This window comes from Phacochoerus africanus, chromosome 8 (assembly GCF_016906955.1).
Source record: "Phacochoerus africanus isolate WHEZ1 chromosome 8, ROS_Pafr_v1, whole genome shotgun sequence".
Classification (NCBI taxonomy): domain Eukaryota; kingdom Metazoa; phylum Chordata; class Mammalia; order Artiodactyla; family Suidae; genus Phacochoerus; species Phacochoerus africanus.
The window spans coordinates 56,775,657-56,847,745 of NC_062551.1; the positions used below are offsets into that span (position 1 = coordinate 56,775,657).

General features: G+C 44.8%; 2 protein-coding genes, 1 long non-coding RNA gene and 2 pseudogenes across 3 annotated transcripts in view; all 5 read right to left on the reverse strand.

Annotated features, from left to right (window-relative positions):
- Positions 1 to 14,007: 14,007 nt before the first annotated feature.
- Positions 14,008 to 14,645, reverse strand: LOC125133249 (zinc finger protein 665-like; annotated as a pseudogene).
- A 2,350-nt stretch (positions 14,646 to 16,995) lies between these two features.
- LOC125133250 (zinc finger protein 525-like) lies at positions 16,996 to 24,155 on the reverse strand. The gene is made up of 2 exons (XM_047791366.1): positions 23,905 to 24,155; positions 16,996 to 17,247 (listed from the first exon to the last, which is right to left on the reverse strand). The coding sequence occupies exons 1-2, from the start codon at positions 23,917 to 23,919 to the stop codon at positions 16,996 to 16,998; spliced, it is 267 nt and encodes an 88-aa protein (XP_047647322.1). The 5' UTR covers positions 23,920 to 24,155.
- Positions 24,156 to 24,888: 733 nt separating this feature from the next.
- On the reverse strand, positions 24,889 to 44,068 carry LOC125133251 (zinc finger protein 665-like; annotated as a pseudogene).
- Positions 44,069 to 50,031: 5,963 nt separating this feature from the next.
- Positions 50,032 to 53,093, reverse strand: LOC125132732 (uncharacterized). The gene is made up of 2 exons (XR_007136311.1): positions 53,023 to 53,093; positions 50,032 to 50,717 (listed from the first exon to the last, which is right to left on the reverse strand). It is a non-coding gene; the product is annotated as an uncharacterized LOC125132732 (long non-coding RNA).
- A 12,422-nt stretch (positions 53,094 to 65,515) lies between these two features.
- LOC125133252 (zinc finger protein 883-like) overlaps positions 65,516 to 72,089 on the reverse strand; it is a 10,234-nt gene continuing 3,660 nt past the window's right edge. Inside the window, exon 3 of the mRNA XM_047791368.1 lies at positions 65,516 to 68,580. Within this exon, the coding sequence (XP_047647324.1) occupies positions 67,130 to 68,580 (1,451 nt within the window). The 3' untranslated portion in view covers positions 65,516 to 67,129. The remainder of the gene's footprint in view (positions 68,581 to 72,089) is intronic.

A 72,089-nucleotide genomic window follows, 5' to 3' on the forward strand; every position in this document is an offset into this window, starting at 1 on the left:
GCGATAAAAGGGTCAATTTATCAAAAAGATCTAACTAACAGACAGACAGCAGCACAGGGATAGTATGAAACTTCAATGCCCCAGCTGTACTTCTGGCTGGAAAAGAAAATAAAACCAACCAACCAAACAAACAAAACCCCAGAGTGTACAGATCACTCCAACCAGCAACAGCAGAAAAGACATGTGTCTCAAGCACATGATCACATTAGGCCCCAAACCAAATCTTAACAATTTTAGGGGTTGCTGTCATAAAAAGTATCTTAACAAACCACAATGAAATAAACAGAAGAAAAATATAAAAATTCCCCAAATGTGCAAATTAACTCCTTCTTTTCTTTCTTTCTTTTTTTTTTTTTTTTTGTCTTTTTAGGGCTTGGTTACCAGGCTAAGGATTGAAGTGGAGCTGCAGCCTCTGGCCTATACCACAAGCACGCCAATACCAGATTCGAACTGCATCTACAACCTTTATCACAGCTCACGGCAAACCTGGATCCTTCACCCACTGAAGGAGGCCAAGGATCGAACCCACATCCTCGTGGAAACTCGTCAGGTTCATTACCAATGAGCCACAACGGAAACTCCCTAAGTCATTCTCAAACCACCAATGGGATTAAGCAGAAATCGCAAGGGAATTTTTACATACATGGATGAAAAGGAAAAGTCAGCATACCAAAACACATAGTGAAGGCTGTACTGAAAGGAAAGTCTACACTGCTGAATACTTACTAAAAAAGAGAAAAGATCTCCAAGCAGGAGTCCATCTGTATACCTCCAGGAAGCAGAACAATCTCAATACAAATTGAACAGAAGGAAAAAGGTGAACAAGAAAGATTAGACCAGAGAGAAACGAAATAGCAAGTTGAAAAATATACCAGTCAACAAACTGAGAGTTGTTTAAAAAAAAAAAAAAAAGGGGGGGGGAAATCCCTAGCAACATTAAGGGAAAAAGAAAGAAAATTCAAAAATCTCAAAACATGGAGTTCCCATCGTGGTACAGTGGTTAACGAATCCGACTAGGAGCCATGAGGTTGCAAGTTAGATTCCTGGCCTCGCTTCAGTGGGTTAAGGATCTGACGTTGCCCTGAGCTGTGGTGTAGGTTGCAGATGCGGCCTGGATCCTGCATTGCTGTGACTCTGGTGTAGGCAGGTAGCTACAGCTCCAATTAGACTCCTAGCCTGGGAACCTCCACATGCCGCAGGAGCGGCCCGAGAAAAAGGCAAAAAGACAGAAAACAAACAAAAAATCTCAAAACAGATATGCAAGAGAAGTGATTGTAATGAAGTATAAGAAATTTTTTAAAGGTTGACAAAAGTAGTATTATGAACAATAATGCCTACAAATTACATAATCTAGAATATACAGGCAAATTCTTGGAAACATATAACCTACAAAATGTTAATATGAAAAAAATTTTCAACTGAATCACAACTTCCATTCAAGAAGTAATCAAAAACCTCAAACATGAAAAAACCAAGGACCCAATGCTACCAAACATTTTCAGAAGAGTCACTTATAATCCTGCTTAAAAAGGTACAGGGTTGAAGAAGGGACACTGGCAAACCCGTTGTAGGGAGCTGGCGTGATTCCGAAACCAAATCCAGAAAAAGACACAAGGAAGTAAAACTAGAAACCAATGCCCCAGATGAGTACCTTCAATTGCCCTAGAAAAGGTCAGAACAAATTTCCCCTAACTGGTCTGATTTCCAGATTGTACTAAGTACTGCACACTTACACCTGACTTTCATGTGCAGCATCTTTATCCTGGTTGACGGAGAGGAGACAGTGCATCCAGATGGGGCCCTAAACAATCCCTGCTGCCACTGTCTCCAGTCCACAGGTGAAGTGGAGCCCTGCCCAGGACAATGCCCAGCAGGGCCTCTTCACAAGCTCCAGGTCACTGGGTCATGAGGACATGGAGTCCAAGTGGAGGTGACAGGCCCTGAGGGATGACCTCAGTTAAGTGTGAATGTACAGGCGTCAGGCAGGATACTTCAGAGTCAGTCAAGGTTAATGAGGCCAAAGAAGGGCATCTCAGGAAGGACAGACGGAGAATCAACTGAGACTATGACTTTACCTGAGAAACAGCCATTCCCGACTCCTTGTCTTTCCTCTTCCTTCTCTTTCAGGCTTTTCCCTCAGACAATATGAGTCTTTAGAGGTCCATCTTGAAAGTTAAAAATATGCTGTTAAATGCTTAGGATCTACACACCTTCTTCCTGTGCCACAACCACACACACAGGGGAGAGCTCACCATGTGGAAGAGACAGGCCTCTGCTGCCCACGGTCCCAGGAGGGACTCAGGACAGGAAACTCCCATAAAGACCCACAAAGGAGTTTTCCCAGACTTTTCTTCAGATCGCAGTATTCTTCTGGTGAGGCCCTCACCCACACCGCAGCCGTGGGCACCTCCACTGGACCCCACAATGCCCTGCAGGTCACAGACCAGCCCTGCTCCATCCCCGTGCAGAGCAGAGCCCCCGCCCCCTCAGCCCAGATCCCAGCCTCAGGGTTGGGAGGACGCAGAGCCTTGCTGCTCAAGGATGGGTCCGGACTGGAATCACCTGGGGCACCTCTACTATTATTGAGCTTGGGCCTCTCATCAACTAGCTGATGAGGAATCTCTGGTCAGAAGTTCCAGAACAAGTGCATGAAAACTGCCTCATCAATCTAACGTGAAATCTGGATTGACCACCACACAGGAGGAGGCAAGCCAAGCAAACCTCTCAATTTCTACCCCCACCCCCACCCCCAGCTTTACTGAGGTCAAATTAACAAAAACAGGAGTTCCCATCGTGGCTCAGTGGAAACGACCCTGACTAGCAACCACGAGGACACAGATTTGATCCCTGACCTCAGCTGGTTAAGGATCTGGTGTTGCCATGAGCTGTGGTGTAGGTCGCAGACGTGGCTTGGATTCTGCGTTGCTGTGGCTGTGGTGTAGGCGAATTTTCCATAGTCGCATGTGCGGCCCTAAAAAGACAAAATTAAAAAAAAAAAAAAAAAAAAGAGGTACCACATAGGGGAGAGAGTCATTTCTTCATCTGCTTTCCTGTCCCCTGTCCTGTACCCCATGTCAGGAAAAGGGAAGAGGGTGACCCAATTCTGAGTGAGTCAAGTCACTAAATAGACTGAACAGGGTTTGCAAACAGACGTTATCTTCTCATACAAGTAATTCCAAAAAGCCTTATAGACAGAGTTTTGCAAACCTCACTCTCCTCTGTAAATTTTAAACACATTATAAATGTATTAGATGCTAAAGACACAAATCAATATTATCACCACTTAATCATCCGGAACCAAACCATCCACCACTCACTTGGACCCAGGTTCCCCCTCTTCCTGCTCTACTACCTTCTTCCATTTCGTTTTGTTAATTGGTCTCCTAGTTTATCTGCCTCTGTGTTCCTGTCTCCTCTCCTGCTGTTCCCACCCTTCTTCCCTCACACCTGTCCTGCCTCACTCTGCAACTAGTTCCCCCTCTTGATGCTTCCTCTCCAACCATCCTGATCATTCTCTCTGTATGTCTGTCTCTTGCCCCATCTCTGCTCCTGCTCTACTCTGACACCGCTTCTATCCCTGTTACACTCCCTCCCTCCCCACTCTGCCCCTGCCACCGTGACCACGCTTTCTTCCTCTGCTCTTCTTGACACCCTAAGGCCTCTTTCTCTGCCAACACCTCGATGCTGAAGGCCATGGTTCCACCTTCTGTCCTCTCCTAGACTGTCTCTTTGAACTGCCTCAACTCTCCCACCAATGATCCAGGGCCCTCTCCCTATGTTGCTCTCCCATCCCTACAGTTTTGGCTTTTTTCTTTTTTTTTTTTTTTGTCTTTTCTAGGGCCGCACCCGTGGCATATGGAGGTTCCCAGGCTAGGGGTCAAATCGGAGCTGTAACCGTCAGCCCACCCCACAGCCACGTCAGATCCGAGCCGTGTCTGCGACCTATACCACAGCTCACGGTGATGCAGTTCTGGCTTTTTTGATTTACTTATTTTACTCACCTGCTACTTCCAAGGCTTAATCTCTTTCATTTTACTGTCTCTCTGCAAGTCCCTCAGCCAACTTCTATATTCCCATCGGTTCTCCCTCATTTCTTTCCCCTCAGTTTTTCTCTTTCCCTCTCAGCTGCTCTGGCTCTGCTCCACCTGCTACTCTACGCCCACATATTTACTGGGCTAGCGACTGAATAACATGCTCGCTGTCGGAAAAGAACATTTTCCAGGGAGGTGGAATGTGGGGCTGAAAAACACTAGGTGTCACACGGGGCCCAGGTCACCCCCCCCCAGTACAGGGTCAAGGGAAGGGCTGACGACCCAGGGGAGGCCTGCGTGGAAGGACCGGCCTGAGGAGCCACGAGGACAGAAGGCCTGGAGGGAAGGTGTCTCAGGAGAGGACGGGCTCCCGAATCCCAGGACCAGGGCGAGGACGCGGCCCCTCCCAGAGCGGGGGGCGAGGTGGGGGCGCGGGTCCTCCCGGCGGAAGAGGACGTTACATGGGGGGGACAAGACAACAGGTTTTAAGCAGGAAAATGTAGCAAAAGGCGGTCTCTACGTGGACCGAAGGCAAAAAAGCCGAGGACAAGGACTGGTCTCAGAGCAACTTCAAAGCAAGTGGAAAAGGATCTCCGGCCTGTAACGGCGAAGTCAGGATTTACTGGGGGCCCAGTGCCCGCGAGGGGAGTGGGGAGAATGGTAGGGCCTACATCTTGAAGACGGGTTGGGAGACGGGGTACCAAGCATCGCAGACTGACATCAGAAGGAAGAAACTCAGGAGTTCCCGTCGTGGTGCAGTGGTTAACGAATCCGACTAGGAACCATGAGGTTGTGCGTTCGGTCCCTGCCCTTGCTCAGTGGGTTAACGATCCGGCGTTGCCGTGAGCTGTGCTGTAGGTTGCAGACGCGGCTCGGATCCCGCGTTGCTGTGGCTCTGGCGTAGGCCGGTGGCTACAGCTCCGATTCGACCCCTAGCCTGGGAACCTCCATATGCCGCGGGAGCGGCCCAAGAAATAGCAGCGACAACAACAACAAAAGACAAAAAAGACAAAAAAAAAAAAGAAGAAGAAGGAAGAAACTCAGGCTCCGCACGGTGACCTCGGCTCCGCGCTCTCCGCTTCCGGGTTAGGAATGGACTCCGGAAGGCAGAACGGCGGCTTCCGGGGGCGGGGCCTGGACGGAGCGCTACCGGCGGGGGCGGGGCTTGGGACCGCCCAGGTTGGCGCCCTCAGGACTGGAAGGAGGGGCGGGGAGCAGGGAGGAGCTGGTGCTTCCTTTAAAACTGTTAAGGCAAACGTTTATGGCTGTGTGCACTAGTTAGGTCAGAAGCCCAGATGTTTCCTCTTAAGACGAAAAGGGTTTAAGTGAAAAGTTATTTTTGCCAGCAGGTTGTTCTCATGTCCTGCTAATGAAGCTTAAGCAGTTCAGGGTGGAAGCCTGGGTCTCATGGAGGGGAGAGGGAAAGGTTGATGTGGTCCTTTGGTTAATAACCCAGGAACATTTTGGAGTTCCCGTCGTGGCTCAGTAGTTAACGAATCCGACTAGGAATCATGAGGTTGAGGGTTCAGTCCCTGGCCTGGCTCAGCCGGTTAAGGATCCGGCGTTGCCATGAGCTGTGGTGTAGGTCGCAGATGTGGCTCATATCTGGCGTTGCTGTGGCTCTGGCTTAGGCCAGAGGCTACAGCTCCAGTTAGACCCCCTGGCCTGGGAACCTCCCATATGCCATGTGTGGCCCTGGAAAAAGACGAAAAGACCAAAGAAAAAAAAAATCCAGGAATATTTCCTACATCAGAATTGATCTAAGCAGCTTTATGAAATAAGAACAGGACTAGTCTCTGTATTACAAATACAAAACTCTTCCTGGCTGGAATGGCCTGTTTCCTCCTTGAACAGTACCTGGGAGTCTGAAATGGGAAAACCAAGGCAGTGATCATTTAGGTCACTAACCATTGTCTTAAAAAGAGAAATAATTTCTCTTATTGTTACAAATTGTATTATTCCTTCTTTTGTCCAACATGTTTAATTATTTGCCTTTTAAAAACCAACTTTTGGAGTTCCCTCCATGGCACAGCAGAAACAAATCCAACTAGGACCTATGAGGTTGCGGGTTCAATCCCTGGCCTCGCTCAGTGGGTTAAGGATCTGCTGTTGCCCTGAGCTGTGTTGTAGGTCAAACACGTGGCTTGGATCCTGTGTTGCTGTGGCTGTGGTGCAAGCCAGCACTGTAGCAACAATTCGACCCCTAGCCTGGGAACCTCCATATGCCAGGGGTGTGGCCCTAAAAAGACAATTTTTTTTTTAATAAAATAAAAACAAAAACCAATTCTTTACACAGTGACGTAAAAGTTGTACATAATGGAGTTCCTGTCGTGGCTCAGTGGTTAATGAATCCGACTAGGAACCATGAGGTTGCGGGTTCGATCCCTAGCCTTGCTCAGTGGGTTAAGAATCCGACGTTGCCATGAGCTGTGGTGTAGGTTGCAGACACAGCTTGGATCCCAAGCTGCTGTGGCTGTGGTGTAGGCCGGCGGCTACAGCTCTGATTAGACCCCTAGCCTGGGAACCTCCATATGCTGCAAGTGTGGCCCTAGAAAAGGCAAAAAGACAAAAAAAAAAAAAGCTGTACAAAGAACTCATACAATAATATACATCACCATATAAGTTTAAGGTGTAGAGCATCACAAACTGATGTATGTGTACTGTGAAACCATTATCACAATAAGTTAGCATCCATAATTTCACATAGATAAAATGGGGAGTTCCCATTGTGGCTCAGTAGTAACAAGCCGGAATAGTATCCATGAGGATGTGGGTTTGATCCCTGTCCTGGCTCAGCGGGTTAAGGATGTGGCACTGCCGTGAGCTGAGGTGTAGGTTGCAGTCACTGCTCAGATCCCACATTGCTGTGGCTGTGGTGTAGGCCGGCAGCTGCAGCTTGGATTCAACTCCTAGCCTGGGAACTTGCATATGCTGAAGGTGTGGCCCTAAAAAGCAACAACAAAAAAAGGTGCAAATATGAGGTGTACAAAGTGATCCTTTGACAGATGTATACCCTGTGACTATCACAATCAAGTAATTCACGCTTTTGTGAACTAACAATTACCATTTTGTGACTGTGTACTGAAAATATTTGTTTCTCTGAGCAAATTTCAGAGCAAATAGAAACACAGCATCCTGTATGCCCAGAACTTGCTCATTTTACAACTCAGAGTTTGTATCCTTCGACCAGCAGCATCTCATTTCCCCCACCACCCAGCTCCCAGGAATAACCTTTATACTCTAGGGCTACATGAATTTGATAATTCTAATTTCCCCATAGAATAACAGTTTATTGGAGTTCCCGTCACGGCGCAATGGAAACAGATCTGACTAGGAACCATGAGGTTGTGGATTCGATCCCTGGCCTCACTCAGTGGGTTGAGGATCTACCATTGCCTTGAGCTATGGACTAGGTCGAAGAAGAGGCTCAGATCTGGTGTTGCTGTGGCTGTGGTGTAGGCCGTCGGGTACAGCCCCGATTCAACCCCTAGCCTGGGAACCTCCATATGCTGCTGGTGCAGCCCTAAAAAGACCAAAAAAACCCCAAACCAAACCAAACCAAAACAGCAACAACAACAAAAAAACAATGGCATGTGAATTCAGTCATGAAGTCTCAAAGGGAGAGGGTCCCCACGTGTCAGTGTCTCCTGTTCTTCCCCCTCAAACTTACTTGGAGGATAGCCTAGCTCTTTGAGGGGGGCCTCCTTCATGCCCCCTTACTTCCTGGACACACTTAGCACAGTGAAATCATCATCCTTGACTCTGAGCAGATGAACAGCTGGAAGGCAAAGCTCCCGTCCAAGGAGGTAACTGGTCCCTGGATGTGCACAGCCCGTGTTGCTGTGCCGAAGGTGGGCCCTAAAGACGCTAAAAAGGCACTATGTAGTGACAGAGTCAGTCATTTCTTGTCCCAGGTGTCCTCTCCCCTGACTTTTTTTTTTTTGTCTTTTTTTTGCCATTTCTTGGGCTGCTCCTGCAGCATATGGAGGTTCCCAGGCTAGGGGTCTAATCGGAGCTGTAGCCACCAGCCTACACCACAGCCACAGCAACGCGGATCCCAGCCAAGTCTGCAAACTACACCACAGCTCACGGCAACGCCAGATCCTTAATCCTCTGAGCAAGGCCAGGGACCGAACCCGCAATCTCATGGTTCCTAGTCGGATTCGTTAACCACTGTGCCACGATGGGAACTCCTCCCCTGACTTTTATTCCGGGGCAGGAAGACAGAAGGGGGATGTCCCACATCTGACTGAATCAAGTCACGTCCCCGTGGTCAATAGGGTTTGCAAATAATTACAAAATGCACACACCTTACAGGCAGTTCTGAAGTTCTTATCCTCAACTGTATAATTAAAAAATTTTTTACATGTACACAACTTCGTCATCCTTATCGAAATAAGCCACCCCCCCCAATTTGCATCGTCTCCTCGTTTCCTGCGCGCTACTTAGTACCTGTTTCCATTTTGTTCTGTGCGGCTCCCTATTTTATTTCTGCCTTTTTCTTTCTACTTTACTCTTTCTGCCCTCCACTCTACATCACCTGACCATGCTGCAACTTGTTCCCCTCCCCCTTATGATTCATTCCTGCCAATCTTTTTTTTTTTTTTGCTTTTTTAGGGCCGCACTCGTGGCACATGGAGGGTCCCAGGCTAGGGGTCTAATCCGAGCTGCAGCTGCTGGCCTGCACCACAGCCGCAGCAACGTGGGATCCGAGCCTCGCCTGCGACCTACACCACAGCTCAGGCAAGGCTGGATCCTTAACCCACGGAGCAGGACTAGGGGTGGAACCGGCATACTCCTGGATACTAGTTGGGTTCCTTACCGCTGAGCCACGACAGGAACTCCCGGCTTTTAAATCACTCCGGCATTTTATTCACCTGCTACCTTCAAGGCTTCGTCTCTTTGCATTTCACTGTCTCTTTGCAAGCCCCTCAGCCATGCTCTGTGTTCTCATAGGTTCTACCTCGTTCTTTTCTCCTTAGCTTTCTACGTTTCTCTCAGTCTCTCTGTCTCTGTTTCTCCTGATTCCTCATCCTTTTCTCCTTCTGAGTTTTTCTTTGACTCTGCGTCGCTCTTTGCTTCACCAGATACCTCCGCGCCCAAGTATTTACAGGGATGGCCACTGAATCAAATGCCTGCCTACGAGAAGCGACTATTTTGAGCGGGGTGGCATTTCAGACAGATTAAGATCGGGGGTCCCAAGGCTGGTCAAGGTCACCTCCCCCTCCGCGGGGTGCGGGGAAGGGCTGACAGCGCACGGGAGGCCTGCGGGGCAGAAGGACCGGCCGGAGGAGCCGCGAGGACCGAGGGGCTGCAGGGAGGGTGTCTCCGGAGAGGGCGGGCTCCCGAATCCCAGGACCGGGGCGAGGACGCGGCCTCTCCGGGAGCCGGGCGGCCGGAGCTGCGCCCACGGGCGGGGGATGCAGGTGGGGGCGCGGGTCCTCCTGGGGAAGAGCGCTTTACAAGGGTGGGGTCATCAAGGGGTTTTATGAAGGAAAACGACATGAAAGGTTGTGTCTACGAAGGCAGAAAGCCAAGGGCGGGGAAGAGCCTCCGGAAAATTAAAAAGGAAAAGATACCAGACCTATAACGGAGCCGTCTGGATTTACTCCTGGCGGAGGCGGGTGCTGGGATTTTAAGTCCCTAAGAACCTCCCGCATCCCGAGCACGGGCAGGCGGGGCGGATTAGGGTACCGAGCAGCACAGACGGCAGCTAGAAAGACACTCACGCTCTGCAGCAGGACTTCAGCTCCGCGCCCTCCTCTTCGAGGCACGGACACTACGGTTCCCGAGGTCGCGGCGGGGCGGAGAGGGAACCCAGGTTTGAGCTCTGAGCTCCCCCCGGAGGGAGGAGCCTGAGCAGGGAGGGACAGGTGCTTGCCCTTGACCACAGTCTGTAAAGATTTTAAGGTAAAAGCTTCGGGCTGTGTGATGCAGTTAAGTAGGAAACCAAGATGTTGCCTCTTAAGATGAAAAGGGTTTAAATAAAAGGCTATTTTTGGAACTCCCCCCTTGGTGCAGCGAATTAAGATGCTCAGGTTGCAGCCCATGCCTTGCCAAGTGGGTTAAAAGATAAAGTGTTGCTGCAGCTGCGGCTTGGATTCAACCCCAAGCCGGGATTGAACTTCCATATGCCCCCTGGGGGTCCATTAAAAACAAACAAAAAAGAGGAGTTCCCCTAGTGGCTCAGAGGTTAACCCCACTAGGATCCATGAGGATGTAGGTTCGATCCCTGGCCTAGCTCTGTGGGTTAAGGATGGGTCCTTGCCGTGAGCTGTGGTGTAGGTCACAGACGCAGCTCAGATCCCCCGTTGCTGTGGCTGTGGTGTGGGCAGGCAGCTGCAGCTCGGATTAGACTCCTAGCCTGGGAACTTCCATATGCCATGGGTGCAGCCCTAAAAGGACAAAAGAAAAAAAGAAAGTATCTTCAGTAAGTGGTGCTGGGATACTGGACAGCTACATGTAAATGCATGAAATTAGAACGTACTTAGTTTTCCTGTGACACAGCAGGTTACAGATCTAGTGTTGTCACTAGTGGCTCATGTCACTGTTGTGGCACAGTTTGATTCCTGGCCCAGAAACTTCCACATACAGTGGGGGCAACCCCCCCCCAAAAAAAGAGAGAGAGAACATTCTCTAACACCACAGACAGGGGGGAAAAAAACCCTCGAAATGGACTGAAAGCCTAAAAATAAAACTCCTAGAGGAAAACAGGCAGAACACATTCACATAAATTGCATCAATAATTTTTGGATCTGGCTCTTAGAGTAATGTAAACAAAAGCAAAACTAAACCCATGGGGACCTAATGAAACTTAAAACGTTTTGCAAAGCAAAGGAAATCAAACCATAAGCAAAGTTAAGAGATAACCTATGGAATGGGAGAAAATATTGGCGAACAATCCCACCAACAATGGATTAATTTCCAAAATATGCAACAGCTTATACAGCTCAATATCAAAAAAATCAAACGACCCAATCAACCAGCTAGGATGCTGCCTGATTCATGAACCACTCAATGAAGCCAATTTGATTTTTAAATTTACTCGGTTCAATTTTCGTACACTCATGGAATTCAGAGTCTGAAATGCACTGTTATGCTATTTTTATTATAGCATCTGAAGATTCTAGAACACAGTGCGGAGACAATAACTCAAGTACAAATTATAAGTATATAAACTACAAATTATATGTTGCTTGATTTCATATTGGAAAGAAACTTAGAGATTCTTTCTGTCATAAGGTACCTAGATGGAGTAACACTGTGTTGGCAGAAGGAACATAATGCATCCAGGGTTATGAAAAATTTGATTAAATTTCATTAGTTAGGAGACTAATGACACACTTTAAATGTACATTTTACATTTGTGTGGTTTCTCTCCAGGATAAATATTCTGATACCAGAGTTCCCATCGTAGCTCAGGGGAAACGTATCTGACTAGTATATATGAGGATGCAGCTTCGAAGCCAGGCCTTGCTCAGTGGGTTAAGGATCTGGCATTGACGTGAGCTGTGGTGTAGGTCACAGGCTCAGCTTGGATTCCACATGGCTGTGGCTGTGGCTGTGGCATAGACTGGCACCTATATCTCCGATACAACCCCTAGCCTGGGAACTTCCATATGCTGTGGGTGCGGCCCTAAAAAGACAAAAAACAAACAACCAAACAAAAATCTGATACTTAGGGACAAGTGGCCAAGGATCTAAATTTTGACATATTCATTGCATTTTAAAGAATGAAGTATTTAGTAAATCCTGAGTATAAGGCGCAACCTAAATAGAAGCTTTGCAAAATTCAGTACATTTGTAATGTTCTGTCCAGGGCAGGCTCCCTGATTACTGGTGTGAGGTGAGCCATGAGAATAGGTTTTGTGCACTCATGACACTGGTGAGGACTCTTTCTAGAACAAATTCATTTTCTAAAGGCTTTGTCACAGTAAAACACATTTACCTGGTTTCTAATCAGTATGAATATTCTCACAAAGCCCAAGATGTGAACCCCTATTAAAAGTGTTCTTACCTTCACTATATTTTTATGGGCTCTCACCCGTATGGATCATCCGATGGCAAGTTAGGCTTAAAGGCACATTGGGAAACTTGCCACTGGGCGCATGCGCAGTGTCGGTAGCATGGGGCCTTGATGCCTTTTCCGGTTCCCACCCGGGAGTGACAAAATCTGGCTGGTGTGGGAGCTGAGTTCTAGGACCCACAGCCGACCCCTTACAAGTGAGCTGGGCAGGGGTGGACGGAGGGATGGAGGAAGCTGCCCCCCGCAAATAACTGGGACCCCGGGAGTCCTGCTTCAGCCCCTCACCCACCTGCAGTCCCCCCTGAGAGGAATCTTAGCTCTCAGGGACCTGAGCAGTCAACTTGTCCCCAAAGACTTGAAGGATGACGCCCAACAGCTGGCACATCACCTACTAAGGCTTCTCAAAGCTTGGGATTTCCGAGGGACACTTGCTTATGAAATGAAACGCGTTTGGAGTTGCAAGCTCCCTACAGTTGGCTGTGGCAGAGGGCTGGGGGAACACAAGGAAATGGGCAGTTTGGCTTCCTGTGCGTGAAACGTCCTCCACTCACTTAGTGTGGGACCAGCCCATAGCACTCTCTGTTCAGTCTTCTCCCAGTTTGGCCCTTCTGTATATAAGTCTTCCCAAATGCTGCAGTGGCTGCTCCTGGGTTCTATGCCATCATCAAGTTTTATTCAGCAAGGGATGCCCACAGAACCCAGAAGGCATGCGACCAGAACAGCCTCTTCAGAAATCTCCAGTGAAGCTGGGTCTAAGTGTGGAATTCCTTGCTCCACTGGGATGAAGTGCTGACTTCATCCAGGAAGTTCAGGAGTTCCCCTCGTGGCTCAGTGGTTAACGAATCCGACTAGGAACCGTGAGGTTGTGGGTTCAGTCCCTGGCCTTGCTCAGTGGGTTAAAGATCCAGCGTTGCTGTGACCTGTGGTGTAGGTTGCAGACACAGCTCAGATCTGGCGTTGCTGTGGCTCTGGCGTAAGTCGGTGGCTACAGCTCCGATTACACCCCTAGCCTGGGAACCTCCATATGCAGCAGGAGCGGCCCAAGAAATGGCAAAAAAGACAAAAAATTAATTAATAAAAAAATTTTTAAAATAAAATAAAAATAATAGGTCAGCATTTGTACAGCACTCTGGTTTACAGAATGCTTTCGGGTGCATTGCTCCACTGATTCCCTAGGCTCCCCATTTCTTTTTTCAGATGGAGAAACTTGAACCCATTATGACTAAGTGACTTAGGGTTCATGACAATAAATGTGGAAGCTAGAGGTCAAACCCAAACTTGCTGCTGTTAAACCCCATGTGATTTTTAATCTGCCCCTTAATTTAAGACATCCTCACATGAAAAAAAGAAAAATCTGCCACTCATTACATTCATTTTTCTTCCTTCCCTCCTTCTTTCTTTTCTTTCTTTCTCTTTCCTCCTCTTCCCCTTCCTTTCTTTCTTCTTTCTGCCTAGGGGCTGAATCAGACCTGTAGCTGCCAGCCTACACCACAGCCACAGCAATGCTGAATCTGAGCTGCGTCTGATGCTTAACCCACTGAGCAAGGCCAGAGATCAAATCTGCGTCCTCAAGGATACTAGTCAGGCTCGTTAACCACTGAGCCATGATGGGAACTCCACCACTCATTACATTTCTAAGGGTTCTTTCTCTCTAGTAGGAATTTTTGGTAGCTCATAAGGTATGAATTTTGACTAAACAGTATGATATAATCATTACATTGGGAATATTCCTCTCCATATAAATTATTAGATGAATTAAATGAGGCTTGCCTGCACAAAAAGCTCTGCCACACTCATGATATTTTAGTTTTTCTTGAACTTTGAGATCGGAAACCCTTCCCACATATATATCACACTTAAATGGTTTTTTTCACGTATGGGTTCTCTGATGTTTAATAAGGGTTGAGAGCTGAGAGAAGGCTTTTCCACACTCGAAACATGTGAAAGGTCTCACTGGTGACTTGTAAGGTGTGAATTTCGACTGAAGACCTTGCCACACTCATTACATGTGTAAGGTTTCTCTCCAGTATGAACTGTCCAGTGAAGCTAAAGATGTGCTTTTTGACTAAAAACCTTTCCACACTCATTACATGTGTAAGGTTTCTCTCTGGTATGAACTCTCTGATGCTTTGCAAGGGTAGCCTTTTCACGGAAGACTTTGCCACACTCATTACATGTGTAAGGTTTCTCTCCAGTATGAATCCTCTGATGAGCTGAACGGTGTGAACAGTAACAAACAATTTGCCGCACTCATCACATTTATAAGGTTTCTCTCCAGTGTGAACTCTCTGATGATCTGCAAGGTTTGATTTTCGACTAAAGACACTGCCACAGACATCACAGGTATATAATTTTCTACCTGTAGGAACTATCTGATGTCTAGAGAGGTTTGAGTAGCGATTAAAGCTTTTGCCACACTCATCACAGTTGAAAGGTCTCTGTCCAGTGTGAATTCTCTGATGATGTGCAAGGGTTGTCTTTTGACTAAAGACCTTGCCACACCCCTGGCATTGGAAAGGTTCCTCTCCAGTGTGGCTTCTCTTGTGAACAGCAAGGTGCGAGTTTGTGCTAAAGACCTTGATGCACATGTCACACTTAGGTATTATCGCTTCAGTATGGCTTACGTGAGGATTCCTAAGAACTGAACCATGACGAAAGGCTTTCCCACACTCAGAACATTCATAAGCCCTTTCCCTGTGTGCTTCCTGGTCTTGGGTCAGGTCGGAGGGACGCAGACTATCATCCTCCTATGTATCAGGAATGTGGATTTGGGCAAGAGGGAGAACTCTTTGAAGGGGTGAAAATGAGAAACTACAGTTTCATTACAGCCATAAACTACCCCATCAGTTTGAAATATCTGCAAGTTATCCTCAAAGTTTAATCCAAGCCTACTGCTAACAGACTCGATTCCTGCATCCTTTAAACCATGTCGATCGCTTCCATCAGTGAGATTTCTGCCGTGGATCACAGGCATTCCTTTGTCATCTCTTTCATCCTTTCTCCACTGATGCTCAAAGGCAAACATATTTTCCCGGATTTCACTGAGATAAACATGTTTGACTTCATAGACGTCAGGCCTTCCCCACATCACTGTCTGCAATACTTCCCCTGTATCATTGTTCGCTTTTGCTTAATCACACGTACAGGAAAGACATCTACAAAATACAAAGAAGCATAGGTAGTCTGTTCACTAAAATTCATAAATAAATGTTTCAAGTTGAATATATAATACTGCACTGAATGTAATACTTATCCCAAACACAGTCATGAAACTTCCTACAAGCAGCTCATAAAAAAAAAATACAAACACCACATGCAGCTTTATGCTAAAAAAAAAAATCCCAATCAAAATATGAACAGAAGTTCTAAATAGACATTGCTCAAAAGAATACAGTACAGATGGCCAAAAATCATATGAAGTGATGCTCAGCAACACTCATTATTAGAGAAATGCACATCAAAACTACAATGAGGTACCACCTCATACCAGTCAGATTGGCCATCATCAAAAAGACTAAAAACGGAGCTCCCATTATGGCTCAGTGGGTTACGAACCCAAACAGTATCCATGAGGACACAGGTTCAATCCCTGGCCTCGCTCAGTGGCTTAAGGATTCAGCATTGCTGTGAGCTGGGGTACAGGTCACAGACGCAGCTCGGATTCTGCGTGGCTGTGGCTGTGGCTGTGGCACAGGCTGGCAGCTGCAGCTCCCATTTGACCCCTAGTCTGGGAACTTCCATATGCCACAGGTGCAGCTCTAAAAAGTGGAAAAAAAAAAAAAAGTCTAAAAACAACACATGCTGTAGAGGGAGCAGAGAAAAAGGAAAGGAACCCCCTTTCACTGTTGGTGAGAACAGAAACTGGTATAACCACTATGGAAAAACAGTATGGAGGTTCCTCAAAAAACTAAAAACAACTCATATGATCCAGCAACGGCACTCCTGGGCACATATCTGGACAAAACCATAGTTTGGAAAGATACATGCACCCCAATGTTCATGGCAGCCCTGTTTACAATAGCCGAGACATGGAAGCAGCCTGACTGCCCATTGATAGAGGAATGGATAAAGAAGTTGTGGTACATACCTAATAAAAAAATTAAAAATATATATAAAACAAAACAAAACAAAAAAGGAGTTCCCGTCGTGGTGCAGCAGAAATGAATCTGACTAGGAACCATGAGGGTGCAGGTTCGATCCCTGGCCTCACTCAGTGGGTGAAGGATCTGGTGTTGCCGTGAGCTGTGGTGTAAGTCGCAGATGTGGCTCGGATCTGGCGTTGCTGTGGCTGTGGTGTAGGCCGATGGCTACAGCTCTAATTAGACCTCTAGCCTGGGAACCTCCGTGTGCCCAGGGTGTGGCCCTAAAAAGACAAAAGACAAAAAAAAAAATTAGCTGTGGACGTAGAAAATACAGAGGCACATACAGAGATAGAACATACGGCATGAACCACAGTTTCATCAACAGCCTCACAGATACGAGGATGTAAATCTGGACAGCACTGTTCTCAGGAGAAATCCCCACACCATCGACTGAGGCTCAAAGGTGACAGACTTTCCTGTGAACCACACTGTCACAGTTCCCTTGAGACAGGCTCTTATGACATTGCTCAAAGCCAGAAAGAGAAACTGGAAGGACTTATAGGTCAAGGTCTTGTGATGCTTTCTGTCCTGTATCCTAGAATACACTGGTCATTCTATGAACTGGCTTCAAAGGGTGATTTTTGTCTATAGTAGGAAAATATTACCACATATGAAGGAAGTTACTCTCCTTCAAAAATTTTCTGTTACGGAGTTCCCTGGTGGTGCAGTGGGTTAAGGATCTGGCCTTGCCACTGCTGTGGCATAAGTTCAATCCCTGGGATCTTTTGCCGGCCACAGGCACAGACAAAAAATAAAAATAATAAAATAAGGGTCGGTTTATATGCATGATACTGCATCAGAGCTGAGTCAACAGGGCTATCAGAGCACTCAACCAAATCAGGGCCTCTAAAGAGGCAACACACCAGCAAATGTACCACATGCAAGGGCAGATCCCGACTCCCAGAGGGAAGTGATGCTCCCCCAGGGAGAGCAGGTTCCTGCAGGTCTCCAGCATCACGTCCCTGTACAAGGCCCTCTGGGCAGGGTCCAGGCCGGCCCACTCCTCCAGAGAGAACTCGATGGCCACGTCCTCCAAGGTCAATGGTCCCTGAAAGGAAGACCCATTACCCCAAGAGCCCATGCAGAGAGTTCTCACCTTCATTCAAAAGGAAAAGAGAAGGGGAAAGGATCAATTCAGTTGAAGTACGTATTCTGAGAGTCCTGTGTTGAGGTATTTGGAACATCCTGTGTGTCCCTTAATTTCAACTCTTATGCTGTCTCACAAGAGATTAGGATATCCTCCAATAAGTATGGATTTTTCATCTTTATGGAGAATCCATAAAACACATGATAAAAAAAATGCAACGAAGAGTTGTCGATGTGGGAGCTCCCGCTGTGGCGCAATGGGGTCAGTGGTGTCTTGGGCGCCTCTGGGACAGGGGTTCGGTCCCCGGCCCTACACAGTGGGTTAGGGATCTGGCGTCACCGCAGCTGTGGCTTAGGTCACCCCTGTGGCTCCTATCTGATCCATGGTCCAGGAGTTCCATATGCTGTGGGGTAGCCAAAAATGAGAAGAAAAACAAAAACAAAAAGAGTTGTCTATGTGGAAGGGTCAGATACTATGTCCTACACACTGAGTGACACTCATTTTCCAAGATGAGTCACACTATATGCAGTGGCTGCAGTGATGACGAAGCCCAGAACGGCTTTCAAGAAAAGCCAAAATCTTCAAATGTGATAATGACAGCAACGGCAACGACTTAAAGTGTCTGAACACTTCCTATAGTCTAAACTGTACTTAAGATAAGTCCTTTGAGAGCATGAATTTGTTATCAATGTTACAGTTCACTAAAGAAAGATCTGTGTCCATCTTATAGAGCTCAAACTTGTGTCAGAGACGCTCGGAGAAACACCAAGTCAAGACAGTAAGAAATCAGGAAAAAAAAAAGGAGTTTCCACTGTGGCGCAATGGGATTGGCGCTGTCTCTGCAGCGCCAGGACCCAGGTTCGATCTCTGGCCCAGCGCAGTGGGTGGAAGGATCTGGCTGTTGCTGCCGCTGTGGCACAGGTCACAACTACGGCTTGGATCTGATCCCTGGCCACGGACGTCCATATGCCACAGGGTAGCCGAAAAACGAAAAAAGAGAAATGACAGAAGCAGCACTGGAACTCATGGGGTTGGGCTCTGGAACTGAAGCCTGAAATCAAAGTTACATAAAGGAGGGTTGAAAGCACACTGGCAGAGGGATCCCCAAGAAAATGAGAAAGACATGCAAGGTGAACGACATGGAACAGCACGAAAGGCCATTATAGACGTGGCCACACACACATGCTCATAAAATGCCAGTAATCTTCCTACTATTTAAACCGTTAATACGATAATGCAGAAAACATTCAAGGCCATGGTATATACTGAGGATAGAATTTCAACGGCAAAAACATATGTAGTTTTGAAATCATGATGTCTTTTATCTAAACCACGGACATCCATGCACTGAACACATGTCAACACAAAATTAACTGGCATGAGAAGACTTATCTCTTTGACATATTTTCAGACAATTTGTTTTTTCTTTTTTGGCCGCCTTGTGGCACATGGAGTTTCTGGGCCAGGGCTCAGATCCGAGTTGCAGCGGCAGCTGTGGCAATGCCAGATCCTTCATCTGCATGCTGGGCTGGGTTTTGAACTTGCAATCTCAGCACTCCAGAGATGCCACCAGGGCACCACAGCAGGAACTCCTCAATTTTTTAAATCATTGTTTTTTCCTTGTTTTCCACTAATGAAACATTGATACAAAGTTAGAAAAGTTACTAGTGTTACACACTATTTTCACAGATTAAGAAAAAAATAATTATCACAATGGTAAGATAAGGAGTTTCCACTGTGGAATGGTAAGTCTTGGAGAATTAAAAATCATGACAAAAAAATACGTAAAAAAATACATTGTTGGGGAGCTCCCATTGTGGCACAGTGGAAACGAATTAGACTAGGAACCATGAGGTTGCAGGTTCGATCCCTGGCCTGGCTCAGTGGGTTAAGGATCTGGTGTTGCCACAAGCTGTGGTGTAGTTTGAGGATGGGGCTCAGACCTGGTGTTGCTGTTTCTGGTGTAGGCTGGCAGCTGCAGCTCCGATTCGACACCTAGCCCAAGAATTGCCATATGCCGTGGGTGCCAAGGTCCTACTGTAGAGACCAATGAACTATATCCAGTCTCCTGGGATAGACTGTGACAGAAAATAATATTAAAAACAAGAATGCAGGGAGTTCCCTTCATGGCTCAGCAGTTAACCAAACTGACTTGGATCCAGAAGGATGCAGGTTTGATCCCTGGCCTTGCTCAGTGCATTAAGGATCTGGCATTGCCATGAGCTGTGGTGTAGGTCACAGACACAGCTCAGATCCTGCATCACTGTGGCTGTGGTGTAGGCAGGCAGCTATAGCTGAGTCACCCCCCAGCTTGGGAACTTCCATGTATCATGGATGCAGCTCTAAAAAGTGAAAAAAGAAAAAAGAAAGATTCAACCATAAACAAAGTAGAAATCAGAAAAATACAAGAACAAACAGGAGTTCCCATTGTGGCACAGCAGAAAAGAATCTGACTAAGAACCATGAGGTTGCAGGTTTGATCCCTGGCCTTGCTTAGTGGGTTAAGGGTCCCGCATTGCCGTGAGCTGTGGTGTAGGTCCCAGATGTGGCTCGGATCTGGTGTTGCCGTGGCTGTGGTGTAGGCTGTCAGTTGAAGATCCAGTTGGACCCCTAGCCTGGGAACCTCTACATGACGTGAGTGCGACACTAAAAAGCATCAAAAAAAAAAAAAAAGAAAAAAAAAAAAGAAGGAAAAACAAACCAAGAGTTGGTGTTTTGAAGAAATTCAATGGAGGAGTTCCCGTCATGGCGCAGTGGTTAACGAATCCAACTAGGAACCATGAGGTTTCGGGTTCGGTCCCTGCCCTTGCTCAGTGGGTTAAGGATCCGGCGTTGCCATGAGCTGTGGTGTAGGTTGCAGATGCGGCTCGGATCCCACATTGCTGTGGCTGTGGCGTAGGCTGGTGGCTACAGCTCCGGTTCGACCCCTAGCCTGGGAATCTCCATATGCCGTGGGAGCGGCCCAAAGAAATAGCAAAAAGACAAAAAAAAAAAAAAAAAAAAAAAAATTCAATGGAAAAACCCTTACCTAGACTAAAGAAAAAAGGTTAAAATAAAAAGAGATATGAAACAGGAAAGATTGCAAGTGATGTCAAAGATGGGATTATCAGTGATTACTACAAATAATAATGCCTACCAATTACAAAATCTAGAATATACCAGGTAAGGCTGTAGAAACATACAACCTACTAAGCCTTAAAGAAATAAAAAGTCTGAACTGAATTATAACTCGAGAAATTCAAGGAGTAATCAAAACCCTCAAAGAAAAATCTAGGACCAGACGGCTTCACTGAAGAATTCTACCAAACATTTACAAAAGAAGTACATCTAATCCTGCTAAAATTCTTACAAAGAGTCAAAGATGGAACAGAGGCAAACTCCTTCTATGGAGCCGTCGTGATTCTGAGAAAGACCCAAAGAAAGACACAACAAGCAAGGAAAATTAGAAACCAAGGCCCCTGATGAAGATTGATGCAAAATCCTTAATGAAATACTAGCAAACTGGAGTACTGTAGTGCAGCAGGTTAAGGCATTGTCACTGCAGAGGCTTGGTCACGGCTATGGCATGAGTTTGATGCCTAGCCTGGGAACTTCTACATGCTGCAAGTGTGGCTCCCCCCCCCCAAATTCCTAGGAAACCAACTTCAACACCACATTAAAAAGATTTGAAACCAAGAAGAAAACAAAAAGACAACTTTCAGAATGAGAGAAAATAGTTCCAAATGATGCAACCAAGGGCTTAATCTCTAGAATATATAAACTACTTAGACAACCCAACAGCAAAAAAGCCAATCAATCAATGGAAAAATGGGCAAAAGACCTGAATAGACTGTTCTCCAAGGAAGATATACAGATGGCCGGCAAACACATGAAAAAATGCTCAACATCGCTGATTATAAGAGAAATGCAAATCAAAACTACTATGAGATACCACCTCACACCAGTCAGAATGGCCATCATTAAGAAGTCCACAAATAACAAGTGCTGGAGGGGGTGTGGAGAAAAGGGAACCCTCTTGCACTTCTGGTGGGAATGTCAACTGGTACAGCCACTATGGAGAACAGTTTGGAGATACCTTAGAAATCTATACATAGAACTTCCATATGACCCCGCAATCCCACCCATGGGCATCTATCCAGACAAAACTCTACTTAAAAGAGACACATGCACCCGCATGTTCATTGCAGCACTATTCACAAGAGCCAGGACATGGAAACAACTCAAATGTCCATCAACAGATGATTGGATTCAGAAGATGTGGTATATATACACAATGGAATACTACTCAGCCATAAAAAAGAATGACATAATGCCATTTGCAGCAACATGGATGGAACTAGAGACTGTCCTACTAAGTGAAATGAGTCAGAAAGACAAAGTCAGATACCACATGACATCACTTATAACTGGAATCTAATATCCAGCACAAATGAACATCTCCTCAGAAAAGAAAATCATGGACTTGGAGAAAAGACTTGTGGCTGCCTGATGGGAGGGGGAGGGAGTGGGAGGGATCGGGAGCTTGGGCTTATCAGACACAACTTAGAATAGATTTACGAGGAGATCCAGCTGAGTAGCATTGAGAACTTTGTCTAGATACTCATGTTGCAACAGAAGAAAGGGTGGGGGAAAAAATGTAATTGTAATGTATACATGTAAGGATAATTTGATCCCCTTGCTGTACAGTGGGAAAATAAAAAATAATAATAAAATAAAAAAAAATAAAAAGATTTGAATTCGTGGCCAAGTGGTTTTTATTCATATACAGGGTAAGGAGGACTTAACATTCAACAGTCAATTAATGTGATATCCCACATTTCACAGAACAAAGGGAAAAAACACACATTATCATCTCAATTGATACAAAAAAAAAAGCATTCGATAAAACTCAACAAGCTTTCAAGACACAAACACAGGAGTTCCGTCGTGGCGCAGTGGTTAACGAATCCGACTAGGAACTGTGAGGTTTCGGGTTCGATCCCTGGCCTTGCTCCATGAGTTAAGGATCTGGCGTTGCTGTGTAGGTTGCAGACGGGGGCTCTGGATCCCATGTTGCTGTGGCTGTGGTGTAGGCTGGCGGCTACAGCTCTGATTAGACCCCTAGCCAGGGAACCCCCATATGCTGTGGGAGCAGCCCTAGAAAAGACAAAAAAAAAGACAAAAAGACAAAAAAAAGACATAAACACAAACTAGAAACAATAAATTATCACAACATAATAAATGGCATATACAAAAGAGAACAGCTAAGATCATACTCAAAGGTGAAAGACTGAAAGCTTTTCCTCTCAGATCTGGAAGGAGGGAAGAAGACATATGCTCTGATCTACTGCTCAACAAAGTACTGACAGTTTTAGCCAGAGCAATTAAGTAGGAAAAAGAAAACAAAATTTCCCCAAATGAAAAAGAAGTAAAATTACCTTCTTTCCAAGATGATAAGATTGTATACATAAAAACTGTAAAAATTCCATCAGAAAACTGTTCCATCAAATAACACTTTAGAAAAGGCTAAAAAGTCAGCTGCATGTCTATACACAAGGAACAATGCCAAAAGAAAATCAGAAAGCAATTCTAGGGCGTTCCTGCCGTGGCGCAGCAGAAATGAATCCAACTAGGAACTGTGAGGTTGCAGGTTGGATCCCTGGCCTCGCTCAGTGGGTTAAAGATCTGGTGTCACCATGAGCTTTGGTGTAGGTCGTAGACACGGCTCGAATCTGGCGTTGCTGTGGCTGTGGTGTAGGCCGGCAGCTGTAGCTGTGATTCAACCCCTAGCTTGGGAACCTCCATATGCCAGGGGTGCGACCCTAAAAAGACAAAAAAAAAAAAAAAAGCCATAAAACATTATCTATCACTGATGCCTGGTCCAAACTTGCTACTCCATGCCCAACCATTAAGATTTTCAAGTGAGTGGGTCATTTAGTTTCAACTGCCTTAGAAAAAGAACAAATTGCCTAACCCAAACTGCTGCAGTGACAACACCAGTTTTTTTGGGGTTTTTTTTGTCTTTTTAGGGCCACACCCACAGCATACGGAGGTCCCCAGGCTAGGGGTCTAATCAGAGCTGTAGCCGCCAGCCTATGCCACAACCACAGTAACTCAGGATCCGAGCCACATCTTCGACCTACACCAGAGCTCACGGCAATGCTGGATCCTTAATCCACTGGGCAAGGCCAGGGATCCAACCCGAAAGCTCATGGTTCCTAGTCAGATTTGTTAACCACTGAGCCACGACAGGAACTCTGATGCCAGATTCTTAACCTGCTGCACCACAAAGGAACGTCTGCAGCTTCTTCATCCTGGTTTACAGAGAACAGGCAGTACATCCAGATGGGGCCTCTAAACCATCCCTGCTGCCCAATAGCATTGAAACCCCAAGTGAATCCATCGGTGTGAAGCCCTGCTCAGGTTGATGCCCAGTGGAGCCTCTTCACAAGCTCCAGGTCACTAAGTCAGGGGGAGATGGAATCTAAATGGAGATGACAGGCACTGCGGGTCGGGCTCTGAGTGACTGTGAACGTACAGGTGTCAGGCAGGATATTTTAGAGTCAGACAAGATAATCAAGATCAAAGAAGGGTATTTCAGGAAAGACGACTGAAGATGAAATGAAAATGTGACTTTACCTGAGGAACGGCCATTCCTGACACCTTTTCTTTCCTCTTCTTCTTTTCCTGGATTTCTTCCTCGGCCAGTGTGAGTCTTTAGAGGTCATCTTCACAGCTGCAAAGATGCTGTTTAAGGCGTGGAATCCCCATACCTCGCTCCAGTGCCACAACCACACACACAGGGGAGGCGCACCATGTGGAAGAGACAGGCCTCTGCTGCCCTCTGTCCCAGGAGGGACTCAGGACAGGAGACTCCCGCACAGAGAGCAAGGGAGTTTCCCCACACTACTTGCCTTCACACCATGCACCCCTCCTGGTGAGGCCCTCACCAAACAAACTTTAAACATTCTAAAGGAACAAATGAATACAGGACAACCTAATCCATATCTAAAGAACTCACCACTCCAGTATTCTTCCTCTGTCTGCACTACTGTGGTTCTGTATCATTATCTGTCTCCCTATTTCTCTCTCTTTTTGTTCCCTTCTACGGCTGTGCCTGCTGCCCTCGTATTTCTTCTCTCGCTCCTGTCCTGTCCCACTCTGCCAATTGTTTCTCCTCTTGGTGCTTTTCCCCCTCAAACTTTCTGACTGTCCGAACTGTCCATGTATTTCTGCCTCTTCCTTCCTCCATCTCGGCTCCCTCTCTGCGCACCAGGTTACAGCCCTTCCTGCTTTCTCTCTTCCTCTGCTCTGCTAGTCGTTAGCTGTGACGTTCCTCTCCCAGCATCTCCAGGCTCTGAAGACCATGGTTACAACTCTTTTGTCCTTTCCCCCAACTTTTCCCTGGGAAATGCCTCTCTCCCCATTTAGCTCTCCAATCCACACAGATCCTGCTCCTTTATTCACTTCTCTATTTTATCCAGCTGCTACTTTAAGGGCTAGATCGTTAATTCATTTCACTGTCATTCTGCAAGTCCCCCAGCCATCCTCAACGACCCCATCGATGCTCCCTCATTCTTTTATCCTTCTGAGTTTTTTTCTCTCATTCCGAGTCGCTCTTGCTCACTCCACCTGAGAGCCAGCGCCCAAGTGTTTACAGCGATGGCTACAGAATAAGACGCCCGCCTGCCAGAAGAGAATTTATTTTGTAGCGGGGAGGAATTTGACACAAAACATTGGGCTTCATTTGGCTGGCCCAGGTCACCTCCCCCTACGCGGGAGGAGCGGAAGGGGGAGGCCTGAGGGGCAGAAGGATCGGTCTGGGGAGCCGCGAGGACAGAGGGGCTGGAGGGAGGGTGTTTCAGGAGGGGGCGGGCTCCAGCATCCCAGGACCAGGGGAGGATGCGGCCTCTCCGGGAGCTAAGCCGCCCTGCAGCCGCAGGGGTCGAGGTGGGGCCGCGGGGCCGCCTCGCGGGAGAGGACTTTACTTGGCCTGGGATAGCAGATCGGAGGGAACGGAAGACATCGTAAAGGGTTTTAAGCAGGAAAACGTCGCGAAAGGCGGTGTCTATGTGGACCGAAGGCCGAAAAGCCAAGGGCAGTGACCAGCCTCAGCGATTTCAAATCCAAAGGAAATCATACAAAACCGATAACGGCGACGTCTGGGCTTACTGGGGGCGAAGGGCTGGGTTCTGGAATTTTAGCTCCGCAGTGATTCCGAGACCCTGAGAGTGCAGCGAGGGGGACTGCGCAGCACGGACTTACTGGAAACAAGAAACCAACGGTCTGCTGTGAGACCTCCACGCCGAGCTGCTTCCGGTTCCGTAAGAAACTGCGCACCCGCCAGGCCAGAGGGCGGGGCTTCCACCAGAGGCGGGGCTTCTACCAGCGGGGGGTCTGGGCGGGGCGCTACCGGCGAGGGGCGGGGCGAAGAGAGCGCGCTAGTCTCCGCTGGTAGCGCGGAAGGGCGGGTTGTGGACCCTGCTTCCCAGGACTTAATTTTTTTTAATTTTTTTGTTTTTGCCATTTCTTGGGCCGCTCCCGGGCATATAGAGGTTCCCAGGCTGGGGGGCTAATCGGAGCTGTAGCTGCCGGCCTACTCCAGAGCCACAGCAACGCGGGATTCAAGCCTCGTCTGCAAACTACACCACAGCTCAGGGCAACTCGGGATGGTTAACCCATTGAGCAAGGGCAGGGATCGAACTCGCAACTTCGTTGTTCCTAGTCAGATTCGGTAGCCACTGCGCCACGACGGGAACTTCTTCCTAGTACTTTAAAACTGCTAGTTATTGTCTGTCACAGTTTTAAGGTCAAATGTTAGTTGCATGGATCATTATATAGGAAACGAGGATGTTTCCTCTTAACAAGCTGAAAAGGGTTTCAATCAAATGCTGTTTTTGCCAGCGTATTGCTCGCATGGCGTGCACCTGAGGCTCAAACAATTCAGTGCTTAGTAACTTGGGTCTCCAAGTGGTTGCTATGGGGCAGTGGTTGGATCTGCAATTAGAATTAATTTAAGCAGTTTAAGGAAATCAGAGCTGGACCTGTAGGTGAATTATAATTTTGAATGAGAATACAAAACTCTGCCTGGGTAGAATGGGCCATTTCATACTGACACCTTGCAGAATAGCTTTTCTGTTCTATTCCTCCTTCAGCCACGAGTCCAAACTCAACACTGTTCAATTCCAGAGACTCAGGGACAAAACCTAAGGTCTGAAACTGGAGGAATAACGTAGGTAATAGTTTCTGTCATCAACCATTTTTTATTCTCCTCCTCCCATAAGTTCTCAGGCCAGGGATTGAAGCTGTGCCACAGCAGTAACAACTGCCAGATCCTTAAACAGCTGAGCCACCAGGGAACTACTATTCTCCTTTGTGAAAAAAATTTTTTTTTAATTTAAAAAATTTTAATGATCATTGCTTTAAAAAGACCAATATATTTTTTAAATTATGCTATTTTTTTTTTAAATTTTGGCTTAACTCACGGCTTGTGGAAGTTCCTGGGCCAGGGATGGTAACTGTGCCACAGCTGCGGTAATGCTAGAACCTTAACCAGCTTCACAACAAGGGATCTTCTAGGAATACATTTTGAAGAACTGATATAAATTGCATTTTTCTTTCTGTTACCAAGTCCAAGATCGTACTGGTGGCCAGGGTGACAGGCCAATAAATGCAGAGAGGATTTGCTGGAAAAAGGAATAGGGAGACTTTATTCTGAAAGCCATTTGACCAAGGAGATAGTGGACTTGTTGGCAATGAACCAGCTTGCCTGAGTTAGAATTCAAGCTTCTTTTACTCATTTTTTCAAGTTTTATTGAAGTATAGTAGATTTACAATGTTGTGATAATTTCCGCTGTACAAAAAAAGTGATTCAGTTACACACACATATATATATATCCATCCTTTATCAGATTCTTTTCCCTTATAGGTTATCACAGAAAATTGGGTAGTTCCCTGCGCTATACAGCAGGTCCTTGTTGACCATTCAATACACAGTAATGCACACATGCCAATCCCAAACCACCAATCCAGTGCTCCTGGCACTCCCTATCCACTTCGCTACCCATAAGTTTGTTTTCAAAGTCTGCGAGTCTGTTGCTATTTTGTAAATAAGCTGATATGTAGCCTTTAAAGAAAAAAATCCACGTATTAGTGATCTCATGATATGTACCTTTCTCTGACTTAATTCACTTAGTGTGATAATCACTAGGTCTGTCCATGTTGCTGCAAATGGCATTATGTCATTCAGTTTTATGGCTAATATTCCGTTGCATATATGTACCACATCTTCTCTACCCATTCCATTGTCAGTGGACATTCAGGTTGCTTCTCTGTCTCGTCTATCGTAAATAGTGCTGAAAAGAACACTGGGGTGCCTGTATCTTTTCAAATTATGCTTTCCTCTGGATAGATGCCAGGACGGGATTCCTGGATCATACAGTAGCTCTATTTTTAGTTTTTTGAGGAACCTCCATACTGTTTTCCATAGCAGTTGTCAGGCGACTTTTATACTAAAAGGGGAGGAAGTCAGACATTTATTTCCTGGGGTCAGTCACCCTCCTGAGAGGATGTGTTAATTTCTTCCTTCCTGTAATTAGTCACAAGAGGGCCTGGTTTCCTATGAGCTTAACAAAGGTATTTTGGCTTAAGGCTCATTACCTGGGAGGCAGGGTTCCATGAGATGGGCCATCATGTAAAATTTAAGCTTACAGTCAACACCTCTTTAATGACTAATGTGTACTAAAATACAAAGGTTCTCCCCTATTAATTTTCTTCTTTTTGCTAACATCTTTGACTACTATATTCTCCCCCTAGGTTTACTGAGACATAAGTGACATACTTCACATAAAAGTTTAAAGTTTACAGCATGATGTTCTGATTGACATATATTAAAATAACTACCACAATAAAAATAACTGCATCATATATAGACATATTTTTATGGCCACACCTGCAGCATATGGAAGTTCCCAGACCAGGGGTTGAATCCAAGCTGTAGCTGAGGCCTATGCCATAGTCACAGTTACGCCAGATCCGAGCCACATCTGCAAACTATGCCAAGAGCTTGCAGCAACACTAGATCCTTAACCCTCTGACTGAGGACAGGGATGAAACCCACACCCTCACAAAGACTACCTCAGGTTCTTAACCCACTAAGCAACAATGGGAACTCCATAAGAGCATAATACTATAAAGAAACTACTTGCACGGAGTTCCCATTGTGGCTCAGCAGGTTAAGAACTTGACTAGCATCTATGAGGATGTGGGTTTGATTCTTGGCATCCCTCAATGGGTTAAGGATCCAGTGTTATCATGACTGTTGCACAGGCGGGCAGCTGCACCTCCAATTTGACCTCTAGCCTGGGAACCTCCACATGCTGCAGATGCAGCCCTAAAAAGACAAAAAGACAATACTTGCTCTACTCCTTACTTCTGAGAATTACCTTTAAATATCCTTCATAAAAACCTGTTTATGAAAATATACTTAACAATATAATAGATATAAAGTAATTTCTTTGTTTTTCTTTTTTTTTTTTTTGTCTTTTTGCCATTTTCTTGGGCCGCTCCCGCGGCATATGGAGGTTCCCAGGCTAGGGGTCAAATCGGAGCTCTAGCCCCTGGCCTACTACGCCAGAGCGACAGCAACACCAGATCCAAGCCATGTCTGTGACCTACACCACAGCTCACGGCAATGCGGGATCGTTAACCTACTGAGCAAGGCCAGGGATCGAACCCGCAACCTCATGGTTCCTAGTCGGATTCGTTAACCACTGCGCCACAACGGGAACTCCTAAAGTAATTTCAAACTTATGAAGGTAAGGAGAATTTTTCATTTCTTATTTTCAAATTGCAATATATTTTAGCTCTCTTCTTTATTTTCTACTTCTTTTTTTTTTCTTTTTGTCTTTTTAGGGCCACACCTATGTCACATGGAGGTTCTCAGGCTAGGGGTCAAATCGGAGCTATAGCTGCCGGCCTACACCACAGCCACAACAACACAGGATCCGAGCCGCGTCTGGGACCTACATCACAGCTCACGGCAAGGCCGGATCCTTAACCACTGAGTGAGGCCAGGGATGGAACCCGAAACCTCATGGTTCCTAGTCAGATTCGTTAACCACTGGGCCACGACGAGAACTCCTTTATTTTCTACTTCTAACAGTTCTGTCAACTATGGATAACAAAGCCTGTAAAATATATAGTCTTCAGAAGATATTGGCGTTTACTGCCATGTAAAGAATAATTAAGTGGTAATATTTCGAAGAGTAGGCCCCTTGCATTATGAGATGGCCCACACTCTATGGAGTGAGTAACTCTCTTAAAAAAAATCTTTCATTAAAAAAAATTTCCGGGAGTTCCCATCGTGGCGCAGTGGTTAACGAATCCAACTAGGAACCATGAGGTTGCGGGTTTGATCCCTGGCCTTGCTCAGTGGGTTAACGATCCGGCGTTGCTGTGAGCTGTGGTGTAGGTTGCAGACGTGGCTTGGATCTGGTGTTGCTGTCGCTCTGGCGTAGTAGGCCGGGGGCTACAGCTCCGATTTGACCCCTAGCCTGGGAATCTCCATATGCCTTGGGAGCAGCACAAAGAAATAGCAAAAAGACAAAAAAAAAAATCCTTTAAGGGTATTTGGTAAGGAGGTATGTCTCTTTAATATGAACCCTAATGAAAGTAAAACCAGATTATCAAATGTGAAATAATTTCATTTTGACACTCAATTTCTTTTCTTTTGTCTTTTTAGGGCCACACCCATGGCATATCGAAGTTCCCGGGCTAGGGGTCGAATCAGAACTGCAGCTGCCGGCCTACACCACAGCCCCAGCAATGCCAGATCTGAGCTGTGTCTATGACCTACACCACAGCTCAAGGTAAGGCCAGATCCTTAACCCACTGAGCAAGTCCAGAGATTGAACCCAAATTGTCATGGATATTAGTTGGGTTCATTACTGCTGAGCCACAACGGGAACTCCTGACACCCAATTTCTTTTTGGGCCAAGCTCACAGCATGTGAAATTTCCCAGGCCAGGGATCAAACCCAGGCCACAGCACCTGCCAAGGTCAGATCCTTAACCTGCTGAACCACTCAGGAACTCCTCGACACTCAGTATTTTTAAGGCAGCACCTGTTAGACAACATCTACCACCAAGTATGTTTTGTTTTGTTTTGTTTTTAGGGCTGCAACCATGGCATATGGAGGTTCCCAGGCTAGGGGTTGAATCGGAGCTGTAGCCACTGGCCTATGCCACAGCCACAGCATTGCAGGATCAGGGCTCCATCTGCGACCTACACCACAGCTCACAGCAATGCAGGATCCTTAACCCACTGAGCAAGGCCAGGGATCGGACCTGCCACCTCATGGTTCCTAGTCAGATTCGTTTCTGCTGCGCCACAACAGAACTCCTAGACAGATTTTATTCCAAAAGATTGTTACAATATAGGAGATGCTCCAACCATAAAATCTATAAAATCTCAATTTGCTAATCTAGGTTTTTTTTTCCACTTTTGAAATCTTTAAAATAAATAGTGGATCTGTTAACATTCTTTTTTTGGTCTTTCTGCCTTTTCTAGGACCGCTCCCGCAGCATAGGAGGTTTCCAGGCTAGGGATCTATTCAGAGCTGTAGCTGCTGGCCTACACCACAGCCACAGCAGTGCGGGATCCGACCAGAGTCTGCAACCTACACCACAGCTCCTCAATCCGGAGGTCACGCCAGATCCTTAATCCATTGAGCAAGGCCAGGGATCAAACCTGCAACCTCATGGTTCCTAGTTGGATTCATTAACCACTGAGCCACAACAGGAACTCCGACAGTTTAAAATAAGTTAAAAAAAATCGGAGTTCCCGTCGTGGTGCAGTGGTTAGCGAATCCAACTAGGAACCATGAGGTTGCGGGTTTGGTCCCTGCCCTTGCTCAGTGGGTTAACGATCCGGCGTTGCCGTGAGCTGTGGTGTAGGTTGCAGACGAGGCTCGGATCCCACGTTGCTGTGGCTCTGGCGTAGGGGAGTGTCTACAGCTCCGATTAGACCCCTAGCTTGGGAACCTCCATATGCCACGGGAGCGGCCCAAGAAATGGCAAAAAGACAAAAAAAAAAAAACTACAAAACCTCAAAAGTTGGACCAAAATGACCTCTTCTTTTTTTCCTTCCTTCCTTTTTTTTTTTGTCTTTTTAGGGCTGCACCCATGGCATATGAAAGTTCCCAGGCTAGGGGTTGAATCGGAACTGCAGCTGCTGGCCACAGCCACAGCCACAATCACAGCAACGCGGGATCCCAGCAGTGTCTGCGACCTACACCACAGCCCACAGCAATGCCGGATCCTTAACCCTCTGAGCAAGGCCAGGGATTGAACCCGAGTCCTCATGGGTCGGGTTGGAACCACTGAGCCACAGCGGGAACTCCAGGACCTTTTCTTTTCCGTTGGAGGTCAAGGCAGACAAACGCCCACTCAGAGGAGGGGGATGGGCAGGTGTCCCGAGGCTACGTTCTCAGGGGATATTTTACACTCAAGTCACCTACTCTTGGGAGTAGATGTTTGGGCCCTGCTGTTGTTCTGAATCAGGATACTCAAAAGTGGCCTAAAACATAGGGGCTTTGTCAGGGGAGAAAAACATAAGTCAATTTTGATTGAATCATGATGACAATCCCTGTTCCCAGCGATCACGGAGGACAAACAAGTCAGGAATCATCCTACTGTGATGAATGGGAATTTGGAGGATTCTCATTTGGCTGGTTTCTAAGGAAACAAGGGGATTATCCGCAGTCGGACTGAAATTAACAAGGAAGTGTAGTTGTTAGCGAGGAAGCGGTTTCCCTCGGCACGGAGAAGAAAAGGAGTTCTTTGACCTTTGCTGTCTTCCAGAGTTATGGGGAGGGAGTAAAGTCTCACGCTGTCACTCCATGATATGACATCGACAAAATTCAAAAGATAATAAATACACACGTTATGTGTGAAAAAGGGAATGTCAGAAAATTTAAACGGGGGAGCTCCCGTTGTGGCTCAGAGGTAATGAAGCCAACGGGGATCCCTGAGTTCGATCCCTGGCACTGCTCAGGGGGTTAAGGATCTGGCGTTGCCTTGAGCTGTGGTGTAGGTCACAGACTTGGATTGGACCCTGTGTGGCTGTGGCTGTGGCTGTGGCTGGCAGCTGCAGCTCTGGTTCAACCCCTAGCCCAGGAACCTCCATATGCTGTGGATGCAGCCTTGAAAAGCAAAAAAAAAAAAAAAAAAAAAAAAAGAAGAAGAAGAAAATTTAAACTAATAATGATAATAACAAATATGCCCAGGAACCTTGGCATTCATGTCACTGGATGGCACTGAAGGACCCATCATGTTTATCATGTCTGTGTCACATACAAGAGAAATTGTTAAGCCTTCAATGATATTGCTCAAAATCAAGTCAAGAGGTGTATGAACTATAAATTGAATGAATTCCTGAAGGTTATTTTAAGACCAGTATTTTATATTCCCTGAGCTCATCTAGTTCTAGGGCTTTCTTATTCAGATGTGGCACCACCATGCAAGAGGACAGTTTTAGTGAGATTATTTACAAATATTTGATCAGGAGAAAGTAGTTGGAAGTGTTTCGACTGAAAATACAAAGTTCTATGAAGGTTTTTCTAGAAAATAAACAATGTATCTGTAGTTGAGGTAAAAACAAATGAATATTCTATACAGATGAACTTATTTACAAAACATAGATTCAAAGACATAGAAAACATAGAAAACAAACTTTTGGAGATGCCCCTGTGATGCCACAGGATTGGTGGCGTCTTGGGAGCACTAGGAGGCAGGTTCAATTCCTTGCCTGGTACAGTGGGTTAGAGTCCAGGGTTGTTGCAGATTTGGTTGCAAATATGGCCCAGGAACTCCGTATGTCATGGGTTGGCCAAAAAAAAAAAAAAAAAAAAGAAAGAAAGAAAAAAGAAAAAGAAAACAAACTTATGGTTACCCAAAGGGAAAGAGCAGGAGGAATAAATTGGGAGTTTGGGATTAATAGATATATATGCAATTGACAAAAAGCAAGGAGTTACTGTATAGCAGAGGGAAATATAATCAATATCTTGTAACAACCTATGGTGAAATAGAATCTGAAGAATTCTGCAGCATATGGAAGTTCCTAGGCTAGGGCTCGAATCAGAGCTCCAGCTCTGGGCTATGCCACACCCACAGCAACGTGGGATCCTTTAACCTCCTGCACATGAGTTCCCACGGTGGCTCAGTGGGTTAACCCTACCTAGGGTCTGTGAGGATGCAGGTTCAAATCATAGCTTTGCTCAATTGGGTTAAGGATCCAGTGTTGCCGAAAATCGTGGTGTAGGTCAGAGATGTGGCTCTGATCCTGTGTTGCTGTGGCTTTGACATAGGCCTGCAGCTGCAGCTTCAATTTGAACCCCAGCTGGAGAACTTCCATATGTCACAGCTTCAACCATGAAAAGTGGGCCTGTTGTTGCAGAAGCTCAGGGTGTTTCTTCTCTCTTAAGATGAAAATAATAGTTTAGTAGCTAATGTTTTAAAACCTCTTGGATGTGTATCTGTAAAAGAGGAGCATCTGAGTTTGATATTGTGCCTTATGTGAAATACGGACTTGGGGAGCTCCTGTCGTGGCTCAGTGGTTAACAAATCTGACTAGGAACCACGAGGTTGTGGGTTCGATCCCTGGCCTCGCTCAGTGGGATGGGGATCCAGCATTGTCATGAGCTCTGGTATAGGCTGCAGATGCAGCTTAGATCCCATGTTTGCTGTGGCTGTGGTGTAGGCTGGTGGCTACAGCTCCGATTAGACCCCTAGCCTGGGAACCTCCATATGCAGCGGGTGTGGCCCTAAAAAGCAAAAAGAAAAAAAAAGAAGAAAAAGAGGTCTCAGGGCTTTGGCTTGATAAAAGGATGGAGAAACCACAGAAACACATGGATATGCGTGAGAATGTAGTAAAAGCGAATCAGTAAACCGGAATGATCATCATGCACAAAGAGCCAAGTGTAAACCTGACATAAAGCATCATTTGTTGTATAAAATACACTTGTAGAATTCAAAATCATGTGCAAGTTATCTATACAGAAAAAAAAAAAACCAAAATGCTTAAGAGTGGATTTAATGTGGATACATGAAAAACATCCCTGATGTTATTTTATCTCTGTAGCATTTAATTTGATATTAGATCTCTCTAGTTTGAACACTGATCTGCCTGACATAAAAGAACCCTGACAGTATTCTTGCAGCAATAGGGAAGATGCTATAAAGTGCCCATGACATAATCCTCTTTAAAAAATGGAACTGATAGTCTAACTGTGCAGAGGAATTATGTGTCAGTCAAATGGGTAGAAATTGTGTCATGGCTTAGGCTGGACATCTGATGTGCTCCGTGGAGACAGAAATGTACACAGAAGTCCCTGATGGTGTGTTAACCTTGGTGAGAACAGCTTCCCTCTTGAATTTAAAGAAGGACCTTTTCTTGGAAATTCTTAATGTCATTCAAGCGGGATTCTTCCCTGTGCAAGGTCAGCAGGTTGGGAAGAGGAACTTCAGCCTCTTCCACGCATCAAATATACAGCGTGCGAGTTCCCATCGAGGTGCAGCAGAAATGCATCCGACAAGTATCTATGAGGATTCAGGGTCAATCCCTGGCCTCGCTAAGCAGGTTGGGGATCCAGTGTTGCTGTGAGCTGTGGTTGTTGGTCACAGACGCAGCTCGGATCTGGCTTGGAGGTGGCTGTGGCTGTGGCTGGCAGTTGCAGGTCTGATTGAACCTCTAGCCTGGGAACCTCCATATGCTGCGGTGCGGCCCTAAAAAGCATATATATGTGTGTATATATATACATATGTGGGTGTGTGTGTATGATATATATATATATATATCATATATATATATATATCATATATATATATATATCATATATATATATATATATAATGTGGAGTTTACAGCTTTGTAAATCAACTGAAAAAAAATCACTTAATTCCATATTTCAAATGACAAAATTGTATGTGAATTATATATCAATACACTAGTTTATTTTTTGGCTGTGCCTGAAGCATGCAGAAGTTCCCAGGCCAGGGACTGAACTTACTCCAGAGCAGTGACAACATCAGATCCCAAACCCAGAGTCATTAGTGAACTCCATTTCTATCTTATTTAAAACACTTTTTTTTTTGGTCTTTTTAGGGCTGCACTCCTGGCACATAGAGGTTCCCAGGCTAGGGCTCCAAGAGGAGCTACAGCTGCCGGCCTACACCACAGCCACAGCGCCAGATTCAAGCTGCGTCTGCAACCTACACCACAGCTCACGGCAACGCCGGATCCTTAACCCACTGAGCAAGCCCAGGAATCAAACCCGCATCCTTATGGATCCTAGTCAGATTTGTTAACGGCTGAGCCACGGCCGGAACTCCAGTTCTTTTTCTTTTTATTTATTTTATTTATTTATTTTTTGTCTTTTTTGTTGTTGTTGTTGTTGTTGCTATTTCTTGGGCCGCTCCCGCGGCATATGGAGGTTCCCAGGCTAGGGGTCGAATCGGAGCTGTAGCCACCGGCCTACGCCACAGCCACAGCAACGCGGGATCCGAGCCTCGTCTGCAACCTACACCACAGCTCACGGCAACGCCGGATCGTTAACCCACTGAGCGAGGGCAGGGACCGAACCCGAAACCTCATGGTTCCTAGTCGGATTCGTTAACCACTGCGCCACGACGAGAACTCTCTCTTTTTCTTTTTAAAAAAAATTTATTATAATTGCTTTACAATGTTCTGTCAAGTTCTGCTGTATAGCAAAGTGGCCCAGTTACACATAACATACGCATTTTTTCTCACATTATCCTCCATCATGTTCCATCACAAGCAATTGGATGTAGTTCCCTGTGCTACACAGCAGGATCTCATTGCTTATCCACTCCAAATGCAAGAGTCTGCTTCTACTGACCCCCAACTTCTGCTCCCTCCCCCTCCCTCTTGGCAACCCCAAGTCTGTTCTCCAGGTCCATGAGTTTGTTTCTTTTCTGTATATAGGTTTGTTTGTGCCAGATATTAGATTCCACGTATGTGATATCATATGGTATTTGTCTTTCTCTGACTTACTTCACATAGTATGAGAATCTATAGGTCCATCCATGTTGCTGCAAATGGCATTACTTTGTTCTTTTTTTTATGGCTGAGTAGTCAGGTCTTTTTAATGTTTTTTCCATTATGGTTTATTACAGGATATTGCATATAGTTCCCTGTGCTATACAGTAGGATCTTGTCATTCTGTATATGACATTTCATGTCTTTTAATCCCAAATTCTCAATCTGTCCCTCCCCAATACCCCTCCCTCCATGGCAACCACCAGTGTTCTCTGCGAGTCTGTTCCTTTTGTGTAGGTAAGTTCATTTCCTTTATATCTTTGATTCCAAATACATGTGAAATGAAACGGGATTTGTGTTTCTCTTTGACTTACTTCATGTACTATGATCACCTCTAGGTCTATTCTGCTGCAAATGGCATTATTTCATTCTTTTTCATGGCTGAGAACTCAGTCATGAAAGACAGTAGAAACATCAAAGATAACTGATTACAGACATTATAACAAATAATGCAAAAAGTTAAAATATCGTGATAATTACCAAAATGTGACAGAGACATGAAATGACCCAATGCTCTTGGAAAAATGGTGCAAGGCAACGATCCCTGCAGGGTGGCCAGGAGCCCTCAATTTGCAAAAATGCGATTATCTGTGAAGGCAATAAAACAAAGTGCAATAAGGAGTTCCCACTGCAGTGCACTGGATAAAGGATCTGGGGTTGACACAGCTGTTGCACAACAGGATCGGGAGAATCTCTGCAGTGCCAGGACGAAGGTTCAGTCCCCAGCCTGGCACGCTGGGTTACAGATTCAGCATTGCTGCAGCTGTGGCAGAGGTTGCAACGGTGGGTTGCATCTGATCCTCGGCCGGGAAATCCATATGCAGCAGGGTGGACAAAAAAGATAAAAAAACAAAGGAAAAAAACAAAACAAAACACACCAGAGTTCCTGTAGTGGCACAGCGGGAAACGAATAGGACTAGGAACCACGAGGTTACTCGTTTGATCCCTGGCCTTGCTCAGCGGGTTAAGGATCCTTGCAGACACGGCTTGGATCCTGCATTGTTGGATCACTGGGGTGTAGGCTGGCAGCTGCAGCTCGGGTTTGACCCCTAGCCTGGGAACCTCTCATATGCCTTGAGTGCAGCCCTAAAAAAAAAAAAAAAAAAAACCACAAAGCAACAATAACAACAAACAAAAACAGGAGTTCCTTGGTGGTATAGGGGGTTAAAGATCTGGTGTTGTCACTGAAGTGGTGAAGGCTCAATCCCTGACCTGGGAACTTCTGCAGCCAAGGGGGGAAAAAAAAAAACTTATTATGGTAGAAAATCAACAATGTGACTTATTCCTAATTTCCCTAACTTTTATCTGAAAATTTTAAGGGCTATGGATAACTGCTGTCCTACTAGTAAATTTCTTAGTAATGTTTTATAAACATTACCACGTATTAATTTTTATCAAACTAGTCTAAAAAATACTCTAGGCAATTTAGTTCAACAGTAGTTTACAAGCATTTAAAACAATCATATTGTGCAATGGAAGGCATGTGTGCTGTAATAAAAGAAATACGGGAGTTCCCGTTGTGGCTCAGTGGTTAACGAACCCAACTAGGATCCATGAAGTTGCGGGTTTGACCCCTGGCCTCGCTCGGGGGTTAAGGATACAGCATTGCTGTGAGCTGTGGGGTAGGTTGCAGAGGTGGCTCGGATCCCACGTGGCTGTGGCTGGCAGCTGTAGCTCCAATTTGACCCCTGTTCTGGGAACTTCCATATGCTGTGGATGTGGCCTTAAAAAGCAAAAAAAAAAAAACAAAACAAACAAAAAAAAAACAAAAAAAAAGAAAAGAAAAAGAAAGAAAGAAAGAAAGAAAGAAAGGTAAGTCTGGTATTTCCCAGAAATCAGGAATTTCAAGAGTAAATACCTAGTGTTTTCTCAGTCTCACTGGATTTTTGACATCTGACTAGTGACAGATTTACCCTGAAGGACGACCACTTCCTACTGTGCCCATCTGGGCAAACTTTTTCCCTGAAGGATCCCTCCTGTAATAAAAACTACAAGTTCAAAGTTCAAGCCATACCAAGTAACCTACAGCGAGCCAGTCACATTCCCTGTTTCTTCAAACCGTGTTTGGAACACCTTGGAATTCTCCCTTGTCCATCCAGAGAGCTGAAGTATATAACAAACCTTCTCATCAAACTTTAATGTTAAAATCAATCTAAATGATTTGCGTGGAGTTCTGCCCTTTTACAGTGAAATGGCCACAAATGCAAATTAGCAACAACACAAGTTTTGGAGGGTGATACACGAAATGTCAAGCGCCTCAAACAAAAATGTTTCCATTTATATATTCATTTTTCCAAGAAAACTCAGAAACACTGTTATTTTCACATGACTGTACTGAACAGCTTAAGGAGAAAACTGAACCTGGATAATTCTGAAAATGTTCTAATATTTTTTAGAACACCATATGCCCATTTTCCCATCATGTAAATCAAGAAGCAAACCATTAGACTTAAATGGACACAAAAGAAGAAGCAATCCATTCATATACTCATGAGAGTGGAGCAGGCTGCAGGGAGTGCTTAAAAATAAACATTTCTGGAAGCTCCCTTCAGGCACAGTGGGTTAAGGACCCAGTGCAGCTGCAGCTGTGACACGGAGTCCAACTGTGAAGCAGGTTCAATTCGTGGCCCAGGAACTTGCACATGCAATGGGTGGAGCGAAAAACAAAAACAAAAACAAACCCAAGGTGGAGTCCCTTGCCTCCAGACAGCAAATCAAGACTTAATACAACGGCAGTTTCACCCTCCCCTGAATGTTACCTTAAACTAATCACTATCATTTACTGAAGCTAGCGAGATAATAAACAGGATAAGACTTCTGCCCGCCTTTCCCCCACAAGTGTAACCTTGCCTGAAACCAACTTTTTTTTTTTTTTTAAATAACTTTTTCAAAATTAATTTTTTTTTTCTTTTTAGGGTCACAACGGCAGCATATGTAAGTTCTTGGAGCTGTAGCGGCTGGCCTACACCACAGCCACATCACCGTAAGATCCAAGACTCATCCGTGACCTACACCACAGCTCATGGCAACGGCCGGATCCTTAACCCATGGAGGAAGGCCACCAATCCAACCCACGTCCTCATGGATACTAGCTGAGTTCGTTTCTGCTGCAACACAACAGGAATTGCCACAAATAGTTTTTTTAATATCACCCAGTTTCTGCCTAAAAAAAGTTTTCCATATTGTACATAGTCTTGGAGCACCTCTATTTTTTTATGTGGGATGAGCTCAGTTTCTATACATTCTATAAAACCAATTCGGTCCTTCAATTTGAAATCACCATTAAGTTTTATGCACTAATGAACGGTCGGAATCTGGAGGAAACTTGATAACCATCTGGATATTCTGGTATAGAGTGTAGACAGAACAAGTTAATATAAATCATGGGTATATAATCCCTAAATTGAATGTTGTTTGATTCCATATTGGAAATAAATTGTTAGAGATGTTTTTCCACCATGACAACCTAATAGTGCATTGTACCAAGTAGCCGGACGGGGTCAAGACTGTGCTGCTAGAAGGAACAGTATTCATCCAGAGTCACAAAAATAATGACTAAATTGTATTATTTACAATTGGAGAGGGAGTTCCCACCATGGCTCAGTGGTTAATGAACCCAACTAGTAACCATGAGGTTTCAGGTTCGATCCCTGGCCTCGCTCAGTGGGTTAAGGATCCAGCGTTGCCGTGAGCTGTGGTGTAGGTCACAGACGTGGCCTGGATCCTGAGTTGCTGTGGCTGTGGCGTAGGCCAGCAGCTACAGCTCTGCTTTGACCCCTAACCTGGGAACCTCCATATGCAGTGGGTGCAGCCCCCAAAAGAAAAAAATAAAATAAAAAAATAATAAAATAAAATAAAATAGGAGACATATGATACATTTTGGATAAAATAGTAGCAAAAATAGCAGCAGTTAAATGTGCATAATATGCACACGTATATTATGATTATTTTCATTGAATGTTCCTCTCAAGATAACTGCTCTCTCTTCAATTTTCAATGATAAAATTAATTTTTCATGGAGTTCCCATCATGGCTCAGTGGTTAACGAACCAATTAGTAACCATGAGGTTGCACATTCGACCCCTGGCCTTGCTCAGTGGGTCAAGGATCCAGCATTACTGTGCCTGTGGTGCAAGGCGTCACCGTATCAGCAATTCAACCCCTAGCCTGGGAACTTCCATATGCCACATGTGTGGCCCTACTAAAAAAAAAAAAAAAAAAAACAACAAAAGAGGAAAAAAACAAAAACCAAAGGCCAAAACACACACACAAAAAACGCTTTGCCATATTCAGAACATCTGTCATGTTCTATCCACTATGGATTATCTGATGACTGATGAGAAGTGAGTCCCAAGTAAAGGTTATTCCTATTCTTGGCATGTGTGAGCTTATTTCCAGAACGAATTCCTTGCCTAAAGCCCTGGTCACATGGATTTCTCATGTGGTGCAATGGGGGGGTTAAGGATCTGGCATTGTCACTGCAGTGGCTTTGGTTGTTGCTGTAGTGAGGGTTTGACCCCTGGCCCAGGAAGTTCCACATACCTCAGGTAAGGCCAAAAAAAAAAATAAAATTCACTTGATTTCTCTCCAGGATGACTTTTGCAATGAATCCGAAGACGTGGACCCCACTAACACACTTGCTTAAATTCCCTCACCAATATGGACTACCTGATCGCATGTTAGATTTGAAAGTGCACTGAAGGATTTACCACAGTCATTTTACTTGTATTGTTTCTCTACAGTATGAATTCTTTGGTAGACTTTAAGGTGTGAATTTTGACTAAAGACTTTGAGACAGTCATTGCATTTCTTTGATTTCTGTCCAGTGTGGAGCATCTGGTAGTTAAGGGAGGCTTTATCACACACTCATGACTCTGCATGTTTCCTCCCACTATGAACTGCCCATGAATTTAAACTGTGAATTTTGAATGAAGACTTTCCACACACATCACAATAACATAGCTTCCCCTCTGTGGTTATCATCTTCTGTGAGGTGATCATCCAGAGGTCTGTCTTCCAACACTCATTACTTTGGAAGGCTTTCTGTCGATTATGGATTTTCTGATGACTTGAAAGAGTTGTTTTATGACGAAAGGCCTTGCCACACTCCTTACATTTGTAAGGTTTCTCTCCAGTGTGAATTCTATAATGACCGGTAAGGTTTTCTTTTCGATGAAAGACTTTGCCACATTCATCACATTTATAAGGTTTCTCATCGGTATGAATTCTCCGATGCAGCTGAAGTTTTCTATTTGTAAGGAAGTGTTTGCCACACGTGTCACATCTATATGGTTTAACTCCAGTATGGATGCTCTGATGTCGAGTAAGGAGTGAGCCACAATAAAAGGTTTTCTCACACTCTTTACATTTGTAAGGTTTCTCCCCGGTATGAACTCTCTGATGACCTGCAAGGGTTGATTTTTCTCTAAAAACCTTGCCGCACTCATTGCATTTGTAAGGTTTCTCTCCAGAGTGAATTTTTTGATGGCGTTTGAGGCTGGTTTTTTGACCAAAGACCTTGCCACGCTCATTACATTCATACGGTTTCTCTCCAGTATGAATTCTCTTATGCAGTTAAAGTTGTGAACTTGAAGTGAAGACGCTAAGACATACATCGCATTTGTGTAGCACCTCTTTTATATGGATTGCCTGATGACGGCTGAGAAGTGAGCTCAAACTAAAACTTTTGCAACATTCGTTACACCTGTAAGGTTTCTCTCCAGTATGAGTCCTCTGATGACCTGTAAGGTGTGATCTTCAATGAAAGCCTTTGCCACACATGTCACACTGATGTGGTTTTGCACCTGCATGGATTCTCTCATGTTCTCTGAGCTGAGAGCCATAATAAAAGGATTTCCCACACTCACTGCATTTGTATGAATTCTCTGATGACTTGCAAGGTTTGCTTTCTCCCTAAAAACCTTACCGCACTCATTACATTTGTATGGTTTCTCTCCAGTATGAGTTCTCTGATGAACTGCAAGGTTTGACTTTTGATTAAAAAGCCTACCACACTCACTACATTTATAAGGTTTCTCTCCAGTATGAATTCTCTGATGACTCGCGAGGTTTGCTTTTTCCCTGAAAACCTTGCCACACTCATTACATCTGTATGGTTTCTCTCCAGTATGAATCCTCTGATGTTTTGCAAGGGTTGACTTTTGATTAAAAAGTTTACCACATTCGTTACATTGATAAGGTTTCTCTCCAGTATGAGTTCTCTTATGAATTGAAAGTTGTGAGCTTGTAGGGAAGACCCTGACGCATACGTCACATTTATGTAGTATCTCTTCTATGTGGATTGCCCAATGATGGCTGAGAAGTGAGCTCAATCTAAAGCTTTCGCCACATTCATTACATGTGTAAGGTTTCTCTCCAGTATGAATCCTCTGATGACCTGTAAGGTGTGACCTTTGACGAAAGACCTTCCCATACACGTCACACTGATGTGGTTTTGCACCTGTGTGGATTCTCTGATGTTCTCTGAAGTGGGAGCCATAATAAAAGGATTTTCCACACCCATTACATGTGTAAGGTCTCTCTCCAGTATGAATTCTCTGATGAATTGCAAGGGTTGACTTTTGATTAAAAAGCTTATCACACTCACTACATTTATAAGGTTTCTCTCCAGTGTGAATTCTCTGATGACTCGCAAGGTTTGCTTTTTCCCTGAAAACCCTGCCACACTCACTACATTGAAATGGTTTCTCTCCACTATGAGTCCTCTGATGACCTGTAAGGTATGATCTTCAACGGAAGACTTTGCCACACACGTCACACTGATGTGGTTTTGCACCTGTATGGATTCTCTGATGTGCTCTGAGTTGGGAGTCATAATAAAAGAATTCCCCACACTCATTACATGTGTAAGGCTTCTCCCCAGTATGAATTCTCTGATGACTTGCAAGGTTTGCCTTTTCCCTAAAAACCTTGCCACACTCATTACATTTGTATGGTTTCTCCCCAGAATGAATCCTCTGATGATGAGTAAGGCTGATGTCTTTATTAAAGGCCTTGCCACATTCATTGCATATATAAGGTTTCTCTCTGGTATGAATTCTCTGATGAATTACGAGGTATGCATTTTGACTAAAGGCTTTCCCACAAACATCACATTTATGTGGTTTCTCCCCTGTATGGATCATCTGATGTCTTCTGAGGCAGACTTCTTGAAGAAAGGCTTTGCCACACGCATCACATTTGTAAGGTCTTTCAGTGTGTGCTTCACAGTCTTGTGTCAGTACTGAAGGATGTATAAAATCATTCCCATTTGTATTAAAGGTCTTGGTTTGGACAACAGGAGAAACTGCTTGAGGTGGTAAAAATGAGGCACTACTATCAATATGCTTGTCAGATCAATTAAGTTCATTAATTTTCTCCGGACTATTAAATAGGTGCAGTTCATCCCAAAAGCTTAACGGAAGCCTATTTCCAACAGGCTTGATTCCTGCAAGACTCCTACCATGTCCATCTCTCTTATCAGTGAGGTTTTCATTATGGCTTATGGGCATTCCTTTGTAATTTCTTACCTCATCTCTCTGCTGATACACAAAGTCATATATATTTTTCTCAATAACCCCGAGGTAAACATTTTTCATTTCATTCTTTTCATGTCTTTCCAACATCACTGTCTGGAATACTCCTGTATCAGTGTTAGCTTTTAGTTGTAATTTCTGGATCACATGTGTATGAGAAATCCCTACAAGACATGACAAACCTTAAGTATACTATTCATTACAATTAATTAATAAATGTTTCATGTTAAGTAAATATTACACTTAAGAAAACACTTACAAGGAGTTCCCATCGTGGCTCAGTGCTAACTAATCTGAGGACACAGGTGCGATCCCTGACCTCGCTCAGTGGGTTAAGGATCCAGTGTTGCCATGAGCTGTTGTGGAGGTTGCAGAAGCAGTTTGGATCCCGCACTGCTGTGGCCTTGGTCTAGGTCAGCAACTACAAAACTCCGATTTGACCCCTAGCCTGGAACTTCCAAATGCCATGAGCGTGGCCCTAAAAAGCCAAAGAAAGAAAGAAAGACAGACAGACAGACAGACGCTTATGTCAAACAAGGCTAAGAAATTACCTACTATGATTTGCTAAATTTTAGAAACAGAAAAGCAAGTGGATTCTTTAATAAGGAAAAAATGATTCGAGGTAATTCTAGTAATTTTGGGGCACCTTAGTTTCAAACAAACTGGAACAAAAACAGACAAATGTCTGTTAGCAATCAAAGAAAGTGTGTATCTCCACAATTCGCCCCAACGCACGTAGCAAGTAAGAGCGGACACTCTGCTGTCTCAGAACTGAAGAGAAAAGAATACTATACTATACATATATTTTGTATACATACTATAAATAAATGATGAAGAACACATAATATATTGTCAAACTAAATAAACCAAGACTATTTTATCTAGTGAATAACCTAAATGAGTCACAGTTAACAATGGGAAACAAATATAGTATAGAGAAAGCGAAGAATTTGAGAAAACACTTTAAAAAATATATTCACTAATTACCTCCTATAACATAATGTACCCATGTGAAACATAAAACATTCTCAAAGGCCGTGATGTGTAAATCAAAATGACGTAATAACATATGAAACACTCTGTGGATATACTAACAACAAATAAATACAACAATTTGCTACCTATACATTACCCTTCAATATCCAGTTCCTTGGCTCCAAAACATATGTGATCAAGGGAGAGCAATTTTTAACTTTATTAACAGGATTAGAAACAATGCTGTTGAGAGCAAATTCCAACAGAAAAGCATACAAGATATGATGCAGGAGTTCCCGTCGTGGCTCAGTGGTTAACGAATCCGATTGGGAACCATGAGGTTGCAGGTTCCATCCCTGGCCTTGCTCAGTGGGTTATGGATCTGGCATTGCCGTGAGCTGTGGTGTAGGTCGCAGACGCAGCTGGGATCCCGAGTTGCTGTGGCTCTGGCGTAGGCCGGCGGCTACAGCTCCAATTCAACCCCTAGCCTGGGAACCTCCATATGCTGCGGGAGCAGCCCTAGAAAAGGCAAAAAGACAAAAAAAAAAAAAAAGATATGATGCAAAGGAGTGTCTGAATAAACACGAATCGGAGCTGCAGCCACCAGCCTACGCCAGAGCCACAGCAACGCGGAATCCGAGCCACATCTGCAACCTACACCACAGCTCACGGCAATGCTGGATCGTTAACCCACTGGGCAAGGGCAGGGACCGAACCTGCAACCTCATGGTTCCTAGTCAGATTCATTAACCACTGCGCCACGAAGGGAACTCCACGACAGCATTTTAATACCTCTTCTTATACAACAGTAACTTTTTTTTTGTCTTTTTTGTTGTTGTTGTTGTTGTTGTTGTTGCTATTTCTTGGGCCGTTCCCGCGGCATATGGAGGTTCCCAGGCCAGGGGTTGAATCGGAGCTGTAGCCACCGGCCTATGCCAGAGCCACAGCAAAGCGGGATCTGAGCCGCATCTGCAACCTACACCACAGCTCATGGCAACGCCGGATCGTTAACCCACTGAGCAAGGGCAGGGACCGAACCCGAAACCTCATGGTTCCTAGTCGGATTCGTTAACCACTGTGCCATGACGGGAACTCCAATAGTAACTTTTGAATCTCTGTCCACTGTCCCTTTTTCTAAGTAACAGTTACAGAAAATCCAACCACCTGCCTATTAGAAACATCTCTGAAGAGTGTGATTAAAGCAGAAGAGACGGAATGTCTGAGGGTTGTAAACAAGCAGACAGGGCTTGAGACAGCTCCACGCAGGCTCTGAGGGACCATTGGATGCTCAGGCCATACAGATAACACCCAATGCCTTCAGATTCTAATCACTGAACCTTTCCCAGTTCCGTCCCCATTTGATGTTTTTAAAAGACCTCATCAGAAGATGGGAGAATACTGGCTGCTCTTTGATTCCCCTGGTCCCTCAGAGCCTGCGTGGATCCGGCGTTGCCATGAGCTGTGGTTTAGATGCTGTTCAGATCCCACGCTGCCATGGCTGTGGTGTAGGCCAGTGGCTACAGTTCCAATTCGAACCCTAGCTTGGGAACTTCCATATGCCTTGTGGGTGCCCCTAAGGGGAAAAAAAAAGACTAATAAATAAATAAATGAGTACAAGAGTTCCCACTGTGGTGCAACAGGATTGGCAGCATCTCTGGAGTGCTGGGATGCAGGTTGCACCCCCAGCTCGACACAGTGGGTCAAGGATCCAGTGTTGCCACAGCTGCAGAGTAGGTTGCAACTGTGGCTTGGATCTGATCAATGGTCTGGGAACTCCACATGCTCCATGTAGGCCGGCGGCTACAGCTCCGATTCGATCCTTAGCCTGGGAACCTCCATATGCCGCAGGAGCGGCCCAAGAAAATGGCAAAAAGACAGAAAAAATAAATAAATAAAACAACTGTACCTACCACTCCACCCCAAAACAGCAGAAAAGACATTCTTCTCAAGCACATGTGAAACATTCTCCATGACAGACCACATCTTAGGTCAGAAAACAAATATTAACAAATGTAAGATTGAGATGATAAAATACATCTTTTTTTTTTTTTTTTTTTGTCTTCTGGTCCTTTAAGCCCGCACCTGCGGCATATGGAGGTTCCTAAGCTAGGGATCTGAGTGGAGCTGTAGCTGCTGGCCTACGCCACAGCCACAGCAATGCCAGATCTGAGCCACATCTTCGACCTACACCACAGCTCACGGCAATGCTGGATCCTTAACCTACTGAGTGAGGCCAGGGATCAAACCCACATCCTCATGGTTCCTAGTTGGATTCGTTTCTGCTGCGCCATGACGGGAACTCCAAAAATACCTTCTCTAAACACAATGAATGATACTGCCAATAAAGAGCAAGAGTTCCCTGGTGGTTCAGGGGGTTAAGAATCCAGAGTTCTCACTTCTGTATGCTGATTCTCTGGACCAGGAACTTACTCATGCTATGGACGCAGGTGCGCACACACACAAGAAAAAAGAAAAGAAAAAGAGCAGATGGAAAACAGTGTGTACATTAATCACCTCATTTTTTTTTTTTTGACTGTGCTTATGGCCAGGGATCAAATAGACACCACAGCAGTGACCAGAGCCGCTACAGTGACAAAACCAAATCCTCAACCTCTTTAGCCATCAACGAACTCCCAACACCTCATTCTTAAAGAAATATTGGATCACAGAGAAAATTGCAGGGAAACTATAAAAATGTATGAATGAAAATAGAAGTCCAACATACTTCTATTTTTATCCATTGTGCCACAGAGCCTGAATGAATAAAAAATTTTTAAAAAACCCCACAACATAACCAAAATTTATCACAGGCAGTTAAAGCTACACAAAAATAGAAGTTTATCCTGCTAAACACTTACATCAAAGGGGAAAGACGCACACTCTGCACTACTGTTCAAGAAGGCACTGAATGTCCCAGTCAATTATCCAAATTGAAAAAAAAGTAAAATTATCTTTTTTTTTTTTTTTTCGGCAGGCAACAAGGTCTTACACACACAAAGCAAAACAATTCCATGAGAAAAATCACTACTTCAAAGAACATCTTATGGCGTTCCCATCATAGCTTAGCAAAAACAAATCTGATTAGCATCCATGAGGATGCAGGTTCAATCCCGGGCCTTGCTCAGTGGGGTAAGGATCTGGTGTTGCCTCAAGCTTCGGTGTAGGTCATGTATGAGGCGCGGATCTGGCATTGCTATGGCTGTGGCATAAGCCGGCAGCTGAAGCTCTGATTTGACCCCGAGCCTGAGAACTTCCTATATGCCTCAGTGGCCCTGGAAAAAAAAAAAAAAGAAAAGAAAAAAAGAAATATTAGCCAAGCAAGAGAAAGATTTGTAATTTGTTCACTGAAAATGACTAAATGTTCTAAAGGAAGTCCATGGAGATACAAATAAATTAAGAGACATCCTGGAGTCAAGAATTGGAAAACTTACACTGTAAATCAACTATAATAAAAGAAGTTAAAAAAAATTGGACAGAATACTATAAATCAATGGTAATGGAAAAATAAAATAAAGAGAAATGGAAGACTTCCTATTTTTTGGGGGGAGGGTGTGCCCACACCCAGGGCATGTGGAAGTTCCCAGACCAGGGATTTAATCCGAGCTGTAACTATGACCTACACTGCAGCTATAGGCAACACTGGATCCTTAACCCACTGCACCACAGGGGGAACTCTAGAAGACTTATTATTCTTTTTTTTGGTCTTTTTTTTAGGGTCACACCTGCGGCATATGGAGGTTCCTAGACTAGGGATCGAACTGGAGTTGTAGCTGCAGCCTACACCACAGCCACAGCAACGTGGGATCCGAGCTGCATCTGCGACCTACATCACAGCTCACAGCAACACCGGATCCTTAACCCACTAAGCAAGGCCAGAGATGAAACCTTCATTCTCATGGATGCTAGTTGGCTTTGTTATCCCTGAGCCACAATGGGAACGCCAGAAGACTTATTAATCCCTATCAAAATTTCAGTGGCAATTTTAGCACGAATAGAAAAAATACATGAAAACTCATACAGAATCTTTAAGGGACACCAAATAGCCCAAAAAAAAGTCTTGAAAAAGAAGGTGGGCAGCATTTTTAGATTTCAAAACATACTACAAAGTAATCAAGAGGATGTGGCGTTCCCATCATGGCTCAGGGGTAATGAACTCAACCAATATCCATGAGGACGTGGGTTCAATCCCTGGCCTTGCTCAGTGGTTTAAGGATCCTGCGTTGCCATGAGCTGTAGTGTAGGTCGCAGAGGTGGCTTGCATCTGGCTTTGCTGTGGCTGTGGTAAAGGCTGCAAGCTACAGCTCTGATTCGATCCCTAGCCTGGGAACTTCCATATGCTACAGGTGCAGCCATAAAAAGACACACACAGAAAAAAGATGATATAATACTGGCGTAAACACATATACATAAGCCAATGCAACAGATCAGAAAACTCAGAAAGGATCCTTGGAATATACGGAAAATTTAATGACAAACAGTCGCCAAGACTAAATGAAGAGGAAAGGATAATTTTAATAAGAAATGGTGCTGAGGAATTCCCGCCATTCCTCAAAGGGCTGATGGGCGCAATGGATTGACAGTAACCCTGGAGCACTGGGACGCAGGCACAGCGTCGCTTCAGCTGTGGTGTAGGCTGCAAGTGCAACTCAGATTTATCTCTGACCTGAGCACTTTATATGCCACAGGGTGGCCAAAAAAGGAAAAACAAACAAACGAACAAAAAACAAAAAACAAACAAACAAAAAACAAAGAAAAGAAATGGTATTGAGAAACTAGATATCTACTTGCAAAAGAACGAAGCTGGAACCTTACCTGCATCAATTTTAAGCAATTTTGTATCACAGGATACAATCCACAGAGTAAAAACTTTCTTGGAGTTGCTGTTGTGGCTCAGTGGTAACGAACCTGACTAATATCCTTGAGGACAAGGGTTTAATCCTGGCCTTGCTCAGGGGTTAGGATCCGGCGCTGCCGTGAGCTGTGCTGTAGGTCAAAGACATGGCTCAGATGTGGCATTGCTGTGGCTGTGGCGCAGGCCAATGGCTACAGCTCCGATTTGACGAGTAATCTGGGAACTTCCATATGCCACAAGCGCAGCCCTAAAAAGAGAAAGGAAAAAACAAACAAACAAAAAACAACCTCCAGCTTGAGAAATGGAAGTAATGAAAGTGATTTAAAGAATTTACAACTGTCAGAGATTTAGGCTGACTTCATAGTTTAAACTCAGTGATGACTAAAATACTCTCCAACACTTATATCTGTTTCTGAACTTTGCATTTCATTCCCCAACCATTAGGATTTAGAGTCACTGACTCACACATTTAGTTTCATTAGCTTTAGAAAAAGAACAAATTGTCCCAACTGTTCTGATTTCCAGATTTTACCAGGTATTGTGCATATTATGACTTCTACATGAAGCTTCTTCATGCAGGTTTATGGAGAGAGGACAGTGCATCCAGGGGGGCTCCTAAATAATCCCTGCTGAGCAACAGCACTGACACCCCATCTCCAATCCACGGGTGAAGCCCCGCTCAGGACGATGTCCAGTGGGGTCTCGTCACAAGCTCCAGGTCACTGGGTCATGGAGATTGAATCTAAGTGGAGATGACAGACCCTGAGGGAAGGTGAGTGTGAAGAGAGGTGTCAGGCAGGATGCTTCAGAGTCAGACAAGATTCGTGAGTCCAAAGAAGGACAGAGTGACGAAATCAATAGAGACTACGACTTTACCTGAGAAACAGCCATTCCCGACTCCTTTTCTTTCTTCTTCCACCCGTCCCGGGCCTCTTATTCAGGGAACACGAGTCTTTAGAGGTCAATCCTGAAAGCTGAAAACATGTGATTTTACACGTAGGATCAACACCCTCTCCCTCCTGTGCCACAACCACACACACAGGGGAGAGCTCACCATGTGGAAGAGACAGGCCTCTGCTGCCCATGGTCCCAGGAGGGATTCAGGACAGGAGACTCAGAGATCAAGAGGGGAGCTTACCCACCCTTTCTTCTCATCTCACACTCTCTTGAGATCATGCTCCCCTCCTGGTGAGGCCCTCACCCACACTGCAGCTGTGGGCACCTCAGCTGGACCCCACAATCCCCTGCAGGTCACAGACCAGCCCTGCTCCATCCCCGTGCAGAGCAGAGCCCCCGCCCCCTCAGCCCAGATCCCAGCCCTCAGGATTGGGAGGACGCAGAGCCTTGCTGCTCAAGGATGGATCCGGACTGGAATCACCTGGGGCATCTCACAGATTATCAAATTTTAGCACCACACCGAGTATTTCAAGGGGAAGCTCTAGTCAACTGGCACAAAACATGCCTGCAGAATGTGTCAGCCATCTAAGGGGACCCCTGGCCGAACGCCACTCAGAGGAGGAAAGCCCGTAACACTGCACATTCTTTCTTTTCCAGTTTTACTGAGGTACGATTCATGAATAAAAATGGTAAACATGTGAGGCATAGAATGTGATTATTTGACACAGGTATACACTGTGTCATAATTTTCAGAATCACGTAATTACACTTCCATCAACTTTCTGTGGTTAAGAACATTTATGATAGAACATTGTAAATCAACTATAACTTTTTTTTAAAGTATATTTAAATGATATCTTTGGTAATTTTCAAGTATATAGGCACAGACTATGATTAAACATAGGAGTTCACATCACGGCTCAGTGGTGATGAAGCCGACTAGGATCCATGAGTACTCGGGTTCAATCTCTGGCCTCGCTCAGTGGGTTAAGGATCCAGCGTTGCTGTGAGCTGAGGTGTGGGTTACAGATGCAGCTCGGATCTGGCGTTACTGTGGCTGTGACATAGGGTGGCGGCTATAGCTCCAATTCTACCCCTAGCCTGGGAACTTCTATATGTTACAGGTGTGGCCCTAAAAAGAAAAAAAAAATTTAAAAAAAAGAAAAATCAAAGAGAAAAAGGAGTTCTCTTGTGGTGCAACAGGTTAAGGATCTGGCATTGTCACTGCTGTGGCTCAGGTTCAATCCCTGGCCCCGGAACTTCTAACATGTCTCAGGCAGTGCCAAATAAACCCCCAAACCAACCAACCCACCAACATCACTAGTCACTAGGTGGGGAACGGATGCTGTGGGCCCACGCTCTATCGATTTCCTCAGGAAATTCTTGGGCCAGGAATTGAACCTGGGTCGCTGCAGATCCTTAACCCCTGAGCCATCATGGAACTCCTTAGAACACCATCTTTCATGAGTCTGAGCGATGGAAACTTCTCTATCAAGGCCAGATCACACTGATAACAAGGCAGGGAATTCCTCTTTTCCAGAAAAGTCACCGTACATTTATTAAAAATACAAAATTACGAAAGCATAGCTGTCGGTGAAGGAAACACTTTCGGTGTTTCAGGGGTCTGCTCTGAGCAAACCTCTTGGTCATGAATAGAGGCACTCTGCTGGGAGCAAGTAGCAACCCATTCCTCCCTGCATCCACTGCAGAGGGCGGTTACTAAGGGCCTGAGGGAAGAGTCTTTGAATTGCCTCATACACAGCTCACTACTTAGAAAAAGGAAGAAAATGGAATATAAAGTTGACCAATTTAGGTTTTGGAATGAATATAAAAGATCATGGACATATTTGCCAAGTACTCATCAAAATAGTTCAAAATTTGGGAGTTTCTGCCGTGGCACAGTAGCTTAAGAATCCGACTGCAGCTGCTCAGGTTGCTGCAGAGGTGTGGGGTTTTTTGCTTTGTTTTGTTCTTTTGTTTTCTTTTGTTTTATGGCCACACCCGAGATATATGGAAGTTCCCAGGCTATGGGTCGAATCAGAGCTGCAGCTGCCAGGCTACATCACAGTCACAGCAACTCAGGATCTGAGCTACATTTTTGACCTACACCAAAGCTTATGGCAATGCCTGATCCTTAACCCGCTGGGTGAGGCCAGAGATTGAACCCATGTCCTCATGGATACTAGTTGGGTTCATAACTGCCGAGTCACAACGAGAAATCCTGCAGAGGTATGGGTTTGATTCTTGGCCTGGTTCAGTGAGTTAAAGGATCCAGTGTTGCCACATCTGTGGCTTGGATTCAATCCCTGGCCCAGGAACTTCCACATGCCATGGATGCAGCCATAAAATTGGGGGGGGGGGAGGTTAAATTTTATTACTCACCAGTGAGATTTTCCAAGACAAAGATAAAGAGGAAGAGGCATGGAGTTCCTGTCGTGGCGCAGTGGTTGACGAATCCGACTAGGAACCATGAGGTTGCGGGTTCCGTCCCTGCCCTTGCTCGGCGGGTTAACGATCCGGCGTTGCCGTGAGCTGTGGTGTAGGTTGCAGACTCGGCTTGGATCCTGCGTTGCTGTGGCTCTGGCGTAGGCCGGTGGCTACAGCTCTGATTCAACCCCTAGCCTGGGAACCTCCATATGCCTCGGGAGCGGCCCAAGAAATAGCAACAACAACAACAACAACAACAACAAAAAGACAAAAAGACAAAAAAAAAAAAGAGGAAGAGGCAGATACTGAATAAACCTCAAGAAAATTTAAAGGATAAATTTGTGAATTATTTTTAATCTCAACATTCTGGTGTAAAGTGTTAAATACTAGAGAACGTCTTTTTTTTTTTTTTTCCTGGTCACAACCATAGCATGAGGAAGTTCCCAGTGACTGAACCCATGCCACAGCAGTGATCAGAGCCACTATAGTGATAATGCCAGGTCCTTAACCCACCGAGCCACACGGGAACTCCAAGAATATACCATTTTTAGAAAAGAATAACATGAGTAGACTACAGAAGACCACCAACGCTTATTTTAACAGTTAATAATTATTTACAGGTAAGTAGAAATTGAATACACCAAGACTTATTTCAACCTCTAAACAATTAAATACGAAAAATGAGAAAAGAAAAGTAAACCCAGTACCAAAAAACAAGACTTCAAATGTTCCTTTAAAAAGGCACTAGGTGGGGATGGTCAGGCCTTTCTAGCTGCATTCTCTCCGGTCTGCTAACCCCAATACCAGGAAAAGGGAAAAGGGTCACTCACAAATGTCTCAGTCAAGAAACTGTAACCTGGAGTTCCCGTCGTGGTGCAATGGTTAACGAATCCGATCAGGAACCGTGAGGTTACGGGTTCGACCCCTGGTCTCGCTCAGTGGATTAAGAATCCAGCATTGCCGTGAGTGCTGGTGTAGGTCCCAGACTTGGCTCGGATCCTGTGTTGCTCTGGCTGCGGCATAGGCCGGTGGCTACAGCTCCGATTAGACCCCTAGCCTGGGAACATCCATATGCCTCAGAAACAGCCCTAGAAAAGACAAAAAAAAACAAAAAAAGAAACTGTAACCTGGTTCTAAAGGAATTGAAAGTAATGTTATCTTCTTCTTTTTTTTTGATGGCCACACACCGGGCACAAGGAAGTTGACATAAGGAACTTCCCAGGCCAGGGATTGGACGTGAGTGACCTGGGGCAACGCTGGATCCTTTTACCCGCTGGACCGGGCCAGGCATCCAACCCAGGCCTCCACAGCGACCCCAACCGCTATAGTCAGATTCCTAACCCACTGTACCACGGCCGGAATACTGATGCAAAGAATAACTAAATGCACAGAACTTACGGACGGTTTTGCAGCTGTCATCCTCATGGGGATAACCTAAGCAAAAAACTTTTATATTTGTTCTATCCAAAAGCCACACACCAATATACCACAACTTAAATATCCATATCCAGAGAACTCACCATCCACCTGAATCCAGTCTCCCCCTCCACCTGCATGCACTGTGTGTTTCTATTGCTTTCTGTTTATTACTCTCCCCCCTTTCTTTCTCACACTGTTTCTGTTTCTCTCTCGCGCTGTTCCTGCCCTGTTTCCACCGGCTCACAGTCCCGTCCACTCTACAGCTTGTTTCTCCTCCTAAGAGTCTTTCCCCCTCCACCTTTCTTATTTATTTATTTATTTGGCCACACCTGAGGCACACAGAAGTTCCCAGGCCAGGGACTGAACCTGTGTCACAGAAGAGACTGAGTTGCTGCAGTGACAATGCTGAATCCTTAACCCACTGAGTCACAAGAGAGCTTGCCCCTAACCTTTCTTTTTTTTGGTCTTTTTGCCTTTTTCTAGGGCCGCTTCAGACGGCATATGGAGGTTCCCAGGCTTGGGGTCTAATCAGAGCTGTAGCTGCCAGCCTACGCCAGAGCCACAGCAACGCGGGATCCGTGTCGCATCTACGACCTACACCACAGCTCATGGCAATGCTGGATCCTTAACCCACTGAGCGAGGTCAGGGATCGAACCCGCAACCTCATGGTTCCTAGTTGGGCCACAATGGGAACTCTGCCCCTAACCTTTGTAATCTCCCTGTAATCTACCCATTTCTGTCTCTTCCTTCCATCATCTCTGCTTCCTGCCTGCCTTCCATGTCACATGCTTTCTTTCTGTCCCTGAATTGTTCCCTTTGTCCCACTGGACAACACCCCCAGGTGGCTATGCTTCCTTCCTGCTCACTTTCTTCCTCTGCTCCTCTGATCACTAGTTTTTCTTTTTCTCTCCCAGCCCCAGGCTGCTCTGAAGGCCAGTGTTCCTCCTCTTCTATCCTCTCCCCGACTCTGTGTGTCAAGTCCCTCATCACTGTCACTGCTTCTCCTGTCGCTCGTCCAGGGCCCCTCTCCCCATGTCGCTCTCCAATCCCTGCAGATCCCGTCTTAACTATTTCTTTATTTCATGACCCTGCCAGGTTTTCAAGGGCCAATTTCTTTTACATTACAGCCTCTTGGCAACATTCTCGCAAGCCACGGTCCGCATTCCCATCGGTTCTGTTTTCTCGGTTTTTCTACTTTGGCCTCACTTCTGATAACCTTCGCCCACATATTTACAGGGATGGAGACTACGTGAAACACCCGCATATCGGAAGAGAACATATGGAATTTTACACGGAAGAACACTGTCACACGGTGGGCCAGGTCACCTCCCACTCCGCAGGGTGAGGGTTAGAGCTGACTGCACAGGGGAGGCCTGCGGGACTTCCGGGGCGGGGCCTGGGCGGGACGCTAGCGGCGAGGGGCGGGGCGAAGGTAAAGGTCTGCGCAGGGAGCCCGCAACCGAGGGGTGGTGAAGATGCTTCCCATACATACCTTGACCTGCCGGCTTTACTACCTGTTAACACTTTTACGGGAAAAGCTTGAAATTGCGTGGGCCAGTTACTTCAGAAGCTCAGATGTTTCCTCCTGAGATTAAAAGTTTCAACAAAGAGCTGTTTTGCCAGCAGGTTGCTCACCTGTCCTGGTCCTGAGGATGAAACAATTCTGAGGCATGTTAACGGGACTCCAAGTGGTTGCTGTGGCCTAGGGTTGAATCTGGGAACACTTCCGGAAGGAGGATTAATTTAAGCAGTTTAAGGAAATAAAAACCAGACTTGAGACTATTACAAACTTGAATGACAAATACAAAAAGCTCCTTGAGAAAGGGAACAAACCAAACAAATTAGCTTTTTCGTTTCTATTCCTCATTCAACCAGAGGCTCAAGAACAAGAACTGGGTCTCAGACTGGAAGACTAAAGCATGTTAAGTTTATCAGAGAAATAAGCTTTACTGAAGAGCGAAGTGTCTTGCGATTCCTGTGACCTGGGAAAGGGAAGTGCATGTGAACTGACATTCATGTTGGGCATGTAGTCGGTACACACACGTGTGGATGAACTGGGTATTGTGTTAAAACATTTTCTGCACTGGGAACTCTGTCTAGTCACTTATGATGGAGCATGATAATGTGCGAAAATAGAATGTGTACATGTATGTGTAACTGGGTCACCATGCTGTACAGTGGAAAAAAAATTGTATTGGGGAAATAACAATTAAAAAAAATTTTTTTCTGTGCAGACCTACTTGCTGGAATGTCTTCAATTAATCCCATTACAGCTGAGGCCGTAGGGAATCTAAATTGGTAAATAATAACAGAAGAGTTATCAAAGAATTCATCCAAGAAATAACCTTATCAACTCCCTATCAACACTATTGGGGGAAAATAATTACAAGCAAAACCAGCATCTCCTGGAGTTCCTGCTATGGGGCAACGGATCAGCAGTGTCTTGGGAGCACTGGGAGGCAGGTTCAATCCCTGGCCCAGCACAGTGGGTTAAGGATCCAGCATTGCTGCAGTTGTGGCTTAGTTCACAGCTACAGCTTTGATCCAATCCCTGGCTCAGGAACTCCATATGCCACCGGGCAGTCAAAAAGGAAAAAAAAAAAACAAAAAACAAAAAACAAAGCCCAACACCTCTTCACCCAGAAATTTCCTCCATATAAGTAGAATAAAAGAAAATAGCTTTATTATTATTATTATTAGCTCTTTTTGACTTTTATAGGGCTGCTCCCGCAGCATATGAAGTTCCCAGGCTAGGAGTCTAATCAGAGCTGTAGCCACTGGCCTACACCACAGCCACAGCAATGCCAGATCCGAGCTGAGTCTGTGACCTACACCACAACTCAAGGCAACGCTGGATCCTTAGCCCACTGAGCGAGGCCAGGGATCGAACCCACAACCTCATGGTTCCTAGTCGGATTCATTAACCACTGTGCCACGACAGAACTCCAAGCTTTATTATTGAATAATCTATAACCAGCATACAATGGGGATCACAGGCATCACTAAAAGATTCCAAAGACACTAAGAAATCCCATCTTTACACAACCTACCACCTACATCTTTCCAAGATAAAGAACTAGTACTCAAGTAATAGGACTTGAAGTCACCAATGGTGACACTTGGTTCATCTTCCATTGCTTGGAAAGTGAGATGACTATTTTAGCCTAGTAATTTCATACAGAGAAAAGTGGAACAGCAAAAAAGCCTTGTAAAGCCATGGCTAGAAGAGCAGAACTAGGTTCTTAACATGGAGATTTCGTCTTACGCCTTTTACTGCATATATATGTATACATTTGAATTTAAGGGCCGCACTTGGGACATAAGGAGCTTCCCAAGCTAGGGGTCAAATTGGAGCTACTGCCGGCCTACACTACAGCCACAGCAGCATGGGATCCAAGTTGTGTCTGTGACCTACACCACAGCTCACAGCAATGCTCGATCCTTAACCCACTGAGCAAGGTCAGGGATCAAACCTGTGTCTTCCATTACCACTGAGCCATGACAGGAGCTCCAACTGCATAATTTGAATATGTTCTGTTTTGGGGGCTTTTTTGGCCATGGAAGCAGTTGCTTGTTGTGGGGTCGCAATTCCCAGACCAGGAATTGAACTCAGGCCGCAGTGGTGAAAGCGCTGAATCCTAACCACTAGACCACTAGGGAGCTCCCCAGAACTACGTTCTTTTTTTTTCCCCCATGGCATGGGGAAGTCCCCAGGCCAGGGGTAGAACCTATGTCACAGCAGTGACAGCACTGGATACTGTAACCTCTAGGCCACCAGGGAACTCCCATGTTCTTAACTCAATGTGAAGATATTAGCTTATGCTTCCTTTATTGCATAATTTGTGTACAATAAAATGGACAAATTTTCTTTTCTATTTTTGGCCACACCTGAGGCACACGGAAGTTTCTGGGCCAGGGATCAAATACGAGCCACAGCTGCAACCTGTACTACAACTGCAGCAATGCCAGGTTCTCAACCCACTGCTCCACAGGGGAACTCCCAGTGAAAATTTTCAGTGGGATGTAATGTGTTGGCAACTTTGTTCTACTCCAAACTTGTCCTTCGTTACTACCCCTCAAAAAGATCTCTAAACTTTTGGAACTAAGCAGAAACCCAAGCCGAGGACCAAGGCTCCTCCAGATCCCCTGCCTCTCGTTTACAGAAAAGATGACATCTCTCAGGCCTCCCTGAGTCATGAAAGAGCAGGCTCAAGCAGCTAATGATGAGAGCAGTAGATCACAGAGTCACTGATGCATATTCCTGAGCTGCTTTACAGTTACTGCAACTGCCACCAGAGAGAAAAAGCTAACGGCATGATCCCCGGACTGCAGCCTGGACACAAGCTGCTCCATCTTGAGCAATACTGAGTCTATAGGTAGCACACTTCCAAGAACCGGACTGCAGTCCAGAATTAACACTACTGGTCATAATCTGTATCTTTGCTGGCTTCCAAGTGATGATAGGTTGTTCTGCTTGTATATGTGACCTGGCAAGTACAAGTGTCAGCAAAGAGATGCTACAGCCCTCCTGTTGACATCTTCCATCTAAGAATACAGTGCCCTTTGTCGGCATGAAGAAGTCACAGAAGATGGACCTTAACCCACGATCCCGCGGAAATGGAATGATGTTCTCACAGGTGGGGTCTTGTGTGCAGATTCTGGCAGGAACAAGCTCATTGCAAGAGGCACCTTTTTTTTCCTAACCTTGAACCAGGAAACCCCACGCTCTACTCACCCCAGCACTATACCTTTGAATTTTTTTTTTTTTCTGTCTTTTTAGGGCTGCACCTGCAGCCTATGGAAGCTCCCCCTCTAGGCACGGATTCAGAGTTGTAGCTGCTGACCTACACCATAGGACCACGGGATTCGAGCTGTATCTGCAACCTACGCCAGAGCTCAAGGCAATGCCAGAACCTTAACCCACTGAGTGAGGCCAGGGATTGAACTGCATCCTCATGGATACTAGTCGGGTTCATTACCACTGAACCAGGACAGGAACTCACCTTTGAAATCTTTCAAACACACAATACCCTGCCTAAAAATACCCTGCCTAACTTGTTGGTTCTTTCCATAGATCAAGGAAGTAAAAATGATGGTCATCTGGGTTTTGGGGGCCGTGTGTGTGTGTGTGTGTGTGTGTGTGTGTGTCGTCATCTGGGTTTTGGGGGGTGTGTGCGTCTTTTTTTTTTTTAGGGCCGTACCTACAGTATATGGAGGTTCCCAGGCTAGAGGTTGAATCGAAGCTATAGCTGCCAGCCTACACCACAGCCACAGCAATGACAGATCTGAGCTGTATCTGTGACCTACAACACAGTTCACGGCCAACATGGATCCTCAACCCGTTGAGCGAGGCCAAGGATCAAACCTGCATCCTCATGGTTACTAGTGGGATGCATTCCCACTGAGCCATTATGGGAGCTCCCAAAACATAAGTTTCAAATAACATTTTAATTGTTTACTCTATGTCGAATAGATTCAATTTACCCTAATTGAACTTGTATGTGCACCACGGTGGAGCGATGGGGTGTCCTAATGTGAATAATGCCTTCAGGAAATGTCCACAGGATAAGAGATCTGAATGAAATCACTACTTAATTGAAAGTGTGTCATCCAAATACACATGGGGAACCATGGCAAAAATTAAGTGGCCTCTGAAATCAAAGGCACGAAAATAAAGTGTGACCGGGAGGATCCAGAATGAGCACAGTGCTTTGAATCCACTTTACACTTCTGGCCTCCGGAATGACAAGAATAAATTTGTGTTGGTTTAAGGCACTCAGTTTGTGGTCATGTATTGCAGCAGAAAGAGTAAATTCAATGATATGGTGTATGTAGAAAAACAAAAGAATCTACAAAGATTTCTACAAAACGTCTAATTTACAAAGTGTCAGAGGACATGTCAAAAATGGACTGCAATTCCATATCCCTGCAAGTTCCAAAGAGAAGCAGAAATTTCAAATGTCATACCGTGTCTGCATGCTCAAAAAAAGTAAAAGAAAAATGTGTAAACCTAACAAAAGAAGGAATTTTATGAAAGAGAAATACATGATTACTTTTTATTTAGGCATCTTACAGAAACATACCATAGTAATGGACCTGTTAGGACAACATAGCATATTCATCGAGGGGAAGAAAAACACAGAAATGTCACATCACCCCAATGTGACATAGGGCTTTTTTTGTGTTTCCTTTTTTGGCCATACTTGTGGCATATGGAAGTTCCTGGGCCAAGCACTGAATCTGGGCTGCAACCTACACTGCAGCTGTGGCAACGATGGAGCCTTAACCACTGTGCTGGGCAGGGGATCAAATTTGTGCTGCTTCAGAGACAACCCTACCCCACTGCACCATTACAGGAACAGTGATGTGCAGCTTTAATGTACTTCCAGGGAGTTCCCGTCAGGGCTCAGTGGTTAACAAATCCGACTAGCATCCATGAGGATGCAGGTTCGATCCCTGGCCTCGCTCAGTGGGTTAAGGATCTGGTGTTGCTGGGAGCTGTGGTGTAGGTCACAGATGCAGCTCGGACCCCGCGGTGCTGTGGCTGTGGCTGTAGGCCGGCAGCTGTAGCTCCGATTAGACCCCCAGCCTGGGAACCTCCATATGCCGAGAGTGTAGCCCTAAAAAGCGAAAACAAAAACAAACCAAAAAACAAAAAACTAGTGCTAATCAAGGAAATGTTTCTTGTGTGTGTGTTGGGGGGACTTCATTTGAACTTTGTATCTGTACATATATTACACTTTGTTTGACCTGAGGCATACCAGCACTTGAGCCTACCACTAGCTGTTGTATGGGGCCAGATCTTGGTGGCAAAGTGTCAGCGTCCAGGAGAGTTCAGGCAGATGCATAGTCCTGGAAATGTCTACCACCAATGTCTATGGACTCAGGGTGAGCCACAGCTGCCCCCCACCTCTCCAGGAGACCCTCCAAGACCAGCACATAGATCTGGCCCACGTTTCTATGAAATTATTGCATGAACACTTGGTCCCAGGAGTTTCTGTTGTGGCTCAGGGGTAATAAATCTGACAAGTATCCATGAGGACGTGGGTTCAATCCCTGGCCTTGCTCAGTGTGTTAAGGATCTAGTGTTGCCATGAGCTGCGGTGTAGGTCAAAGATGCAGCTCGGATCTAGCGTTGCTGTGGCAGTGGTGTAGGCCAGCGGCTACAGCTCCAATATGACCCCTAGCCTGGGAACGTCCATATACCACAAATGCAGTTGTAAGTTTTAAACATAAAAAATAAAAAACAGTTGAAGCATCTCCCCCATCCCTGTGGTGTTCCTGCAACCAATCCAAGCCGGCCTTTAAAGCCAAATATCCTGAGGGCTCCTCATCCCAGCGCCAGGCGCTTGGACTGGGGGTGCCTAAGGCGAGGCTGAGAAATGGAGCCCTACTGGAGAAGCTGTCTGCAGATCACCCACCGGGGGTACGGGATTTGAGTGTTATCACAACTCTCTCCTCCAACCTGTCTTGTTCTAGTTCCTTCTTTCTATCTTTAGTTGGAGATCTTTTGGGGTAGGTTCCAGTCTTTTTCATCAATGGTTGTTCTGGAGTAAGTTGTGATTTTCATGTGTTAGTGTGCTTAGGGTGAGCTTAGGGTCCTTCTATTCCACTATCTTGGAGAGAGAAAACCCTTTTAAAGATGGAATATAAATTTCTGGCGGGGGTGGGGGGGAGCCTTCCATCTTTTTCCTCCAGCAGAACAGTCTTTGAGGCAGGAAGTCCAAAATGGGTTTTACTGGGATAAAACTAAAGTGTTGTGGAGCTTCCTGATGGCTCAGCAGGTTAAGGGCCAGCAGCTGTAGCCAATTCGACCCCTAGTTTGGGAACCTCTGTATGTCACAGGCACAGCCCTGAAAAGCAAAACAAACAAACAAAAAAACAAAAAAAACCCCAAAACCCAAAAACCCAAAACCCTTGGGAGTTCCCATTGTGGTGCAGTGAAAATGAATCCAACTAGTAAATCCATGAGGATGTGGGTCAGGGATTAGGCGTTGCTGTGAGCTGTGGTGTAGGCTGGCAGCTGCAGCTCCAAGTAGACCCCTAGCCTGGGAACTTCCAAATGCTATGAATGCGGCCCTGGAAAAGGCTGAATAAATAAATAAATAAAACTGAAATAAAAATACCTACTGCTGCTCTTTCTCGTGAAGGAGAACATTGAGTGGATGAGGAGGCACAGGCTCCTCCCAGCTCACGGCAACGCCAGATCCTCAACCCACTGAATGAGGCCAGGGATCGAACCTGCAACCCCATGGTTCCTAGTCGGATTCGTTTTTGCTGCGCCACGATGGAAACTCCGTCAACTACATTTCAATAAAAATTTTTAGAAAATTAAAAAACCCACAAAATTATATATGAAAACAAACTATTTTAAAATGGCAAGAGATACTAAAAAAAAATTAACTGTCCATATTTAAAGTCGAAGAATAAAAATAACTTGCCTTATGAGTGTAGCAACATAGTCAAGAAATGTGTCTTTGAAGCCAGAGGACATAGCTTGACACCCTGATTCAGACACTTTCTGAGAAGGGATTAAATGAGACTTGAGGCGTTCCCATTGTGGCTCAGGGGGTTAAGAACCCAACATAGTGTCAGTGAGGATGCGGGTTTGATCCCCGGCTTCGTTTAGCAGGCTAAGGACCTGGCGTTGCTGCAAAGCTGCAGTGCAGATTGCAGATACAGCTCGGGTCCAGTGTTGCCATGGCTGTGGCTGCGGCTATGGCACAGGCTGGCAGCTGCAGCTCTGATTTGACTCCTAGCCCAGGAACTTCCATTTGTTGCAGATGCGGCTATAAAAAGAATAAATAAATGAATCAAATGAGGCTTTAAATCTGTCTTTGCCCTGTATTCCTTCGTTTGTGAAATGAGAAAAAGCATGAGTACTTTTTTTTTTGGAGATGAAAATCCAATGAGTTATTATGTATAAAGCATTGATAACAGTGAGTCTAAATCAAAGTCTGACATGGTAACAGACACAGAAATCAGGGTCACTTATCAAAGAAAAACATTCGGCTTTGGTTAGGAACAAGTATTAGGTGGAAGATACTGGGTATCAGACGCCACGGTAAAAGCAGCACAAAACTTATTTTCTCTGCAAGATCCCTTGGCTCTGACTGTGAATGGAACACCGGGAAGTGGCAGACAGGCTTCTGGATACGTGGCAATCGAGTTTACCTCCTCACAAACTGCATCAGGAATCACGAGACGTTTCTATCTCATTCATCCTTGGAAATTCATTCACAATACATGCTTGCTAGACTCCATACTGGACTCTGAAGCAGCTGAACAAAGTCAACGTGAGCATTCAAAGGTTTGAGTTTACCATTCTGCCATCCCCAAATGAACTACAGCCATAAAAGAACTCTTTTTTTTTTTTTTTGGCTTTTTAGAGCTGCACCCGCAGCATACGGAGGTTCCCAGGCTGGGGGTCCAATCAGAGCTACAGCTGCCGGCCGACACCACAGCCACAGCAATGCGGGATCCGAGCCGCATCTGCCACCTACACCACAGCTCCCGACAACACCAGATCCTTAACCCACTGAGCGAGGCCAGGGATCGAACCCACAACCTCATGGTTCCTCGTCGGATTCGTTTCCGCTGTGCCACGACAGGAGCTCTAAGAACTCTTTCTGTTTACAGAACATCTGCTTTGGACATCTCTGACTTATTTGAGTGTTCATGTCCCAGGAAACCCAAAACAACACACTGATTTATATATCTTTTGGCATAAAGAAGAAAAATGTGTGGAAGGAAAAAACACTATAGGAAAATTGTTTAAAAAATTTTTTATTACAGTAGAAAACTAATGTGACTTACAGCTTAACATCATAATTTGAAATTGAAAATTTAAAAGCCTTTGGCTAATTGCTCTTCTAGTAAGTTCCTTAGTTATACCTCATAAACATATCCATATATTAATTTTACAAGCATTTTAAACAACTACATTGTACAATGGAAGGTTTGTATGCTATAGGGAAAGAATTGTAATAAATTATTAGCATGAAGAAAAGCCTCGGCTGTGAAACACCAAGACGGGGTTAAAAGAGTGTTGAGAGGCGTCACCCAGGGTTATGACAAAAGCGACTATACTGTATTATTAAAACAGAAGAGTACATTCTTGATAAAAAACAGTAGCACAAAGAAATGGCAGCAGTTAAATGTGACTACACATACTATTTGGATTATTTTCAATGTTCTTCTAGATAACTACTCTCTCTTCGATTTCCAAGAATACGACTAATTTTCTGGGCATTCCCTGAAGGGGCAGTGGGTTGAGGATCCAGCAGGGTCACACCTGTGCCTTGGGTGTGACCCTGGGCCCTAGAACTTCCACGGGTCTCAGGCATAGCCGAAAACAAAAATACAAACCAAAAGACTCATTTTCCTTTAAACACACATCTATACACCTGCTACTGCCAACCAATGAGGACCGTGACCAACTTCCGCCCTGCATCATTTCTGCTGAAAACTCAGGCCCCAGTAACCTGTCATGCTCCTTCCATGACAAGCCCGGCCCCTTAACGTCCTGCCAGCTCTGTTTAAGGTCAGGTGGCAAAGCAGTCTGTCCTATAACCCAGTGTGACCTACCTCTGGAAGGGCACCCTGAACCCCTGAACATAACGAGTTTGATGAATCATGTCCCAGTTTCCCATCACTCTTTATCCCTCCTGATGCACTCAGCCACATACCATCATATTTGACAATTCAGGGTCCCTGTTTTCCCAGGGAACATGGATGTGAATGCACCTACCCATTTCACTGACTCCTTCCCAGAGACCATCACCAAAGGCCTGTAATGAAGGCATACAATCAACAGACTTCAAACTGCAGGGTGAAAGACAGAAAAATGTACCTTTTCCAAGAAAATTCAGGAGTTCCCTTCATGGCTCAGCGGTTAATGAACCTGACTAGGATCCATAAGGTTGCAGGTTCGATCCCTGGCCTCACTCAGTGGGTTAAGGATCCCGCATAGCTGTGGCTGTGGGGTAGGTCGGCAGCCGCAGCTCTGATTCGACCCCTAGCCTGGGACCTTGACTGTGCCATGAGTGTGGCCCTAAAAAGCAAAAAACAGAAAATAACTGAATACTCACACGGTGAAGAGAACGGGCCATTTCCAAACACGTCCTGTTTCCGCACATATACACGCCACGTCCTAACGTGTAACACGTTGTGCCTTGTAATGAATCTGCGGTATGTGTTACCTTGGATTTATTTACTCCTAATATGCATTCTTTGATGTGTGATCTAAGGATTGCTCAAAAAAAAAAAAAAAAAAAAAAAACAAATCGCCAAATGGACGTCATTTGTGAAGATGCTGAGAAATACAAGTTCTGTGGGGACCCCTGAGGACACACTGTTTCTTCAAAGTGTTTCCATATTCGGTGTGTGGATACACTGACCTGTATGAATTATCTCGTTAGACCGCGGTGTGGGCATCTGATGTAAACCTTTACACCATTCATTACGTTTGAAAGCTTGTTCTCCAACATAAATTTTCAATGTTCCATGGGAACAAGCCTTACCATCCATTACGTTTGAAAGCTTGTTCTCCAACATAAATCTTCAATGTTCCAGAGGAACAAGCCTTACCACACTTATTGCTTTGTGTGGTTTCTCTCAAAAATGTCCATTCTGAAGTCTGGGGCTCTGGGAGGCCTGGATAAAGTCTCTGCCGTACACTTCCACGGCTCTTCTTCAATAGGGACTTCCTGCTTTCTTCCAGTCCTTGAACTGAAGGTAAAGCTCTTGCCACATCCATTGCATGATACAGTATTGTTCCAGCATGTTCTCCAACCTGCAATCTTGGGGCGAAATCCCTCCGAAGCCATTGCTTCCATGTGGTTTCTCTGCAGGATAAAGACTGTGGTACCTAGTGATGAGTGAGCACTAATTTGCAACGTTCCCATAATTATTCCATTTTAAAGATGACGTAGTGGGTGAACACTCAGTTTAAGACACAACCCAAAGGCTTTGCCACACTCAGCAACACGGATCATCTCATGAGTGGTGAGGGGTAAAGGCTTTTCCCATCCATGGCATTTACGTGGTCATCTCCAGAATAGATTACTCAGTGAACTAATTCCTTGTCTAAAGGCCTCATCATAGTGAATACATGTCCTTCATTTCTCTCCAGTATGACTTTACCAATGAGGCTAAGATGAGGACACGTGTTGATAGCTCTGCTGCATAAAGTCCCTCAGAAACACGGATTACCTGACAGTAAGTTAACCCTAGTCAACACGGAAGGATTTTCCACACTCATTACACGTTTGTTGGGTTTCTCTCTAGCACGAAGTCACTGGTCAACCTGAAGGTACGAAGTTTGACTCAATTCTTGGAGACATTCACTACATTTCTACAGTTTCTGTCCAGTAGGGATTACCTGAGGCTAAGTGAGGCTTTGCCATCCTCACGACCTTTGCATGGTTTCTCCCGCTATGGATCTCCCCGGAATTTAAACTGTCAATTTTGAAGGAAGACTTCCTCACAGAGACCACATTACTGTGGTTTTCCCTCTGTACTTACTACTTGATGTGCAGTGATCATCCATGTCAGTTCAAGGCTTTTCCATGTTCAACATGCATCCTTTTTGAAAGGTTTCTCTCCACGGTGAGTTTTCTGGTGACTTGCAAGAGTTGCCTTTCAACTAAAGACCTTGCCACACTCACGACATTCGTGAGGTTTCCCTCCAGCATGAATTCTATGATGTCTTGAAAGGCTTGAACCACGACTGAAGACCTTGTGACCCTCATTACGTTTGTAAGGCTTCTCTCCAGTATGAATTCTCTGACGAGTTAAGAGGGTTGTCTTATGACTAAAGTCCTTGCCACAGTCAGGACATGTGTAAGGCTTCTCTCTAGTATGACTTCTCTGATGAGTTAAAAGTGTTGTTTCCTGATTAAAGAGCTTGCCACACTCATTGCATGGGTAAGGTTTCCCTCCAGTGGGAATTCTCTGATGTCGCTCAAGCTTTGAATTATAACCAAAGACCTTGCCGCACACATGACATTTGTAAGGAGTCTCTCCAGTGTGAATTCTCTGCTTTTCAAGGGTTGTCTTTTGACTAGAGACCTTGCCACATACGTCACACTCATGTATCTTTCCTGTAGAGCTTATCTGATGCCGCCTGAGAAGTGAGCCATGACTAAAGGTTTTGCCACACGCAGAACATTTGTAAGGTTTCTCTCTGGCATGAATTCTCTGATGAACAGAAAGGTGGTAATGTCGACAAAAGAATTTCCCACAGACATGACATGGATGTGGTTTTGCTCCTGTATGGATTCTCTGATGTTCTGCAAGGTGGGAGCCAGAATGAAAGGATTTCCCACACTCTTTACATTTGTAAGGTTCTTCTCCAGTGTGAGTTCTCTGATGCCTTGCAAGTTTTGTTCTTTGACTAAAGACCCTGCCACATTCATTACATTTGTAAGGTTTCTTTCCATTATGAATACTCTGATGAACTGCAAGGTATGAATTCCGAGAAAAGACTCTTTCACATGTATCACATTTATGCAATTTCTCTCCTGTACTGATGCTCTGATGTCTTTTCGAGTATGTTCCCTGAAGAAAGGTTTTGTCACCCTCATTACATTGGTAAGGTCTTTCCCTGGATGCCCTCTGGTCTTGTGTCAGTACTGAATGATGCATAAAATCATCCCCATATAGATTCAAAACGTTGGTTTGGACACTAGAAGAAATTTCTTGAAGTTGTAGAAATGAGCCACTACTGCTGATACTCTTCTCGGCTTGATGAATTTCCTCAATTTTCTCTTCACTTTTAGAAATATGCGGGTTGTCCTGTAAGCTTAAGGTACACCTATTTTCAGCAGGCTGGATTCCTGTAACACTTCTACCATGTTGATCTCTCATATGAGTGAAATATTTGTTATGGGTTATGGGCATTACTTTGTAATTTCTTACTGCATCTCTCTGCTGAGGATCAAATTCACATATATTTTCCTGGATTAACCTGAGATAAAAATGTTTCATTTCATTCCTTTCATGTCTTCCCAACATCAATGTGTGGAATACTTCTCCTCTACCAGTGTTTGCTTCTAGTTGTAATTTTTTGATCACATGTACATGAGAGATATCTACAAGACATAAAAGACTATGAGTATCCTATTCATTATAATTTATAAATAAATATTCCATGTTAAAATACAAGATATTACGCTAAAACTAGTACTTCTACCAGAGTTATGAAACTGCCTATGATCTTAAAATTTTTAGGAACATGATAGCAAAGAGGAAGTGATCAGAGGGAGTTCTAATAATGGCAGGGCACCCTAGTTACAAACGACCTGTGACAAAAACACTGACATTAAACAAGAGCTAGCCCAAAAAAGTCTATTTTTCCACCATGAGCCAAAAGCACAGACCAGTGAACTGGAGCCACACTGCCATCTCATAACTGAGGAGAGAAGAATAGGATACTATACATGAATTCTACATACCTATTATCAATAAATAAGTACTAAAAAACAGACAGTACATTATAAAAGTAAATAATCAGAGTCACCATCGTGGCACAGTGGTTAACGAATCTGACTAGGAACCATGAGGTTGCGGGTTCAATCCCTGGCCTTGCTCAGTGGGTTAAGGATCTGGCGTTGCCATGAGCTGTGGTGTAGGTCGCAGACGCGGCTTGGATCCCGAGTTGCTCTGGCTCTGGCACAGGCTAGCATCTACAGCTCTGATTCGATTCCTAGCCTGGGAACCTCCATATGCCGTGGGAAGTGGCCCTAGAAAAGCCAAAAAGACAAAAAATAAATAAATAAATAAAAAACAATAAAAGTAGATAATCTAAAACCAGCATATCAAATAAATAACCTAAATGAGTGGCAGATAAGAAATGGGAAACACAACACAGAGAAAGTGAACAATTTGACAAAACTTTTTTTTGTTTTGTTTTGTTTTGTTTTTTGCTTTTTAGGGCTGCACCCTTGGCACATGGAGGTTCCCAGGCTAGGGGTCCAATCGGAGCTACAGCTGCTGGCCTACACCACAGCAAGTCAGGATCCGAGCCGCATCTTTGAACAACACCATAGCTCACGACAATGCCAGATCCTTAACCCACTGAAGGAGACGAGGGATCAAACACACAACCTCATGGTTCCTAGTTGTAGTTAGCTGGCCTCTCTAGTTACTGGAAATCATATCGTTACATTTCTTTTCCTTTTCTTTTTTTTAGGGCCTCAGGTGCAGCATATAGTAGTTCCCAGGCTAGGGGCTGAATAAAACCATAGCTACAGCTGCCAGCCTACACCATAGCCACAGCAATGCGGGATCTTTAACCCACTAAGCAGAGCCAGGGATCGAACCCACATCCTCATGGATTCTAGCTGGGTCTGTTTCCACTGAGCTACAAGTGGGAACTCACATTGCATTTCTTAACACAAGCTCTGCAAGAAAGAAAAAAGGATGGTGAATGATGTCACCAGGACACCAGAACAGTAAACCACAGGCACTTATTACTCCTCAAGGAACCAAAGATAAAAACAACACACAAATACAAAAGACCTTGGAAAAACTCTACAAAGCAGAAAAGGAGCTGTTGCACCCAAGCAACTGCCTATGCCTTAAATACTAAGCAAAAAAGTGAAGGAAAGTTCATGACAACTTGCTGGCTTTGGACTCCCAGGCTCTTCCTTATATTGTATAGAGATTGAACTGAAGCAAGTCTCCCATTTCCCAGAGGTCCACTCAGGAGGAAATGCAAATCAAACCACAAGGAGCTCTGCTCAAGTCGCTGCTGTGACACAGGTTCAATCTCTGGCCCAGGAACTTTTTTGCGCGAAGCCAAAAACAGAGAAACAAACCACAATGAAATATTGCCAAGAAGGGCTGCCATCAAAAAGACAAGAGATGACAAATGATGCTGAAAATGGAGGAATACATGAAATGGGTCTGGATTATGGGAACTGATACAGCCACTATGGAAAACAGTTTAAGGTTCCTCAAAATGTATTAAAACATAGAGATATAGGTACGCAACAATTTCTCTTCCAAATCATTGTCCTAAAAAGATACCTGCACTCTCAGGTTTGTCACAGCAGTAATTACAATAGCCACAGCTTATAAACGACCTAAGTTTCCACAGACAAATGGGCAAAAAGAATCTGGTAAATGTGCACAATGCAATATTATTTAGCCAGGCAAAAGGAGGACATCGGGTTGTGTACACTGTCAGGCTGGACACTGTGACTACTGCTCAGCCAGACAGAAAGACTAATGCTGAATGATCTCACTTATCCGTGGAATAAATTATTTGAAAGATTTTTTAAAAGAGTGAATTAGAAACAGAGCAGGGGTTGGGGATTGGTCGAATGGGGAGGATATGGACAAAAGACTCCATTTCCAGTTCTAAGGGGAAGGACTTCTACAAATCTCTTGTGGGCTATGGTGATTAGAGTTATCAACAATGTAGTCTTTAATTGAAAGTTGTTAAGACAGTAAACCCTTACTGTTCTTAGCACACAAAGAAATACGGTAACTGTGTGGCTGAAAGAGTGAAGAAAGCTCCTGTGGAGTTCCCTGATGGCTAAGCGGATGAATGATCCAGTGTTGGCACAGTTGTGGCTCTGGTTCAATGCCTGCCCTGGGAACTTCCACATGTTGTGAGTATGGCCAAAAACAAGAAACCCACTGAGGTAATCATCTTGCAATACAAACACATATCAAATCAGCACACCCAACACTTTAAACACATAAAAGAGGTACTTATATAATGTGTTCCAAAAAGCTAAAAAAAAAAAAAAGGGAAAGATCTTAAAAGAACATATAACTAAGGTATCGGAAGATAAGCAAAAGAATTAGAGATACATGGAATTCAGAAAACTACAGAAAGTCACAACACTATGAGTTCATTCTTTGATAAGAAAATGCACAAACGCTTTCTCTACGTTAAATAACGAGGAGCTAAGACCCAAATTTAAATCAGAAATGAAAGAGGGGACATTAAAATAAATTGAAACTGATGCAAGAGAAATCACAAAAACGAGAAGAAAATACTAAGACAGTTCTATGCCCAAATACTGGATTACCTGGAAGAAATTTTTAGTCTCTGGTTGCGGAATACATTTTACATGTTGAAGGAGAGAGTGCTAAGCTAAAGAGAAGAAAAATTTCCTCTGAGAGTTCACAGTAATAAATTATCTTTGCTATTCCCATGGAACTCTCCAATGAGAGGAGAGTTAATCAAACATTACTAATAATGAGGTTTCCCTTATTTATTTTATTTTTTTATTTTTTTATTTTTTGGCTGCACCTGTGGCCTGTGAAAGTTCCTGGGCCAGGTATCTGATCCGAGCTTCAGCTGCAACTTATACCACGGCTGTAGCAAAACCAGACCCTTAACCTGCTGTGCCATGGCAGGAACTCCCCTCTAGACTTCTGAGACCCTGACCTGTGTTCACATGCTGATAGGTTCCCAAAGGCAGGCACATCCTTCCCCACAGCACAGGGCTCTTTCTCTTACTACAAAGTGGGTAAAATATTCAGCTAAGAAACAAATTCTTCCACGTAAGAAGACTCTTATTTCTAGCGGTTGTTCCAGAATCCTAGTTCTTTGTTCAGCTAAGGCTGGAGGACATTACAAATA